At 38.4% G+C, this 72,089-nt stretch overlaps 4 protein-coding genes and 1 long non-coding RNA gene across 6 annotated transcripts; 1 reads left to right on the forward strand and 4 right to left on the reverse strand.

The window, feature by feature from the left end:
• Positions 1 to 10,806: 10,806 nt before the first annotated feature.
• Positions 10,807 to 12,614, reverse strand: LOC112193629 (phosducin-like protein 3). The gene is made up of 3 exons (XM_024333837.2): positions 12,314 to 12,614; positions 11,883 to 12,232; positions 10,807 to 10,952 (listed from the first exon to the last, which is right to left on the reverse strand). Exons 1-3 carry the CDS (start codon positions 12,559 to 12,561, stop codon positions 10,807 to 10,809), a joined length of 744 nt encoding a protein of 247 aa, XP_024189605.1. The 5' UTR covers positions 12,562 to 12,614.
• A 4,863-nt stretch (positions 12,615 to 17,477) lies between these two features.
• LOC112193857 (phosducin-like protein 3) lies at positions 17,478 to 19,688 on the reverse strand. The gene is made up of 3 exons (XM_024334098.2): positions 19,280 to 19,688; positions 18,849 to 19,198; positions 17,478 to 17,927 (listed from the first exon to the last, which is right to left on the reverse strand). Exons 1-3 carry the CDS (start codon positions 19,525 to 19,527, stop codon positions 17,767 to 17,769), a joined length of 759 nt encoding a protein of 252 aa, XP_024189866.1. The 5' UTR covers positions 19,528 to 19,688; the 3' UTR covers positions 17,478 to 17,766.
• A 1,700-nt stretch (positions 19,689 to 21,388) lies between these two features.
• On the reverse strand, positions 21,389 to 26,083 carry LOC112194874 (E3 ubiquitin-protein ligase RHF2A). The gene is made up of 11 exons (XM_024335121.2): positions 25,963 to 26,083; positions 25,784 to 25,864; positions 25,549 to 25,690; positions 24,256 to 24,396; positions 24,051 to 24,097; positions 23,444 to 23,506; positions 23,260 to 23,365; positions 22,706 to 23,082; positions 22,506 to 22,613; positions 22,022 to 22,388; positions 21,389 to 21,705 (listed from the first exon to the last, which is right to left on the reverse strand). Exons 3-10 carry the CDS (start codon positions 25,603 to 25,605, stop codon positions 22,076 to 22,078), a joined length of 1,212 nt encoding a protein of 403 aa, XP_024190889.1. The 5' UTR covers positions 25,606 to 25,690; positions 25,784 to 25,864; positions 25,963 to 26,083; the 3' UTR covers positions 21,389 to 21,705; positions 22,022 to 22,075.
• Positions 26,084 to 44,542: 18,459 nt separating this feature from the next.
• On the forward strand, positions 44,543 to 46,719 carry LOC121052251. 2 transcript variants are annotated; one of them, XR_005808668.1, is made up of 4 exons: positions 44,543 to 44,794; positions 44,900 to 45,047; positions 45,870 to 46,207; positions 46,440 to 46,719. It is a non-coding gene; the product is annotated as an uncharacterized LOC121052251 (long non-coding RNA). The 2 variants fall into 2 exon arrangements; XR_005808667.1 differs by having other exon boundaries at positions 45,870 to 46,718.
• A 20,392-nt stretch (positions 46,720 to 67,111) lies between these two features.
• On the reverse strand, positions 67,112 to 67,642 carry LOC112194311. Its single transcript, XM_024334562.1, has one exon. The coding sequence runs from the start codon at positions 67,640 to 67,642 to the stop codon at positions 67,112 to 67,114; it is 531 nt and encodes a 176-aa protein (XP_024190330.1).
• Between the last annotated feature and the right edge of the window lie 4,447 nt (positions 67,643 to 72,089).

The raw sequence follows: 72,089 nt of genomic DNA on the forward strand, positions 1-72,089 counted from the left end.
AGCAGCGCCAATCCCTGGGATCCATCCTCATGAGGGTAGCATATATGTCCTGCAAAACCAAACCTGTTCGCAAGAGAGGCAATATGAGAATGCTGAGCAAGGGTCTCCGCCAAAAAGATCAGATTTGGCTTCTTTAATTGAACCAGATCAATAAGGGCTCGTTGGGTCTCGTTGCACACAACACCCCTGCAATTCCATACTAAAACATTGCCTTGCAACATAGTACAAGGTTGGATGCGAAGCAGATTCGCTGTAGGAACGAAACACCAGGAACCCTAGCTTGGCCCATGATGACCCCTATTTCATGTAATGCCTACATTTTTTATTTTGTTGTGTAAAGAGAAAAAAATTTGCAAATCTAAGCCACTAATATAATCAACAAAACAATTTTCAGTTCAATCTTTCAATCTTACTACATTCTATGCATTCTCCATCCTTTGCATGTAAAGTATCTAAAATTCAATGGTGATTTTCTAAAACGGCAACCAAAAACAAAGTCTACCACTAAGACAAAGTAGCTATCTATTTGTTTCAAGCAAGTTTTAGAGATACGTGATATCGTGAAATTATACACACATAAAAGAATAAGTAAATAAATAATGCATACACTATAAACATAGGTATAAAATCTCATAAATAAGAATATACAAATTAACCAAATTCTCAATATGCTTCTTTAACTATGATGAACCAACCTAACATATGCTATTGCTAATTAAGAGTTGTAATTGTTTGGCTCCAGTTTTGTTGCAGCTGGTCAACAGTTTCTTTTCTGCGCAGCGTGCCAACACCGTTCGGGTGAGGTGGTCGAGGGTGTCTCTTGACCTGACTTCTTTTGAGCAATTGTGGATGAGGAGAGCACCAACCTCGTTGTGGGATTCTTTGTGCCTTGTGGTGAGGACTTTTGCTAAGCTTCTTCAAAATCACACAATCGATACTCGACATCGTAGATCGAGCAGAGCGAAAAATCACTGGGAAGTGGGGAAAACTTGCTAAAGCGTGACTTTAGCTTGGTTGGTTTATGAGGGCGTTACCCTTGCTTGGCTGGTTCCGTAACCATTGTGGTCGCGGTACTACAATCGGCTCTCGAGGAGACTAGGACTGAAGCACATTGACAGAGGGTTTGGTGGCACTGGCAGTCGGCTCCTGAGGAGACTATGACTAGAGTGTGATCACCGGTAAGAGAAAGAGAGAGATTCTCTGGAGAGACTTGAGTAGTTGTAGAGATTAGCTGATGAATTGTGTGTGTCTTGTTACTTTGTCGTAGCCTCTATATATAGGCTACCAAGCCATAGTGGTTGACTTTTAAAAAATCATGATGGGTTAAGCACTTAAACACTAATGAAATTGTTAGGTTTAAGCACTTAAACACTAATGGAATTGTTAGGTTTAAGCACTTAAATTGTGATAGGTTTTCCAATTAAACTACTATAAAATATAGTTGAATGCTTCCCCACGTGCATGCCATATTCCTTGATTGAATGGAGTATCAATATTCACATTCTTGCAGCTTGCATAATCTTCCATAATTCTGCAGGTATGCTTTATTTAGCCTCTAAATAATATATTTCGAACTTGTCGACAATATATAACTTGAGCCACTGACATTGGCTCAATTTCTCCAAGACACGCCTTGTCAGGTCAAAATGCTCATTTTGAGTTCAAACAGTAATGATATGAAACCTTCTACATGTTAAATGGTGGAATGACAGAGCACTACACAGGCTTCTTCCATGATCAGAATAATAGATCTCCAATAAACAGGAGTCCACTACCAAGGAGTAAACCATCACTGCTGCAAAACTTAAGGAACTTACATCCTCAATAGTTCATTAGTTTTCTCCGATATCTCACAATTCAATTACATGTAATCCTAACAAATTTATACAATTATTTTTCATCTCCTCACTAGAGATATTCTATTTGGAAACTATGTACAAAGCATGAAAGACTTTGATCATGATGCAATTAACTTTATGTCTTTCTTGCATTAAGGCTATACTAGAACATTACATGTGAATGACTCATATATACAATCTGTTGATATTCAAGTTACAAAAACAACTTATATTTATAAAAAGCCCTTTTAATGAGGACCACTAAAATGAGGATTAGTTGAGAATTTTTTATGAGACTCACTTTTCAATTACATTTCCACAAATCAACCGTTAGATATTTAGATATTTTTGTATAGATCATTTATGAAAATTTTCAACTAAATTGAAAATATGTAAGACATTCATAATCGTGATTTGTCAACTATGAACATGAACGGTTCATTTTTGACAAATTTGGTTAGTCCATTGATTTGATCTAGTTCGGTACCTTAACGATTAGCAATTTGGAAAAAAAATTTCAGTCTACTCATGCATATATATATATACACACACACACACACATCTAATGATCGATTTGCCTAATGTAATCGAAAAATGGGTCTCCCAAGTCATTGATTAGAAACTCCTCAACTAGTCCTCATTTTAATGGTTCTCGTTAGATTTTAGTGATTCTCATTAGAAGGGCTTCCTATGTTTATATGTTAATTACATATATATCATTAACAATTGAATGCAGATAGTTTCCTTACAAGATGCACTTGTGTTGTCCATGACAGCCTTCTCCTCAATTCACCTTTATATTCTCTGTAGCAAATGGGACTAATCAGGAAAAACGAACGTGTTTCAGAAGGGATTAGCTTGACATATATATATATAGCAGCACTGCAAAAACAGTCCATCAAGAAACTGCTGCTGTGCGTTCTTTGACTGCTTATTCAAACTCAAAACTGTTTATTAACTGCAACTGGATTTCAAATTCATATATATAAGCTTACCCAAAAGTGCATAATTAATTGATAGCTCACTTCATGTTCAAAACTCAGATCAATTTCAATATATATGTATGCAGAATATAAGTCCCAAGGCAATGTCTAGTTGAACAAGCTCTATCAGCTTGCTTACAAAACATTGGTCTAACTTATGTGCAATACAATGACCATGTTTCATGTTAAATCTATTTACAAGAATTTGGGCCAGCTAGTGAAGGTTCTACATTCAGAAACTTAATTACATAAAGTTTTCATGATCATCAACCTATGAGTTCATAATTTCTTTTTTAATGAAAACACCTCGAAGTTATTCATTACGTTTTAGATATCTGCGATTCTGCGGGTAATCCATGGCACCTCATTTGCTGATGTTAGCAAGTTATTAATGTTGATTTGTGGTATCACCGTGTCAGGTCTCCACAATGGATTGATTTGCCGAGTCGGGTTCGCTTCTTGTTTCTCTATCGATTGAATTAAGTCGACCTAGATTTGCTTAGATCTGCTGCTGAAGGTGGTGAGGGCGGATCTCCCTGCGAATCTGCGATGATTTCCTATTGACTTAGGCTAGAGAAGGTTGGCAATATTGATTCCTAGAGGCGCAGTCTGGGTATGCATGGGATTGGATTTAGCACAATTTTGGGACTTCCAAATTAGGTTCACGAACTTGGAGTTAGGTCTATCATATACCTGACCCTAACGTCAGGCGAGGATGACATTTTGAGGAGGGTTGGGACCCTAGAAAATGAGCTAGAAATTTAGGGGTTTGTGGTTGGAGAAGCTGCCTTCTACACTCTCCTTCATGCTTGGAGAGTAAAATGGAAGCTTGGGCGCCCTTCAATTCACTAGATTTTCTACTGGTCAATTTCATTGATCGCAAGTCACTTAAGCTAACAAGTGAGCTTGTGTTTAGTTAGTAGGGAGTGTGGTTTTTGTGTCTTTGCTATTTCGCTTTCTTAGATGTGAATCTAGCTAGGATTAAGGCCATAATTTGTGGTATAAGTAACTAATTTGGGACTTGTCATTTAATTGAGTGATTAACATTTTTCCTCAAAGAAATAATAAGCACTATATTGGGAGAGATTATTCAGTGCACCGCCGTGCACTTGCACCAACATAAATGAATGGTTAGATTGCATTAAAAACACTTTTTGTTTATTAAAAATAAAGTTGATAATAAATATCAAGGGTTGAGATTATTTTATAAGGGTTGGGTCACTTATACCGTCGGTGCATAGAATAATTTCCATTTGGATGGTCGATTCAATTACAATCAGTATAAGATTAAGAGCATCCTCAATTTTTTTGGTATATTAAATTGCTTATTTAATCTCCAATTAATTTCTTCATCCCAATACTAGTTAACAACCCTCTGGTGTAAGAGCATCCGCAATTTTTCGGTATATTAAATTGGTTATTTTGCAAGTAATTCAAAGCGTCGCTCCAAATTAATTGATCCATCCCAATACTAGGCAACAACCCTCATGATTGATCAGTATTTACCCATCACACAACACATATTCTAGAGAGTCAAATCAATATAAAAAACTCTGATAATAAATCCCGTAAAAAACCTGTTAGGAACAATTGAATATACTATGCAAATGCTCAACAAAATGGAATGAATGACTTGTAGTTTTATTGAAATACAAACTACAACTCTAACTGAAAGCATAAATGCAGCTCACGATAGCATTAACTCAGCTATGTGAATAATAGAACTTGGAATAATTCAAATGAAACAACATCCCTAAATACTAGGGCTTATTCAAACAAACAACAGACTACATAAACTCTAACTGAAAAACCTCAACTCCAAGCAACAAACTCCTTCATGATTCCCTCCCTTAAACTAACTGCAGAATGCAATTAGTTTACATCTATCTGTAGCTTTACACACTCCCATCATCTCTCTAAGTTTCTGAAATGCGTCTAACTTCAACGGCTTTGTCATCAAGTCAGCCACCTTCTCTTGCGTTCCACAATGAACTAATTCAACTTCACCCTCCTTGGTAAGGTCTCTTAAGAAATGAAACCGCACATCAATGTGCTCACTCCTCCCATGCTTGACCGGATTCCGCGAGAGCTTAATTGCTGAACTATTGTCACACATAATGGTAGTGCACCCTTCATGTGCATGACTTAGCCTTGTCAACACCCTTCTCATCCATACAGCTTGATAAGCACAAGCAGCAGCTGCCACAAATTCAGCCTCGGTGGTAGACAAAGTAACTATAGGCTGTTTTTTGGATAACCATGAGACTGCTCCTGAGCTCAAAAGAAACACATATCCGGATGTGCTTTTACGATCCTTTACATCTCTCGTATAATCACTATCTGTAAAAGCAAGCAGCTCTTCATCTCTCCCTCCCTTCTTATAGAGAATCCCATAGTTGGCAGTGCCCTTCAAGTACCTCAATATCCTTTTGGCAGCTTGTAAGTGGAGTTCAGTAGGTTTAGCCATGTACCTGCTTATTAGACTAACACTGAACATTATGTCTAGACGAGTTGCAGTGAGATACATTAAACTTCCCACCAACTGCTTGAAATAAGTCTCATCAACTATGACCCCATAATCATCTCTACTTATCTTGAACCCTAGCACAATCGGACTACTTACTGAATTACTCTCAAGCATCCCAAAACGCCTTAACACTTCAGTGGCATATTTCCTTTGACAAATGAAAATGCCATCGGATTTCTGCAACACCTCAATGCCAAGGAAGAACCTCATCCTTCTTAAATCAGTCATGTCAAAGACTTTCATCAGGGAACTCTTAAAATCAACCATCATATCTTCATCATCACCAGTGTAAATTAAATCATCCACATAAATACTTACTATCAACACTTTACCTTCATTGCTCCTTTTGGTGAATAGGGTCTGCTCGTTTGGACATTTCTGGAACCCTTCATTAATGAAATGAGCCTCAATACGGCTAAACCAAGCTCGTGGAGCTTGTTTTAGTCCGTATAAAGCCTTGTGCAGCTTATATACCATATGCTCACTTCCCTTCTTTTCATAACCCTTTAGCTGCTCCACATATACGTCCTCACTGAGTTCACCATGAAAAAACGCTGATTTGACATCCAACTGATAGATCTTCTAGCTCTTTTGTGCTGCAAGTGCCACTATCATCCTCACTGTGTCCATTTGAGCTACCAGAGCAAAAACTTCAATAAAATCTACTCCTTGCTGTTGAGAATACCCTTTGGCCACCAACCGAGCCTTATACTTGTCAACTTTTCCATGCTCGTTTAATTTTGTTTTATAGATCCATTTGACTCCAATGGTTTTAGTTCCAGCCGGCAAATCAGTAAGCCTCCAAGTCTGATTCTTCTCAATATAATTAATCTCCGAGTCCATTACCAATCTCCACTTTGAGCTCTTTATAGCGTCTTCATTACTGATAGGATCTTCAGGTGCAATCAAGGCCATGTTGAGCTCGTTTTCTTCCTCGAATAGACCCTCACCACTAACATAGTCCTCCATCCAGATGGGAACCCTTCTGGCTCTTCCTTCTCTTGCACTGGACTCTTCTTCATTCACAGGACTAAATGTATCATCTCCTGTTGCTTGATCTTCTTCACTAGCCTCAGCTTCTCCATTGTCTTCATTAGATGCCTCATCATTTTCATCAGTTTCTGCCTCATGTTCTTCTTCTGTGTTATTCTCATCATCACCCCATTCAAGATCTAACAACACTTGCTCTTCATAGCTTGTGTCCTACTCCCATTCTCTGTCTTCCTCAAAAACTACATCTCTGCTAGTCACCACTCTTTTAGATATCAGATCATACAACCTGTAGCCCTTTGACTCCTCACTAACTCCTAGAAGCACAAATCCAAAACTCTTGTTTTCAAGCTTAGTCCTCCTAGCATCTGGCACATGAAAGTGTGCCACACACCCAAAGACTCGGAAATGTTCCACTGAAGGCTTCACACCAGACCATGCCTCTTCAGGAGTGACATTCTTGACAGCTACTGTGGGACTTCTGTTTAAAACATATACAGTCTAATTCATTGCCTCAGGCTAGAAGGTTTTTGGAATCTTATTTTTTGAGAGCATTGAACGAACCAAGTTCATCACTGTCCGATTCTTTCTCTCGGCCACTCCATTCTATTGTGCAGTGTAAGCATTGGTAAGCTGCCTTTTGATGCCACAATGTTTACAAAACTCATTGAACTCGTCTGAGTTGAATTCACCCCCTCTATCAGTGCGTAAGCACTTAATATACATGCCTATCTCCTTCTCAACCAGTTTCTTAAAGCATTTAAATGAATTTAAAGCTTCTGACTTTTCTACTAGAAAGTAAACCCATGCTTTTCTACTAAAATCATCAATAAAGCATAAGGCATACCTCTTCTTGCTATTAGACTTAGGAGTTACTGGACCACAGATGTCTGCATGTATGAGTTGCAACTTCTGAGTTGCTCTCCATGCACTTTTCTTAGGGATGGACTCTCGATGTTGCTTCCCTCTCAAGCAATCAGAACACACCACTGTGATATGAGCAAGATGGGGTACCGTATTCTTGGTTTGCAAGGTTGTTAGACCTTTATGGCTTAAATGGCCATATCTTCGATGCCATAAATGAGAAAGATCTTGTGCACTAGTGTGAAAACAGGCTGCCTTCTTTTCTTGTGTATTAGCAAGCAAGATGAACATTCGATTTGCTGACATAGTGGTTTGGATAATCAAGCCTTTGTCTGGGTGATATATCTTACACATTCCTGCATGGATGAGAATTGCAAGCCCCTTTTCCTGTAATTGCCCTATACTTAGGAGGTTGTTTTTCAACTCCAGCACATAGAAAACTCCTGTGATGGTATGATTGAGACCATTCACATGCAATCTGACATTTCCTCTCCCTTTTACTGTCATTCTGGTATTATTCCTGAGCTTTACTTGCTGCCTGAAATTCTCATCTAACTCACTGAACATCATTGCATCTCCACACATGTGATTAGAGCAACCCAAGTCTAAAAACCATACCTCCTCACGCTTGGCCTCATGCTCTTCAACGTAGGCCATTAACAACATCTCCTCATGCTCATCTAACTAGGCATAATTGGCCTCCTTGTCCCATATAGGACACTCATTCTGAAAATGGCCGAGCTTGTGACAATGATAACATTCGATGGTGGCTTTGTTGAATGCTTGACGCTCTCTTCCTCGACCTCTTCCTCTGAAGCTGCCTCTGCCACACGCCCCATTCCTCCATTTCTCTCATCCATAGTCACTTTCAAAGCCTGTTCTTCTCCATTGCTCATGTTGAACTTTTGTTCATGCACAATGAGCGAACTTTGCAGTTCATCAATAGTAAGTGCATCAATATCCTTAGACTCTTTGATCGAGACAACTACATAGTTGAATTTGTCTGTCAAGGTTCTAAGAATCTTCTCCACAATGGTGACATCTTTCATTTGTTCTCCATTCACCCTCATCTTGTTAGCTACTATCATAACACGAGTAAAGTACTCAGTAATGCTCTCCCCTGCCTTCATCTCCAGAGTTTCGAACTCTCTCGTCAAAGCTTGAAGAACTGAGCGCTTCACCCTAGCACTCCTCTCGAATTTCTTCTTCATCGAGTCCCAGATCTTCTTAGCAGTACCCTTGTCCAATATGGTTTCCAGAATAGTTCTGTCAATCGACTGGAAAAGATAGTTCTTTACCTTAATATCTTTAAGTTTCAGCTCCTCAAGCTTCTTTTGATGCGTCTCCATTGCAGTTGCTCCCACTTCCAGCTCCTCAAACCCTGTCTCGACCAAACTCCAATACTCCTTGGACCTTAGGAAATTCTCCATGAGCATGCTCTAATGGTCGTAGTGACCATCGAAGCGTGGAATGGCTGGTTGGACGAAAGAACCTTCACTTGACATCTTTCTCAAACACCCTCCTGTTTTGCAAGTCAATCAAAAGACTGCGGTTTTCCTCTCTCTCAGGCCCCGTGGGGCTCTGATACCCCATGATGCACTTACACGGGTACGAGGTACGTGGTGCGATACGATACGATACGTGGATACATTTTTTTTCTCAAAAAAACAGGATACGATACATTTTTTTAAAATAATATGTAATATATATATATATATATATAATTATACATGGTGTTATTAATAAATATATTTGATAAATATTACATATAAAATGATGGAGTTGCAATGAAACAAGCAATTGAAGACATAATATTCAAACAATCATATAAAACATAAGTCCAATGATCTAATTACTTAACAAAAAGTTCAAGCAACATAAATAAAACCAAGTATATAAACAAAAAAGAATAACAATAAAACCAATAACCAATTTATATAACCAATTTATTAAAATAGATGGTTGATGCCATAGCTGTCAATTTGGACATATAAGGATAATTGCTGGCAAGCCGTAATTGATTCCAACCCACTCACTATAATTGATATAAGATGATTCTTTCAATCTGGACATCCCTTTAGTAATAGCTTAATAGCCCAGAACGACCTTCAAGCATTCAACCAATCAACCCACACGGCCACACCGCTTCAACCTTCAAGCTTTCAATCAGACCATACCCATCCTCGTCGTGAAGAAGCAACGGACAGAGAGAGACGCCGCGAAGAAGCAACTGACTCTCCCTGTACGACGCGAAGAGAGCACTGATCGAAGAGAGAAGTGCGGCTCGGTGTGTTTCAGGTTTTAATTGATAATAAATTGTCCAAAATATCCCCAAAACGTATCCAAAAACATATCAAACCGTATCCAAAATGTAACAACAAAGTCAATAGCACTACATAGTCAATGATACGTTTTGAGGGTCTTAGATACGCACCCAATGCGTATCCAACCCGTATCCATATCCGATACGGATACAATACATCATAGTCAGATTTTTGAAGTATCCATGCTTCATAGCTGATACCACTTTGTTAGGAACAATTGAATGAAACTATGCAAATGCTCAACAAAATGGAATGAATGACTTGTTGTTTTATTGAAATACAAACTCGGCTTTATAGCCATACTACAACTCTAACTGAAAGCGTAAATGCAGCTCACGATAGCATTAACTCAGCTACGTGAATAACAGAACTTGGAATAATTCAAATGAAACAACATCCCTAAAGACCTTATTCAAACAAACAACAGACTACATAAACTCTGAAAAACCTCAACTCCAAGCAACAAACTCCTTCAAAACCAACTAATGTTTCACGTAAGTCTACTTTTCACTACAATATTTCACCCTACAACTTCTGCATTAAAGCCTGGTAATGTTACGGTTTTCAACTTTATTTACAAGACACATTGCATATTAGTTTTCTCCAATATTCCACAATATATTTGAATGTCATCATAACAAGAGTTATAGTGCCTTTTACCATCTCATCACTAAACAATATTCTATATATACAAAAATGACATCTAAGATACGTTCATTGAAATGAGTCAAATGACCATACAATAGTGATGATCAATGAAATGAATTTGGGTAACGAAAGTTCCATTTCAGCAACTCGCATACAGTTTTCATGATGATTAATCCAAGAGTATAATTTTTTCTTTTATAGAGCATGCAAAATACTGACAAGTTACAAAAACCACCATGTTTTAGACTATCTAGTGAATGTGGACAAAAACTAAAATATGCAATGAAAGGTTTAAGGGAAGCCTAAGATACACTAATTGAAAAAAAAAAAAAAGGAGCAGAACAACAGAAGCCAACTTTGATTAGTCAATGATCATTATGTCTTTTAATCAAACAAGAAAGTGTTGGTTCTGAACAACATCGCCATCCATCTCACACAATGCGCGGTTCACATTATAGGTCACCCAGGTTACTGCCATTAAATCATAATCTTCCACAGATGATGAAAAAAGTTTTGCAAGCAGCAAGATGATTCACAAAACAGGAGTATTCATATAAACTCAAACTCTTCCAAAAGCCCTGATAAGAAAACAACAAAATTCTTCAAGAAAACGACATTCAGTTACTAATATTCTAGTCACTTGAATATCCATCGTCCTTATCTTCATGTTGTGTCACAACTTTCTCTATGAACCTCTTGACAGCTTCCCTTGATCGACCATTAACACTCTGCCCATCATTAAGTACAGGATCTGATTGACAGAGAACTAATGCCACACCTAGCATTTCAGAACATAGAAACAATTCAATAGAAAAGATATTGATAATTTCAATAACAAGGCCAAAGTCTAAAGAGAACGCTAATCATGATCATCAGCTCAAGTATTTGAGCTACATAAACAAAAGAAGTTAATTGTATGTACTGAAGAAGAGACATATTTGTATCTATAAACAGTATTGTTTGCAAGAGGAGTATAGAGAATGATTTGTGTGCATTTAAATGTCCAGCTTTAAGGAGTAATTCATCATCTATGCTAAAACCCACCGGCCAATAGATTTCTCCTCCGGAGGTGAAATCATGTTCAATAATCCACCTTTGTCCTTCAGAATAGCAACAAAAGACACAAATTGATTCTTTGCACACATCAATAGGAGCCCTAACCTTAGCGGAAATAATATCTGGCACCATGAGTTCTTGAAACACTTTGCTACCCGAATCAAATGAAACAGGCCTCTGTTTTCAACCGTACAGCAGGCCAATATGCTATTCCATTCAAAAATACATTTCCCATAGAAACATTAATGGAATTTAACCTAGAAAGAGTTACTGAAATCCTTTTCCAAAAGTTCATCCTAAGGGCGTATATTACTTAATTTAGGAAAACACACACACTCATAAGTAGTAGATGAAGTTGCAGCAATTCCATATAAACCGCAAGAAGCCATGTATTGCACAAAAAACTTGGCCAACTATAATAACATTCACCCACTTTCAAGTTCGTTTGTGCACAAATATACATCCTGCCATTCATTCTAAAGATTTCTACTTTTTTCACAGTTCATTTACAATTTCACAGTCCACAGAGAAGCTGAAAACTATCAAAATCTTTTTATTCTTTCGTACTTTTTTGAGTCGAAAAGACCTATCAAGCTGTCCAGATGCAAAGGAAATAACAAAATCAGAGCGGCATTCAAAAGGAGAAAGCTACCTTCAGGTGTGCACCTCCTACCAAAGCTGCGCAACCCAACGTGATTGGCCTTGACAGCGCCACTGTTGTACACTAAAAGAGTGGGAAGATTACGATCAGGGTAGTTAGGAATGCAGTCTGTGGATATTATTTTCACAAATTTGGTTGCTGGGTACTTGGTTGCCAAATCCTCCAGACACTGCATCAACAATCCACACTCTGCAATTCCTTCTTTGTAGAGAATCACCACCACCCAAACGTCAGGCGGAGCTTGCGAAACCTCGCGCACAAAATCTGATCCCGAAATCGGAACCACTGACCCAAACCTTGCAACCTTGGCTGCTTCTCTCAATTCCGACAGCCTCTTCCTCCTACCAAACAAAACCACGCCAATCTTTTTTGGTGATTCCAACAAGATGGGAAGAATTGAGTTGGAAAGTGGAGGGCTTTACCTGTATTCCTCGAGGAAGCGATCGTCATCGAGATCGGGATCGTCTTCGAGATCTTCGAGGTCCTGCTCGGTCTTGTCATCGATCCAAGACTTGTCTTTGGGAAGAGAGGCTTCGTCCTCGGCCGGAGTGAAGGGCGGAGGCTTAAACGCCGGCTTCTTCGGCGGAAGATTGCCGAGCTTTGCCTGAATATCGTCCCACTGGGTGGAGGCTCCGTCCAAGTCCTTGTAGATATAGTGATAGTCCCCCATTCTCTCTCTCTCTCTCTCTCTCTCCAAATACAACAAAGATCTTCGAAAGGCTTTGTCTGTGTTCACAATCAAGCTCTGAAGCTGTGCTTTATTTCTGGGTTCGGAAAGGCTCTAGAGAATCTGAAGCTGTGAAGCTGTGCTTTATTTGGCTTTCAAACTCCACAATGGCGCGCTCTATTTTCCTACAGTCGTGTCCTCACTCTAAACCCTAGTGAATCTGATCATTGTCCAATTTTGATGGTTGTGAGTGCAGAGAAACTAAGGTGGCGGAAAATCACGAAGCAGTTTCGGTTTGAAGAATGTTGGCATGAAAACCCTAGATGTGGGGAGTTAATACAACAATCCTGGTCCAGACCTTCTACTGGTAATGCACTACAACAGGCTACCCTAAAAATTCAAGATACTGGAAATACTTTGATACAATGTTACTTATCTGAGCTAAATAATCAAAAAGCGAAGATGAGAATCATTCAAGAGAAGCTTAATGATCTCATGCGTCGACCATATTCTCCGGAACAATATGAAGAACAAAGGCTGTTACATATTAAACACAATCAACTGTTGGCTCAGCAGGAGAAGTATTGGAGACAACGATCCCGAGCAATTTGGCTTAAAGATGGGGATAGGAATTCTGCCTTCTTTCATAGGAGGGTTACTAACCGTAAGAGCAAGAACCTAATCAGAGGACTTACTGACGAACATGGGCAGTGGCAAGTAGAACCAAATGAAATTCAGAGACTCCTACTATCATATTTTAAGCAGGTGTTCTCCACTGAGAGTACCAACTTAGAGGCTATCGAAGAAATTATCCAAGCAACACCAACAAAAGTGTCACCTGAGATGAATGACAGTCTTATGCAGCAGTACACAAATGAAGAGATTAAAATTGCACTCTTTCAAATGCATCCATCGAAGAGCCCAGGCCCGGACGGTATGTCCCCTTCTTTTTCCAAAAATATTGGCATGTGGTGGGATTTGATCTATGTATGGCAGTGCGTAGCTTTGTGGAAACAAGAAACATACTGCAAGCCACCAACTTCACCTATCTGTGCTTAATACTAAAGATAAAAAACCCTAAAGAAGCTGCTCAATTTCGGCCAATTGCTCTAAGCAATGTCATATGTAGAATTTGTTCCAAGGTTGTTGCAAATAGACTCAAAGTTTGGCTTCCTCACATCATCTCTTCTCTGGAAAGTGCATATGTACCAGGGAGAATAATCTCTGATAACACATTAATTGCTAATGAAGCTGCGCACTTCATGCATAAGCTTCGTCAGCAAGTAACTGGTTTCTTTTCCTTGAAATTAGACATCAGTAAAGCCTATGACCGACTAGAATGGTCGTACCTGCAAGCTATCCTGACTAAACTAGGGTTCCATCCAAATTGGATAGCCATGGTCATGAACAATGTCACTTCAGTCAGCTATTCTTTACTAGTACAAGGAGAGCCGACTTCACATATATTACCTACCAGAGGAATTCGACAAGGTGATCCACTATCACCTTACTTGTTTATTCTCTGTGCAGAAGGTCTGTCTGCCCTCATCACCAATGCTATGCAACATCATTTGATTCAGGGAATGAAGATGTGTCCGCAAGCTCCCACCCTTCATCATCTATTTTTTGCAGATGATTCTTTGCTATTTGGAACAGCCACTACCGCAAAATGTCATGCATTTAAACGCATCCTCAAAGTTTATGAGCAAGCTTCGGGCCAAAAAGTAAATTTCCAAAAGAGCAGTATGGTCTTCAGCAAGAATGTTGATATTGATCTCCAAAATAATCTAGCATCCATCCCTGAGGTAGAAAGAAAAGAAGAGCATGATAAATACCTTGGCTTACCATTGAGAGTAGGGAAGTCCAAGATAGCAAAATTTTCTTACATCAAAGAACGATTGTCCAAGAAGTTAATCAGCTGGAAGTCCAAAATCCTGAGTTGTGCTGGTAAGGAAATCCTCATCAAGGCCGTAGCTCAAACAATGCCTCTTTACGCCATGAATTGTTATCTGCTACCAAAAAGCTTATGTGATGAAATCCACCAACTATGTGCTTCATTCTTTTGGGGGGACACTGATGAGAAGAAGAAGATTCATTGGAAAAGTTGGGAAAGGCTTTGCTTAACCAAGCAAGAGGCTAGGGAGGTATGAGTTTCAAAAACATTTATGCTTACAATATAGCCATGCTTGCTAAACAAGGATGGAGAATTATCTCCAATCTGCAATCTTTGGTTGCTAGGTTATATAAGGCTCTATATTTTCCACATTGCTCTTTCTGGGAGGCTGCTATAGATGATTCTCCTTCTTTCTCTTAGAGGAGCATCTTACACGGCAGAGCTGTACTTCAAGCTGCATACAATGGAAAATTGGAGATGGGGAGCAAGTTGATATTTGGACTGATCGGTGGATCCCTGTACAACCCTCGCATCAACCTGTTAGACCTCAACACACCTCTTTACACAAGGTGGCAGACCTCATTGATGGCACATCCAGACAATGGAAAGCTGAGTTAGTTCATGGTATCTTCCCCAATGACATTGCCTCAAGGATTCTTTGTATTCCTCTTAGTCGTAATCCTTGTCCAGACCGGTTAGTGTGGAGTCCGGAAAAGAGGGGATATTACTCCGTTAAGTCTGCATATTGAATCGCAAGAATGGATGTTATGCAACACACTCTCACCTTTACATCCAGTGGGGATCCATACAAAGACCTCTGGAAGAACCTATGGAAAGCTAAAGTGCCTAGTAAGGTAAGCATTTGTATTTGGAGAGCTTGTCATAATTTTCTCCCCACAAGAAAGAGGCTGCTTACTAAAGGGTATGATGGAGACACCAACTGTTTACTCTGCAATCATTGAGTGGAAGATGTGGTACACCTTTTCTGCAAATGTCTAATAGCAACAACTATATTCTCAGCAACTCCTTTTCATCTGCAGAGCACTATTTTACCATCACTCAACTTCAAAGAATGGATGTTAGAAAAAGCCTTAACATTGAGTGCTGAAAACTTGGCAAGTTTAATGATGATAATCTGGGCTGTATGGAAAAACAGGAATAACATGCTATGGTCAGGCACACAGCAAACTGCTCAAGATGTGTTACTAAGTAGCTTCTCATGGCTTGATGAGTTTCAGAAAGCTCGAGGTGGAGTCAAACAACCGAAAGCGCATCTGCGGCCTCGATGGAAACCTGCTGAGAATGGAGCGTTTAAACTGAACGTTGATGCAGCTTTCTTATCATCAACAACCAAGGGAGGCACTGGAGGAATTTTACGAGATGCATCAGGAAGATTTGTAGCCGCATTTGCTAGTCCAGTGACATATGCAGCGTCTCCGAAACAATGTGAGATCAGGGCAATTAGAGCAGGACTTGATTTACTTGTTTCTCTTCATATACAGCATGTGGTTGTAGAAAGTGATAGTACCATGGCCATCGCTGAGGCTCTGTGCACAGATCACACTCTCTTGGCTAATGGGGGTTTAATTGATGACATACAGAGTGCCATGCAGCAAATTCCAAACGTTCAAATATGTCATCAATCACGATCCAGCAATATGGTAGCACCTAGGCTTTGAAGCAATTAATAGTTGTATATGGATAGGTCTAGCACCTACTTGTATTCGTGATGTTCTCCAGCACGATTCTCAGTACCTCCATTGAGGTTCTGTTCTAATATAAGTTCGTTATTGATTCCAAAAAAAAAAAAAAAAAAAAATTAAAAATTAAAAATACTCTTTACTGTATATATATTAATATTCAGATGCAAAATGCCCACAAGTTACAAAATTCATCACGTTTTAGACTATCTGGTGAATGCGGACAAAACCGACACATCTCTTGAAAAGGTTTAAGGGATTAAAAATAGGAGCACAACAACTAAATCCAACTTCATGATCATTATGTCCTTAAATCATAACAAGATGTATTAATTCTGACCAACAACGCCATACAATGTTTACCCCAAAAAAAAAAAAAACAACGCCATACCATCAACAAACGACTAAAATAATGCGAAATCATTTTTTTCTTGTTCGAGTTTTCCACGCAAGATGAAAACACAAGTTTTCTGTGTCCAGTTATTTTTTTTTTTTTGGTACCAAAATGAGCATGAAGGAGAAATTATATTTTTTTTTTGGTACCAAAATGAGCATGAAGGAGAAATTATATTGAAGGCAGATTAGGGAATAACATACTCTTTTATAACCATGAAAATGGTAATTAGAATTCGGAAAAAGATCGTGCGGTGCTACCGCTGAGGCAAAGGTCCCCATATCTTTCTGTATAGAAGGTCAATGAATAATGAATTGACTGGGTCCTTTTGGTCCCCTTAAGACTCTATTATGAGTTTATGATTGGTTTCCTCTATTACGGTAATAAATCGCAACCAACTGACATTTCCAATAAGTCTATTTTTCACTACAATGTTACAACATGCAATTTTCATGCAAAAGAACTAGAGCCTGCTGGTAGTTTTACGGTTTTCAACTTTATTTACAAGACACATTGCATATTAGTTTTCTCCAATATTCCACAATGTATTTAAAAGTCATCATAACAAAAATTATAGTGCATTTTACCATCTCATCACTAAACTATATTCTATATATACAAAAATGTCATCTAAGATATGTTCAATGAAATGACCATACAATAGTGATGATTCAATGAAATGAATTTGGGTAGCGAAAGTTCCATTTCAGCAACTCGCATAAAGTTTTCATGATGATTAATCTAAGAGTTAAAAACCTTTTCTTTCATTAAAAATAGCCCATATATATCAATATTCATATGCAAAATACCGACAAGTTACAAAAATCACCACGTTTTAGACTATCTGGTGAACGTGGACAAAAACTAATATGCAATGAAAGGTTTAAGGGTGGCTTAAGATACACTAACTGAAAAAAAGGAGCAGAACAACTGAATCCAACTTTGATTAGTCAATGATCATGATGTCTTTTAATCAAACAAAAAGGGTCAATTCTGAACAACATCGCCATCCATCTCATACAATGCGCAGTTCACATTAAAGGTCACTCTGGTGAATGCAATTAAATCATAATCTTCCACAAACGATGAAAAAAAGTTTTGCAAGCAGCAAGATGATTCACAAAACAGGAGTATTCATCTAAACTCAAAAACTCTTCCAGAAGCCCTGATAAGAAAACAAACATCATTCTTCAAGAAAACGACATACAGTTACTAATGTTCTAATCACTTGAATATCCATCGTCCTTATCTTCATGTTGTGTCACAACTTTCTCTATGAACCTCTTGCGAACTCCCTCGATCACAGCTTCCCTTGAACGACCGCTAACACTCTGCCCATCATTAAGTACAGGATCTGATTGGCAGAGAACTAATGCCACACCTAGCATTTCAGGAGAACATGGAAACAATTCAATAGAAAAGAAATTGATAATTTCAATAACAAGGCAAAAGTCCAAAGAGAATGCTAATCATGATCATCAACTCAAGTATTTGAGCTACATAACAAAAGAAAAAAAAATTAATTGTATGTTTTTGAGCAAGAAACATATTTGTATCTATAAACGTATTGTTTGCAAGAGGAGTATAGAGAAAGATCTGCTTGCATTTATATGTCCAGCTTCAAGGAGTAGTTCATCATCTATGCTAAACCTCACCGGCCAATAGATTTCTCCTCCGGAGGTGAAATCTTGTTCAATAACAACGAATGACACAAATTGATTCTTTGCACACATCAACAAGAGCCCTACCCTTAGTGGAAATAATATCTGGCACCATGAGTTCTTGAAACTCTTTGCTACCCGAATCAAACGAAACAGTCCTCTGTTTTCAACCGTACAGCAGGCCAATATGCCATTCCATTCAAAAATGCATTTCCCATAGAAACATTAATGGAATTTAACCTAGAAAGAGTTACTGAAATCCTTTTCCAAAAGTTCATGCTAAGGGTGTATATTACTTAATTTAGGAAAACACACACACACACACTCATAAGTAGTAGATGAAGTTGCAGCAATTCCATATAAACCGCAAGAAGCCATGTATTGCACAAAAAACTTGGCCAACTATAATAACATTCACCCACTTTCAAGTTCGTTTGTGCACAAATATACATCCTGCCATTCATTCTAAAGATTTCTACTTTTTTCACAGTTCATTTACAATTTCACAGTCCACAGAGAAGCTGAAAACTATCAAAATCTTTTTATTCTTTCGTACTTTTTTGAGTCGAAAAGACCTATCAAGCTGTCCAGATGCAAAGGAAATAACAAAATCAGAGCGGCATTCAAAAGGAGAAAGCTACCTTCAGGTGTGCACCTCCTACCAAAGCTGCGCAACCCAACGTGATTGGCCTTGACAGCGCCACTGTTGTACACTAAAAGAGTGGGAAGATTACGATCCGGGTAGTTAGGAATGCAGTCTGTGGATATTATTTTCACAAATTTGGTTGCTGGGTACTTGGTTGCCAAATCCTCCAGACACTGCATCAACAATCCACACTCTGCAATTCCTTCTTTGTAGAGAATCACCACCACCCAAACGTCAGGTGGAGCTTGCGAAACCTCGCGCACAAAATCTGATCCCGAAATCGGAACCACTGACCCAAACCTTGCAACCTTGGCTGCTTCTCTCAATTCCGACAGCCTCTTCCTCCTACCAAACAAAACCACGCCAATCTTTTTTGGTGATTCCAACAAGATGGGAAGAATTGAGTAGGAAAGTGGAGGGCTTTACCTGTATTCCTCGAGGAAGCGATCGTCGTCGAGATCGGGATCGTCTTCGAGATCTTCGAGGTCCTGCTCGGTCTTGTCATCGATCCAAGACTTGTCTTTGGGAAGAGAGGCTTCGTCCTCGGCCGGAGTGAAGGGCGGAGGCTTAAACGCCGGCTTCTTCGGCGGAAGATTGCCGAGCTTTGCCTGAATATCGTCCCACTGGGTGGAGGCTCCGTCCAAGTCCTTGTAGATATAGTGATAGTCCCCCATTCTCTCTCTCTCTCTCTCTCTCTCCAAACACAACTCTGTGTTCACAATCAAGCTCTGAAGCTGTGCTTTATTTCTGGGTTCGGAAAGGCTCTAGAGCATAGTGAGTTGTTTTCTTGTAATCTATACTCGCCGTTTTCCTCTCATCTCTATCTTCATATAGTTGCATCATGAATATCAATTTGATTATATTTATATTTTTTAAAATTTTTAAAATAATACTATTTATTTGATTCCAAATAATTAGTTTTAGAGATTTTACGAGAGAAATTTTTCGAATTATTATTACTATATAAAATAATACTATGTTTATTGATTCTATAATTAAATTTATTTAGAAAAGTTATTGGAGTTGAAGGTTGATTCAATGAATATAATATTTCAACTGTAGTTTGTACGTTTTACTTTTAAGGTTTCGCTATTAATCAGGATTGAAAAAGAGACTGAATATATACACAAACTAGCACCAACTTAACCCTCTGGTTAACAAAATCAATTTGAAGTAAAGTAACTTCAAGAATATCTCATTCGACATGATAATATTCATGTCTAACTTGAAGGCTTGCCCATGATTAGTTGGTCATTTCCTGTTTTTTAAGTAATGATACACTTCATTGGCGATGATAAGATTGTTGGGCTTATCGGTCGAAATAATCTATCGATTTCTATTTGGGAAGATCATTACTTATACTCAAGTGCTCTGAAACAATGCAGCCAAAACTTTTTGATCGAAATATAAGTTACGAATTTTTTTTTTTTGGTTGAAATAAATCAGAATGAGATGATGTTCGGCTCGAGATGAATAGTGTTGTTGATCAGCGACATATCCAAGTGAGTTAGTAAAATGTACTCAGGATTAAACTAGGCATTGTTTTTTTTTTTTTTAAACCAAAATATTTCGTAACTAAAAAATTTAAAATTCAACATGTTCAAACAGACCCAAACAACAACCAAAAGACCAAAAAAAAAAAACTTGGCTAAACAAAACCAGCTTCTTAAATCTCGTACGAATCGTCACTGGAGCGTAAAGATGGTTACATAAAACATCCATATTGGACAGGGAGGAGTCCATTGTACAATTTTAATTAACTATGAGGAAATAAAATAAAATTACATGACAAAATAAAAGTAAAAATCTTTAGTAATCTAAACTTAAAAAAGACAAACTCCTAATTACGGTACTTCTCATAGAGTATAATCCCATTCTAAAAAAAAATACAAGCATAATCCCAACAAGTTGTAGCTTCTTTCACTTTCCAGTTAACCATTGCAAAGATTCAATATACGCAAAACATTTAGATCAAATGTACAATACCCTTGAGTCGATCTACCGAGTGATTCATCATTCATGAAACTCTCATGCTTAATGTAGCTATTGCATATACTTTTGCCTAACGAAACTTGTATGACCAATTCACATACAACTTTCATGGTCAATAGAACATATGCTACATCCAAAAACCCCCTACCACATCATATTGTTTGAAGTTCAGTGAACCGGTTTACCAAAATGTATCAGTTTTCAATCATGTATGTTAGTTTGTTTTGCTAGTCATATAAAATTCATTACGATTTAAACTATGATAGTAAATGAAAAAGCTCAACATATCTAATCATGGGAGGACAACAGGTGAGTCGACTTCGATCATAGTGGTAAAAGTAAATAGTCTGTTACAGAAAGCTCGAAAATTCTACAATACCCTTTTAATATATGAATCAAACAAGATCGTAGACTTAATTACTCATGAGAATTATGACCGAGTTTAGATTGGGATAGCAACCCTTCGAAACCATCATGACACGAGTTAAGCTGGCAAGCCACAGAGAGTCTAATAAACTCTTCTACCTTACTAGACGATACTTGTTAATGTGTAATGGCATATTGATCTGCAGCTTTACCATGAGTCATATACTTGGAAAGAGTTCCAGAAGTCTCGACACTTGGTATTCAAAATAAATCAGTGCCAAGAATCAGATCATTCAGACAAAATTAAAGCACTACATATTGGGTTATATATAGAAACATATTTACATACAAATATATACCCATTTATATATGTCGACTGTCCCGATTGAACACTTCATCTTCATCTCAAGACTTGCTCTTCCTTATTTGATTTCATTCACAGCTCTTTAACTCTAGCCTGAAGTGCAAGGCATCTCATCCTCAGCATGTCATGCCTGCAGAAAAAGGTAAACAACCTTAAAATCGAAACTACACTCGGAAAAGTTGGATCAGTAAGATAGGTGTAAGAATAAATGAAGCAAGAACATTCAAAACTTTGTAACCATAACATCACTAGGCTATTTCTTGGCCCCAGTGGCTAAGCGAGGGCGGAATCGAGTTAGGATTAGGGTAGGTTATGCAGGCACAGAATTCATATCACAAAAATGAGATTCACACTGGAACCCATAAGCTGCAAATATGCTGGCATTGGAGATGAAGTGGTTTACTTGAGACTGAAACGAAAAAATTGAAGCCAATGCCATTACTCACCTCATATAATAAAATGCTGAGGATAGATGCACTGCTGAAACAATTAATGCCTTATCAATTGGAAGCAGGACCTGCAGCACAAGTTGTCGCAGGCCTATTGTTGTTGGTCAAACTTCGTCCATGACTCTCAGCACTGTTCTGGTTTCCCTGGTCAGTAAAAGAACCATCTGCTGTTGGATTTGCTACAGGATCCTGGTCAACTCTACTATTATCTCTGGTCTCAAGGCGCTCTATAATTCGAGATACACTAGCAATTCCAGCATTGACTTCTCTCCGGACTTCGGAACCAAGTTCTGACATAGAAGTGCTACGAGAGAACAGCCTCTCCTTCCAGCCTCTTGTACTCTTTGAAAATGACTCCTTATATCTTGGGTAAAACAAGTGAAAATGGTATAAGAGAAGATCTATGAGCTCAATCAAACAAAATATCGAAGTAGTCAAATGAAGTTCAGAAAAGAAAAATGGTTCACTTCATGTATCATACTTCATTGACATGGCATTGAATTTTGATTTCAGAGACTCTGAAATAGACTGAAGATCTGATGGTCCTGCACTTTCCTGATTCATTGGTGAGGACTGACTAGTAGAGCTCCTACAAACAGATACAAATGCTTAGCAAAGAATAGCATACAATAAAACTGAACGACACTATTAACATAAATGCAACAAGGAAACGATGACTACCAGCGACTAGAGGGAACACGATTTCTTTGCATAAGTGTAGGCCCAGGTGGGGAGGAAGAAAACCCATCAGTTTGAACAGATGAAACTTGTGAACTCCATCGTGATGATTCATTTCCACCTGATGTAAGTGGGATAGATGGACTTGCTGCAGTTATGATAGCTGGTTCACTCTCCCCACCCGAGGCAGAAACATGACCAAGTGAAGCTGCACTATGATGAGTGGAAATAACTGAGAAGTGTGGATGACCACGAACAGATGACCGGTTCCTCTGGCCTTCCCTTCTACCAATGTGGTGAGCCCTTCCCATTGAAGCAGCAGCTGCCAGGTGCTGGATGATACGCTCTTCAAGGTCAGCATCATTAGTACCCACAGGTAACTGCATTCATAGCATGACCACATTAATATAACTCCTGAAGCTTTAAATTTCTACGTTCAATTTCTTCAATTCTTTTCTATTGGACAGACAGAAGTAGATCAGAGCTTCTAGTGTTACAAAGAATGTATGGAATTGTTTCATCAAAGAAAGGAATAAAGAACAAGATAGAGGATAGACATGCTGCACTTCAAATTCGCCAAGGGTGGGATGATGGAATATAGCTGCATTTCTTGATGTGGCCCTAATGCTCCTCTCCCGTTCTACTGCCTCCAGTAATTCTTGACTGCCACAAATATGCATTTGAGTTAAATCAAGGTAAGCAATAACAATACAAGTCAATTAGATAATGACAAAAGTGAACCTGGAAGGATCCTTCAGGCTAAGGGCTTGCCAACACATCGGACATTGGGAACTTCTCTGGCACCTATATATGTAACAGTGTGTTAGACTCTAAGACTGATGTACGTTTATCCATTACTATTTCGCTGAACAATTATCTTACAAAAATTACCTATTGCTAATCGTTAAGCAAATACGCTTAGATAATCCATTCACAATTTGAATACTTACGGATGAACTAATGATGGAAGAAAGTTAGAATAAAGAAGGAAAAAAAACACACACAACAAATCAATGCACATACAGTTTCTTTAAGCCAAGAAAGATGTCAATGGATCTCTCATAAGCAAATGAAAACCAATAACAATATCTTCTTCAAGTCAGAGTCGATTTTACGTTTTCATGAAAACGAACCATACATAAGAGGAAATTTTAACGGTTATATAATCAATTGAGAAAAAGAATGACCTGATGAAATGATATTATCTCTTCTTAAATGAATGCAAGTATATATCAAAGTCCAATGACAAAAACAAATAAAAAGTAAGATCACTAATTGAGTTTTAGTAACAACCATAACAGAAAAGAAAAATAAAGAGTTATTAAACATTTGAAGATGAGTTATATACCATTCCAGGATGCAGTGGAAGTGAAACTCATGCTTGCAAGTAGTCAGCTGCATATAAAACACACAGAAATGGAATTGAAGGCACATCATTGTAAGGTAAACACGTGAAATACAATGCTTATAGATTATCATCTGTTCTAAACACATGATAATTTATATTACCACTGCAACAGATGAAACAGGAGTATGTAAAGTTGATATAGTACCACTGAAGGATCACTTTCACAAAAATCCTCAAGGCATATGCTACAGGCTTCACCACATGCATCTTGTATCCCCCCTTCCACAAAAGCAGCAGCTGATATCAATTGAGTTTCAGCCTTCTTTGCCTCCGTCATATCCGGAACCTTTTAATACACAAAACCAAGTTTCAGCATTAAAAGAGAGTAGAGGGTTCATCAGAGGCATAACTAAAACCTAAAGAGAGTAAGGATCCATTTTCAAAGTCTAGACCAATCTCAGTCCCTAAGTTGAATGGTAAAATCAAACACAAATAACACATTTGCAGCAGACACTAAACCAACAAAAGCTACAAATCATTTTGAGTTGCCAAATTATAAGCCCCAGCTCAATGAGCCTTAACCTACAAACTGAGGCTGGCGAGGTCAGTCTCTTAAGTCTCACTCCATTTAGCCTAAGCCCCTAACCACATCCACAACCAAAATCTTTGGAAATTATTTCTTAGCATACAGCCTTGTCCATCACGGCTTTCCTCTAGTTATTTTTCATCTATGTTAAAATCCATCCATTCAAAATATCCATCTTAGAAAGATGTAACATTTCACTACAATGCTAAATTGTATTCTCTGAAAACTGATTTAAATGAGTGAGACTTCAATTTCATGGGCCTTACACAAACTTTATTATCATTCATCAACCATTCAAATCAAAATCACTCCTTTTTCAAAGATGTTAAACTGAGGTAGGTGAATAATTATATATGTTGGAGAACTCCAAGAGATTCGTGTACGGTGCACAATTCAAAGAGCTACACTACATCTTTTACATCTCTACCTGAGATGAATAACAATCTGGATGTCCCGCATCAATGTAATTCCAAGACAGAGGAAAAACATTACAATTTACCAACAGATGCTTCAAAACTAATGTATATCCTTGCGATATTTAGTGCGATCATCCATTATTGTAAATTAAAGCGAGTTTTAACTTGCTGATGACCCAGAACAAAAAAATTTATGTTTCAAATTTTAACAACAAAATTATGGATAACATGAGAAAGTTTGAAAAGCTGATTTCTTTTACTCGGGTATGGTTTCCTCTATACAAAGTCCTTTACATAAAATCAATACGTACATTCATCCATCCATCCATTCGTTCATCCCGCATAATAAATACCAACGCAAATACATGAAACCCAGATGAAAAAATGATCACATGAAAGACCAATCATAAGAGAACCGAATCAAGTTTCAATCATAAAAGGAAAAGGAACAAACTTTAATCAAAATCTCAAAAGGAAGAAAGGTTTAAGGGTTTACCTCCATTAAGGGATTAGAATTGGTAGTCAAGAAATTCAGAGAAGAAGAGCCATTCATGCAGCCGATCGTGCTCCGACTTTCCCAACAAGAGAATCCCACTTCAGAGATTCACAGCAGGAAGCCGGCAAATGGATTGAACACCCTAGAATTCAGTGGTGTACAATGATTAATAGCTAAAAAGAGAATGAGGAGGAGGAGGAAGAAGGAATAGGAATATTGCAATGTCCACCTTTACCTTCAATAATTTATGGGAATGTTGGTTTAATATTGCTGTGTTTTCAAGTAAAATATCCCTCTAATCCAAGTTATCTAAGCTCTGTTTTCATCAAAAGATATAATCCAATTATAATCGGCTTAAAAAATTTCTATAAATACAAAAACAGATGAATCATGAATGTGCCTTTCAACTCCCACATTTGAGGTTTTGCTTTATTTGTTTTGTCTGTTGCGCGGAGGAAAACAAAGCATCCCGACAACCACGACATCATAAAACTGACAGGGAAGACCTCAAGAGTCGCGTCCTTTGATCAGCTCACACCCTTTGAAAATCTTATCTTTCTCTCTTTATGGGTCATTTCATTTATAAATGTAGGTATTTTTTGCTCAGTTTTTGTCTGCCACAGTGAACAGTCCCACACTCCTATCCTATTTGCAAAAAAATTTGGAGAAACTACACCCACCTCCTTGACCAAACTCTAAAACACAAAAAACTCCACTACATTTGTTTTTAGACACTTAAGGACATTTTGTCTTTAGCAAGTTTCACTTTCTCTTCAAGTTTTTATCTTTCCTTTCAGTAAAAAGAAAATTGACGGAGCGTAGTGGGCCCATGCTTTTGAATTTGTTTGTTTAACCATATTGCAGGTATAAATCCATCCTCTATACTCGAAGGTAAACGGTTATTTTTACCATTCATAATTTCGATTGTTGATAGACTTGAGTTGATTGCTATCTGCAAAATTACTACTAAGGAATTGCAAAAGGAGAGAGAGAAATTGAGAAAATTAAAAACCTATAGAGATAATCTTAGTAGAGATTCTCCCAATTACTGGGATATTATCTATAGACTACAGACTAGAATCTATAGAATAAAAGAGGAGATAGATAATCTCTTAGAAGTTCTGGAAGAGGAACAAAAACCTCTTGATTATTTGAGCATTGGTTAGATCCGCAAACAACTGGTATCAGAGCTTGTAAAATAGCTCAAAGGAGAACCCCTCCTTAATGGGGACAATGTCAGAATTGTTATTAGAGAAAATAAATTCTCTATTGAAATCTTCTGATGAGAAATATCAGAAGTTGTTACTAGAAATATCTAGATGTCAAACTCATCTAGAAAAATTACCTGCTATAATCCACCAATTGGAAAGATTGGAAAACAAACTGGATTATATCAAAGAACTTCCAAAAACGGAAGAAGAAAAGCTGACAGTCGTCAGTAGAAAAATCAATGAACAGCAAAAAACGCTGGAATCTATGAAAAATATACTGAAGGACAAGAAAGGGCCTACAGTAAAAAAGAAAACTAATGGATTCAAACCATTAGAAAAACCAGACACAAATCGTGTTCCAAACATGATTTTTCTGGAACCATCTACTAGTCAGACTAGTATCCGGTATGAAAACCCGGAAAAAAGAGAAATGAAGATGTTAAGCATCTTTGGGAAAAAGAAGGGAGTACAGCTCCTAAATGCTGAAGAATTCGAATTCAACGAAATCGAACAAGAGGTAAAAAATTCCTCAATCCCAAAGTTAGATTTTAAACAAATCTACAAAAGGGGAAAGTTTGATTTAATGGATAGCCATTATTTTAAACTTCTAGAAATTACAACTCCAGCTACAGCAGGAGGAGAGACTGATCTTCTATTGATCACTCCTTCAGAAGTTGCTAGAGCTCAAGCAAAAAAATATCAATTTATGCATATTGGAGCAGTCCAAGTAGGCATAAATCTGCTTGCACGTGAAGGCATAAACTGTTCGGTCCTATGTGTTCTACAAGACAATAGGTTAACAGACTTCCAAGCTAGTTTGTTGGGAACACTCGAAGCATCCTTATGTGATCAAGTAGCGTATTTCAACTGCTTCCCCAACTTCACCACCAGCTTGAAAGATGCAGCTCATTGTCTACGACTGAGGGTCAAGACAGATGGCATATCTATGAAAGAAGATATGCAAGAACTTGCTATAGTATATAGAATATACTATAAATTGATGAGTACTACAGTAGCCCCTAAGACAAGGATAACAAATATCCCAGGTCTTACTACTGGATTCCTCACCAATCAGAAGAACCATTCACAACAGATCCACAAAGTTACTTGGAATGAAGTAACTTTTCCTCTCGAATGGAAATTATCCGGTCCAAAAAAGCAGCCGGAAAGAGCAAAAGCAAAGATCTACGAGAGTAGAAAGACTGGAGAAATTAGTCTTAATTTTGACAATCACAGAAAAAGTGATGTCTGTCCTGAGAATCTCAGGATAAACAAGAACAATCTTTTGAGAAGAAGCTACAGCACTAGAGAAGCTAGTGTCAGTGGTATAAAACCTACTATTGAAGAGCCAATTTCTGAAGAAGAATTAGAAGCTGATCTGAACAGACCAGTCCATATGTTCAGAACTAAGAAGCTCTATGATCTTTATGAAGAAGCTGAGAATTGCGAAAATCCTGAACGATTAGAAAAATTAATCGAAGAAATGAAAGAATACAAATTCAGAAAGACAAGAAAAGTCTTTCCTTATCAAGATATTGAAATGGAAGAAGGAGAAAGCTCCAGAACTTTCATTAGCAGAGAAAAAAAAGAAATAAAACTCCCATTTCAGAAAGCCCCCACGGGTAAAAAAGGAGAAAGAAATTCCCAAAGATTTGTCCCAGAGGACAATCTGCCTAGAGTTCCTATCACGAACTATGGCATATGGTTAAATCTAGACAAGAGTCTAGACAAAAGAAAAACTATTGACCAATGGGTAGACAGCCTGATGATGGCTTCAGCACTCACCCTTGGCAAATTTGAAGCACCAGATCTGCAGGTGTACTATGAAACTACTCTCACTGGAGTAGCAAAAAAGTACTACCTATCTTTCAAAGAAACTGCCAGAGGAAGAGACTGGCTGGAAGAAATCAAAAATTCAAAATCTCCGTATGATTTTGCAGTACCACTGTACGATCAGTTCTGTGGAGATCTTTCAAATCTGAGTGAAAAAGCCAAAGAAACGGCAAAATCGAATATCTATGCTCTCAAAATCTGTGACATGAGATATTTCGAAGAATACTTGAATGAGTTTCAAGAGTACTACTGTACAATTGGTGAACTAGAGAATACTGATCTAGTTAATCTGTTGCACAGAAAACTCCCTGAACCATGGAGAACAGCTGTGAGAGAAAGCATAGCTGAAAAACCAATTGAAAGATTTTCAGTTGGAGGAATTGCCGACAGAATCCGGCAATTACTGAAAGAGCAGTGCAAAGCCAATCTTAGAGCTAAGATGGCCAAGAAACAACTCAAAGGAGTTGAAAATTTCTGTTATGGAATATTAGATATGCCCACAAACTGGGGATGCCATGACTCCAAATTCCACAGAAAGAAGAAAAAAGAAAAATATTACTCTAAAAAATTTAAAAAGAGTAATCAGAAGAAGAATTGGAAATTCAAGAGAAGTTCCAATTACAAAAAGCAACAGGATGAAGATCCTAAAAAGAAATTCTTCAAAAAGAAGAATACTCATCAGCATAAACAGCCTAGCAAGAAAGCTTGCAGATGTTGGCTGTGTAAAGCTGAAGGACACTATGCAAATGAATGCCCGGAAAAGGGTAAAAGATCTACTAAGGCTCTCTTTGAAGAATATGAGCAAATAGTAGAGGTAGCAAACATGAAAGGCTACGAAATAGCCTATTCTGATGATGAAGATGACGACAGGTCAGTCTACTCTGCCTGGTCTGGAGAAGAAGAAAGTTCATCAGAAGAGTCTGAGATTGATTCTGAAGTAGAGTACTTCGAATCTAGACAACTGAATGTTTTGAGAATAAAAAACTGGGAAGAAAGCAAGACAGAATCCTTCATGTCTTCTTATCAGGTGAACCCTGGTACATTCGTTTGTGACTACTGCTTTTGTCACGAAAAGAATGGTCTCCCAATGTTTTGTGAAGAGTCTAAGAAGACTTATCACAAAGAATGCTTCATAGCTGAAGCGAGAAGAAAAACCAAGAATGGTCTTGTCAGCCAATTGGTTAAGCAAGAATATGAAGAGTATTTTGCCGAGCAAAAGGCAAAAGAAATTGAAACTCTTTTCCAAGAAACCATGGAACCATCTTCCTCGAAAAAGGAAGAAATCGTCGATAAAGAAAAAGTCGATGAAGATCTTGAACTGGTCGAAATACCAGAAAATGTAGAACTGGTGAAACCACCAGAAACTGTTCATCTCTTAGAAAGACAAGAGGCTACTGACACATGGGATCTACTTGGCCAACCTTCTGGCAAGTATGATTATAAAGTCAGATATGATCCTCCGTCCTGGTTCAGTGATCCAGACATCAAAGAGATAATTCCTACAAACTGGGATGATAGTGAAGATAAATCACCCATGCAGGAAAATGTTTCAGAAGAATGTAAACCATTCATTCCAAAAGAGCAAGCTCAAAAAAATGAGCCTCACCAATCGAAAGTCGTCTCTACAAGTAGATACAGCAACTACATAGAGATCGGGCTCAAGTTCCCTGATCACAGGAAATATCATCTACATGCCTTTGTAGATAATGGATCAGGTTTTACTGTTGCAAAGAGATTTGCAATTCCAGATGAACTCTGGAAAGAAGATAAGAAAAAGTCTGCTACTGGTGTTACATTTGATGGAAGCCATCTCACCATGAAGAAAGTAGCAAAAAATGTTCATATCACCATTGGTGGAGGAACATTTATCATCCAGAATGTTTGGCAGTCAGAAGGCCAAGGATCTGATTTCCTGATAGGAAATGATTTTATTCTCCAACAGAGATTCATTCAGGATGAAGAAGCGATAGGTTTCAGGAAAGGAGAACGGGTGTTCTGGGCAGACCGACTCACACATGCATTCAGTGTGGTAGGTCCCGGTTTTACTACTCACTATCAGAGATCGCAACCGAATAGTGGTGATCTTACCCCCTACAAACCCAAATTCGAGCCCATACTCCAAATCAAACAACAAGAAGAATTGCTTGTTGAAGAATCCTCAGAAGAAGAAGAAGAAGAAGCTAGTGAAGATGAAGAAGCTAGTTTCATCCATGAACACAACCTCAAGCACTTTCAGATAAGCTTGAGTCTCAGCAAACTCCCACTCTTGAAAAAATCAAGAAACTACTCGAGCAGAATGTGGATACAAATCCTCAAAAGTTTTGGGAAAAAGACCCAGTGGTCTGTGAATTGAAATTGCATGACATGAATGCTATCTGCCATGTCAAAGCCATTCCTCATTACAAAGAAGAAGATCAAAAAGAATTCAGAAAAGATATTGAAGATCTCCTGAACAAGAAATTGATTCAACCTTCCACTAGCCCTCATCATGCTCCAGCATTCTACGTGAGAAATCATGCAGAAACTCTACGAGGAAAAGCTAGAATGGTAATTGACTACAGAGATGTCAACAAAAAGACTGTCAAAGATGGTTATCAAATTGCTCAAGTAAGAGTACTGATCAACCAGCTCAGAGGAGCCAAAGTCTTTTCGAAATTCGATGCAAAGTCGGGTTTCTGGCAAGTCAAGATGCATCCCGAGAGTGTACCTCTCACTGCATTTGGAACACCACAAGGTCATTACGAGTGGCTGGTGATGCCTTTCGGTCTCAAGCAAGCTCCCTCAATCTTCCAAAGAAAGATGGACAACATCTTCAAGCATGTGGCGGAGTTCTGTGTCGTCTACATAGATGACATTCTGGTCTTCTCCAAAAACAAAGAAGAACACATGAGACACCTCCATGAGGTAGTAAAGCTGATAGTTCAGCATGGAATTATCTTAGGAGAAAAGAAAATCTTCTTTATCCTCGATGAAGTTGATTTCCTAGGAATAAACATCAAAAATGGGGTCATAAAACTCCAACCTCATATCCTTGAGAAAATCTGGAAGTTCCCAGATAGAATTCCTGATGCTAAGAGTCTAGAGAGATTCCTTGGTGTCATAAATTATGGGAGAGACTTCATCCCTAAAATCTCAGGGTTAACAGCAATGTTATCTCCTAAGACGAGTTCCAAAAGAAAATGGAACTTCACAGAAGATGATGAAAAGATTGTGAAGCAGATAAAAAATCTCTGCAAAAATCTCCCTCCTCTCCAACAACCAGAAGAGAATGATGAAATTATCCTCCAGACAGATGCGAGCGATAATTACTGGTCCGGTGTTGTTCTGGCAAGAGCGCCTGGAACTAACATTGAAAAGATCTGCAAATTTTGTAGTGGCAAGTTCAGCCCTGCAGAACTGAATTATCCCACAGGGGAAAAAGAAATTTTGGCTGTCAAGAAAACGATTTTAAACTCACCAGCTTTTCTTGGAAAAACCTTTACTGTCCGCACCGATTGTGCCAGAGTAAAGAATTTCAAAAATTTTAAACTTGATAAAGCTGCTGATAGGGGAAGATTAGCAAACTGGCAATTATTTCTTAACCAATATGATTATAATGTTGAATTAATTGCAGGAAACAAGAATTATCTTCCAGACGCATTGACCAGGGAAATGGCAATGTTTAGCCAAAGAGAAGACGACGAAGGTCGTAATCCCAGAAGCAGAAGGACTGGGAAAGAACATGAGCATCAAGAAGATCCTATGGAAACCAAAGAAAAAATTCTTAAAAGGTTTTTGCTAAGTCCTAAAGGACTAGCCTCAACTGATCAATCCCAGGGTAAAGGATTGGCTAGCCCGTCTCAAACGGCAGACGGTAAAGGCTCATCAAGACCGTTGACGGCTGCTGCTTTGCCAAAAAGCAGACCAACTCCAACTGGAGTCATAAATGTTTTTAATTATGAATTAAGAACTTTTGACACTCCTGTGTTCAGAACTGGCAGGAGACTAGCTTATCACCAGAAGGCAATCCTGGATAATCTCTTATTTGCTTTTCAAGAAAGAAGCAGTGGTCTAATGTTCCCGGCACTCTTTGCACTAGCTGAAGAACTATATGAGAACGCCAGACCACAATTTGAAGAAAGTCATATACAGCAGAGTGCTGTAAGAAAAGAAAAAATTCTCTTCCTTGAAAGTCCAGAAAGTGCTAGAGTTCCTGTCATGGCACTTAATGAATCAGACTGGCATGAATTCCATAGTCTGATAGGAAGACATAATCCAGAAGACCTAGTTCCTCCAACTCTCTTTATTGTTTCAGGTCCTTATGTTGGAAGATACCTGGTTAATGTTCAGAGTGAACATCCTCAAGAACACAAGCTCTGGCTTGTTGAAAATGGTTTTGTCCATAATCTGTGGACTAAAACAAATGATGATCTAAAAGGTTTGCCGCCTATCATTGTCAATACAGTCAAAAATGTAAGAAAAAATGACTGTATGCTTCGACTGAAGTTCAGATCCACCCCTCCAGAATGGATCCAGAAGGCAAACGGTGAAGTTGAATATATTCCTCCTTATCATTATGTAAGAATTATTCAAAGGAAATATCTTCAACCAGCCTGTGTAGGGTACAATGGCCAACCAAACTCAAGCATTCCATGGATGAAGGCCATGACTCTAGAATATATCAAAAAGATCATCTCTGAGGATACCTACAATACCTTCCTGGCAGCAGGAGAAAAAATTATCATCACTGCTTACGATCATCCTGACGTAGTCAGCAGTGACTTATTCTTATCTCTTACCAGAAAGGAGATAGATTCGACACTGGCATGCTTACGATGGGTGGAAAAACTTGAAACTGACAACCACTACAAGATGTATGTTGATACAGATGTCGAAGACAATGCAACAACAGTAAGGATGGCCCAGGCAGATAACGACTCGTTTGTCCTTGGTCACAATTCAGAAACCGACGAGAACATGTGAAGCAGCAGGTGTAGAAAACACCGAAAGTCCTTTTGGATTTTTCCCAAAAGTGACTTTTGCTTTTCAAAAAGCAGGTGAAAAACATTTCACCTAAAGGAATCTGCTTTTTCCTCTGCCGACCTCCACCAGCAGGAGCACTAAGGAAAGCAGGAAATCACGGAGTCGTTCTGTACATTTTGTTGTTTTGAATTGTAATTTGAGTTCCGCTCCCTATATAAGGAGCTTTAGCTTCTCTTAGAAGGCATTCGAAAAAAGAAAGGCATCAGTTCTATATTCGAAAATCTCTAAGATCAGCATATCTCAGTAGCAGTAGCAGTCCGTCTGTGGACACAGTGTGCTTTCTATTACAAGTAAGTGTTTGTAAATCAGTTATGAGTAGCTAAAACAGCTTCTAGCTGTTTGCCCAAGAGTGAGGCTCTGGGTTCTGTATCTGTATTTATGTTTGAATAAATAAATTCAGTTTGTGCCTAGTACTCTGTCACAAAAATATTTTACTGTTTTTGCATCTATGTTTTGGTAGCAGTAGCAGTCAGTAAGCAGTAGCAGTCTTTCTATAAAAACTGACCCCTATCATACTAAGGCAGCAGTGATTCCGCCCTGGTAGTAGCCGCTTAGACAGGAAGTCGTTAGGTGAAATTGTGGCATGTTGAAGGCTAGTCCTTAGGCTGATACTGTGTTAGTTTGGAAAAGAAATAGGCTGATACTGTGTACTGTAGCTGATACTATGTAAAAAGCAAAAGAAGGTAAAAGGAGAATAGTGTCTGTCCTTAATTGTATAGTGGAAAAGGTTGTGGACTTAGTTGTCAAAAAATATGTTGTCTGGTAGTGCTTTGTAGTTAACCCAAAAAATTTCTAGTGATTCAGTTTATTAAAATTTTGGACTGCAGAGTTGTTGGGCTAATTCTTATATAATAAAGGAAAATTTTCAGTTTATTATTTTGTGGTTTGCACTCAATATTATGTCACTCCCTCTCCTTTTAATTTGATCAGCAACACCCCTGTGCTTTCAATTTCAATCAGCCGTGTTCAAATTTTACTATGCCGTCCAATTTAAACGTTTACTTTGACGGATGGGCCCACTTAAAGGGCTAAATTTGTCATTTCACACAATTTTTCTTAAAAAAAATAAATAAAAAATAAAAAAAACCAATCAAAGGACCCCATTCAACTCTCTCCACCCATCTCCTCCCTCAACCCTCAGACCAACACTTCCCAACCCATCTCCGAATTGGTTCGTCTCCGAAAGGCCCGATTCGAAGGCAGCAACTCGAAAGACCAGGTGGTGGAGCTAATTCAGCAGATGGACCGGCACAGCTCCTCATCTGTGGATTCGTTGGTGAAGATTGGGCGGTTCGCCAAGGAGTCAGAAGAGAACAGGAAGTTTCTCGCCAAGTGCGATGGGTTTGTGGCGCTGCTCGTCGAGGCTCTTGGCGGCGGCAAGGCTAGTGACGGAGGTCACAGGAGCAACAACATTCGCATTCTCAAGCAAATCGTCAGGATCATTCATTTTCAGATTGGAGAAATCCAAGAAAATGATGAATTGATGAGATTGATGTTGAAGAAGAGCGGCGCCGGCGGCGGAGATTGCTTGGCTTCTCTGCTGCTTGTTCTCCAACAAGGAAGCCCTGAGTCTCTAATCGCCTCGGCTAGTGTTATGGAGTCCAACTCTGCGCCGTCAAGTCTCTGTCCAAATTTTTGTCGGACTCGAACTCCACGATGTCGAAGATCGAGAAAGTTCTGAAGCTGCTCGAAACGGTGTCGTTGGTGAAGGAAGGGCGGGTAAAGATTTGCGAGGCAGAGGAGGAGGAAGGACGTGACTGCTGTGTCTCGGGGATCGGCACGAAATGGGCTCGGCGAATCCATGGCGGCGTCAATGGGGTGGACTAGATTGGAAAGGGATAGGGTTTGGAGGTCAGAGAGAGTGGAATCGGAGATGGGTTGGGATTGGGTATTGGTGTTTGTCTGAGGGTTGAGGGAGAAGAGATGGGTGGAGAGAGTTGAATGAGGTCCTTCGATAGGGTTTTTTTTTTTTTTTTTTTATAAGGAAATTTGTGTGAAATGACAAATTTAGCCCTTTAAGTGGGCCCCACCATCAAAGTAAACGTTTAAATTGGACGGCACAGTAAAATTTGGACACGGCTGATCGAAATTGAAAGCACAGGGGTGTTGCTGATCAAATTGAAAGGAGAGGGACTGACATGATGTTGAGTGCAAACCACAGGGTAGTAACTGAAATTTTTCCTATAATAAACTAAAGCTTAGTTTGGGATTGCTGTGCTGTGAGAAGAAGCACTTCCGAACCTGCTATGAGATGAAGCGCTTCCGAACTTGCTGTGAGAAGAAGGAGCTGAGGTGTTTGGTAAACTGTTTTTAAAAGTGCTGTGAGAACAAAAAGCAATTTCTAGGTGTTTGGTAAGTTGCAAGGCGAAAGTGCTTTAGCTGGCTATAATTACCAAAATGGTCATACATGCTAAGATATGCTGCTAAAATACATAATTTTGTTTTTGTTTAAGGATATCTCTATTTGTGTTTGGCCCAAACTCTAGGTTATTTGACCTAGTGGTAATAGGGTTGAATTAGAAGGATCTAGATTCCTATTCAATGTACGATTATTTTTCTTGTATGATTGAGATTCTATACATTGTAATCCTCTATATAAAGAGGCCCCTATTATCAATGATATACACAGCAAATTCCTCTCAATTCTCGTTCTCCTAAAAAACGTTATCAGCACGAAGCCCTAACCCTGAAACAAATAGCCAAACCCTGATTCAAGAAGCTAAAAACCTTGAATCCGAATACAAAACCTTGGAGCCTTTTCTGCCTCCACCTCACACCTTGAAGAACTCGATCCCAGGAGTCCAGAACCGGCGACCCCACCCCAAGAACCGGCGTGAAACCCACCGAACCGGGCACCGAAAGCTTCATACAACTCGCAGTAAATATTTCACCGGTTCACCACCTTCTGGACTTCCAATTGCTACCAAATTTTTCCAACAGTAGCATATCAAACCCAGAAATCCAGAACCGGAAGAAATTCCCTGAAAACCGACCTAAAACTTGCTGAACCGGCCGACTAAATGTCCGGCAGAAAAACCGGCAGAAGGAAAGAAAAGGGAAAAAAAAGAAAAAGGGAAGAGGCAGCCCAAGCCGAGCCCAAGCCGAGCCCAAGCCGCAGCCCAAGCCACCGCCCAAGCCGAGCCCAAGCCACAGCCCAAGCCGAGCCCAAGCCACGACCCACTGACGCAAGCCACGTCAGCAGCACAGTCAGCAAGCGGTCAGCAGCCACGTCAGCACCAGTCAACTCAGGTCACCGCCGGTTGACCGTTTCCTATCAACTTTCTTGCCACTATTCCGGCCGCCGCCGGCGACTTTTCCTGCCACTTTCCGGCGGCTTCCGGGCACTTTTTCTGGCAACTTTTTCCAGCCAAATTTCCCGGCGACCTATTTCAAGGTATTTTTTACTATACGTTCCCGTTTTTTAGAGTTTTTTAATTCAATTTATTTTCTTTTCCGGGGACTTGCAACCTCCCTTCTTCTACCCCCCTTCTTCATTATAGGGGAGACCAAATTAAGCCGAACTGTGGGGGTTCGTGCTCACTCCAAGCTTAGAGCTTGTTGAGATCTCCAAACTTAGAGTTTGTAGAGAATTTATGATCGACTACTTACATCATTGTTTCGATCTAATCCAATATCTCTTGGAATCTAATTTCTTGGAAGCGACTACGCTCGGAAATTCCTAATTTCTTGGAAGCGACTACGCTCGGAAATTCCTAATTTCTTGGAAGCGACTACGCTCAGAAATTGCATATGTTTTTGTGGTAGCCTATTTCGCTCCGAAACTAACCCTAGTTTCTTGTTCTCTTTCAGGATGAGTAACTTGAACAAATTGGACTTTGCTCTATTGGGAACAACTGGCTCTGGATATCACAGGTGGGTTCATGATATCCGCCGGCATCTCAAGGCTGATAGAATCCTGGATATGATTCTCGAGCCTAGCCAGGACGTGCTAATTGTTGAGCAAGCTCAAGCTTTGGAAGCAACTAGAGCAGCCTTATAGGCAAATAAGGCGAAAGCCATCATCCTAATGACTCATCATATGGATGATTCGCTCCAGTACGAGTATATGAATGAAGAAGACCCCAGAAGGCTGTGGGTCTCACTCGAAGAAAGATTTGGCAACGTCCGTGACTCCTTGCTTCCTGACCTAGAAGTGAGATGGCATAGCCTCCGCTTCTGTGATTTCAAGTCAGTTATTGACTATAACTCGGAAGCACTTCGCATTAAATCCTTAATTGAATTCTGTGGTAAAGAGATCACAGATGCGATGTTGATTGAGAAGACTCTCTCTACCTTCCCCGTCTCTGCATTGATGGTTACTAAGAACTATCGAATCGATGTTAATGCAAGACGGATCACAAGGATTTATGAGCTCATTGGAGCTATGAATGTCGCTGAAAAGCATGACAATATCCTTGTGAAGAACTATAATTCGAGATCCGTGGAAACAGAGCATATTCTGGAATCCAATTATAGTCGCAGCCAAGAGCGAAACCCTAATCTTAGGGATACTTTTGGACATTCTGGTCCATATAATCGCTCTATTTGGGAAGGTAACTGCCAAAATAGGCGAACAAGGAACCGAAGAGGTAAACGTGGAAAGAGAGAGGGAGGCAACGCCTCTGGCCATGTTGGTGGCGCCACCAACATTAGGAGCCATCTAAATGACGCTTTCAAAGCGCCTCAATCAATAGAGTCTGAGAGAAGAGATGTATGTTCTCGATGTGGAGTATCTAATCATTGGGCACACATTTGTAGAGCTCGTGAAGAAATCATCACTGCCTACAAAGCATATTGTGAAGCAAGAGAAGCTCACTATGTGGAACAAGAAGATCATAAAGATGATCTAGAGTGAAGGGTCAAAGACTACAAATCTGGCTGGGATCAATAGATCGCCAATTCTGTTTAAGTCTTTATTTTTCCAAGAGATGTAATAGGCAATTGCCATATATATACTTTGTAGTAATTGCCAATGGTGTAGTCTTTCTTCAAAGTAGGCTCACCCAAAGTAAGTGTGATGTCTAGGAAGGTTCTGAGATGAGTGGTACTTAAGCGAGCCTTGCTCCACTGACATCTCTCTACTCACCTGGTCACATTTATTTTGGAATTACTGAAAGAATTTAGACGACTACCATTGTTTTGCATTAGCTACATTTGGATTAGATTCACCTAATGGTCAAGCGACAATGATGTACTCTGTTGGCTTATGAATAAAATTTTGAGTTCTTTATGACTCCATTTTGATTCTGAGCATATGACTTTTGTGACTACGATTGCTGGGCCATCAATATTAATTCAAGGACATGGAATAGCCCAAGTTCCACTTGCCAAATGGCACCTTGATTACAGCTGTCACAGAAACTCTCTACGCTCTTAGGGCAAATAGTACCCTATGAATAGCCAACGAATTCCATGCGAAAATGCATGTAGAGAACAGAAATGAGTTCCTTTGTAATACCTTTAATGATTGCGAACAAAGACGCATCTTAGAGAAGTTTATGTGTCCCTCTAGTGGACTCTATGTCACTATTCGAGCTATTAATCCAATAAAAGTTATGAGAGAAGATCTCTTGGATTTAGACACATATTGGCTTTGTCAAGACAGGATAGATCATCCTAGTCATGATATGATGATCCGTCTACCAAAGACTTCACATGGACATCCTTTCTCTCGAGCGAAATGAAGCATGAATCAAAAGTTGATTCCTGGACTTAGTGTGACCGACGCTGCTGCGTAGGGCACTGCCTCCTTCCACCACTAGCCTAGGGCTGGCACAGTCCCTATCCATGAGGCCATGGATGGCATCCATCATTGTGATGGCATCCTAGGTGATGCTGCAATCACCAAGTTGCTTCGAATAGCGTTTAAGACGCTCAGCCCCAACCAAAATTCTCATTGGTTGCTTCTAAAGCCTCTCGCTGGTTTTACAAAGCCTGTTCCTTAGGGAAATTAGGACTGAGACCGTCCTATGCAAAGGATATGACAATACTCATTATGTTCTTACATAGAATCCATAGGGATTCTATGGCTTGATTCAACCAACTTGCTGGACGCTTAAATATTTCATGATGTTGGTTGACACGCAAACACGCCGGTCACGTGTTGTGCCATTGTCCACCTATAAATGCTGCTTATGCTACACTCCTAGCACATATCATATGACAACGGGCTCACTCCCCAGATCATCCTATTCAGTCAATTGGATTTGACTGTGCTAGAGTGTTTACATCGAAGACTTTCGATGGTTATTACATTAGGACTAATGTTGGACATTATATTCCATGAACACACCTAATTGGTCTCACGGAAATGACTACGATAGTAGTTCGAACATCGGTAATGCGCACCAATCTTCTTACATCCACTTGGGGTAATGCAATATCGCATGCAGCTATGCTAATTCGTCTACGACCTACCGCCACTCAATGTACCTCTGCGTTATAGCTAGTGACTAGGTACACGTATTTTGTACTTACGCACATTTGAGTGAGCCATTTATGTGCCCATTGCGCCGCCACAGCGCACTATGATAGGTCCTTACAGACGAATGGGCCACTCAGTTGGATTTGAGACTCCAACAATTGTCCGCCACTTAATGCCCTTGCAAGGCGATCTCATTACCGCTAGATTTGCGGGTTGTCACTTTGATGAGACAGTCTTCCTGTCGTTAGGGGGAGATAAGAACACGGATGTTCAGTAGGAACGACAGAAATTGTCGTGGCCTGTCCCCCGCTATGTCTCATCTCGATCCCTATTAAAGTGACGAGATCACACAAATATGCTGCAAACATGCCTGCAAGGAAGGGCGTCCCTATGAGAGGACGTAGCGCCACCCTACACGGAGGTAGGCATGGCGCCAACGCCAAAAAGAGTGGCACTCTGGCGTTTTAGGCCATGGCCCCAGCTATGATGCATGGGAGGCCCGTGGGTTCGAAGGATACATTGGCACAAACCAATCCTTGAATCATCGACACTCAAAATCAGTCTCATGAGAATCTTCCAGGTTATGGTTATCGTTGGGGGACGCCTCAACGTCAAAACCTATTCCTGAGAATATAGAGCTCTATGAAAATTATACTAGTGTACATGAGACGTGGGATAGAAACTCCATCAGGATTGATGATGTAGTTGCGCATTTTGTTACGCATGAGTTTGTTGAGTCAGATGATATCGAACCATGCTCCGTTGATGAATGAATGCCAACGTATAGAAATTTAGCCTAAATGGAAAGATGCGATCCAGGTTAAGATGGATTCTCTAACGAAGAGGAAGGTTTTTGAGCTAGTGATGCCACCTCCTAACATAAAACCTGGGTCTTTGTTAGAAAGCTTTGTGAGAAAAAGATATGGTAATCTCGCCTTATGGCTTAAGGCTTCTCATAAAACGCCCTGAAATCGACTACGATGAGACAGATTCTCTCGTATTGGATGTCATTGCACTCCACTACCCTATCAGTTTGGTAGTTTCCGAATAACTGAACATGTAGCTTACAAATGTGGTCACTATGTATCTCTATAGGGATCTAGATACGGAATATACATGAAGGTTCATGGTGACCTTCATTTACCCAAGTCAAGTGGCTCTAGACCATGGAGCGCGTTTACAAAGAGGTTGAAAAGCTCACTAAAGTGACTACTTGATTGGGAAGGGATATGCCCACGCGTTTCCATAACAAGTTTCGGATTCTATCGCGGTTCATGTTGGACATGATCTTCATTAGAAGCCCTTAAAGAGTTAAGGGAAACCGCTGAACATTTGAAATCCGATTTTGAGATGAAGGATTATGGGAGAACACGATTATATCTCGGTTTAGAACTTGAGCATCGTGTTGATAGATGCTTAGGCATTTTGACAAGGTCAAGCCTTCAAGCACCCCATGATCGTCTGTAGTCTTGATCTTGAAAAGGATCCTCTTCGTTCGAAGGATGATAACGAAGATGCGCTAGGGGCAGAAATGCCCTAGTTAAGTACAATAGGTGCACTATTGTACCTAGCTCAATGCACAAGACCGGACATCTCATTTACCATGAACTTGTTAGCTAAGATATAGCTCTGCGCCAACACGACGCCATTAGATTGGTGTAAAAGATATTCTTCTGTACTTGAGATGTACGATTGATATAGGCTTATTCTATCCCTACAAAGAGATGATGGATTTGGACCCATCACACACCAGGAACGCCCCCAACGCTGGCCTGCGTTCTCTATCCCCATCCCAAAATGATATAAGTGTTTTGGAAGGTTTTGCTGATGTTGGGTACCTCTTTAACCCACACAAAGGTCGCTCCCAAACTGGTTAAATGTTCACCATGAGAAAAGACCATGATATCTTGGAGGTCTACAGAACAGACCGTCGCTATATCTTCGAACCATGCAGAGATTATTGCTCTTCACGAAGTGGTTCGTGAATGTTTATGGATTGGATCCATAATCACGCATGTTCGAACAATTGTGGTTTGAAGTCTACCACAAGATGAGCCTACGAGCGTTTAGGATAATGCTGTTCGTTTTGAACAAATGAAGCTAGGCTACATCAAAAGCGAAACACCAAGCATAATCAGCAACAACAGACTTTCCTCAAAATCAAAGTGAATTAGGTTCAATCTGAGGAAAATATGGCAGACTTGTTTACTAAGTCATTGCCCAAATCCACGTTCGAGAAACATGTGACAAGAATTGGCTTACGGAAATTATCTAAACCCCCATGATCGTAGTCATCAGGAGGAGACGCAGACATCAGGGGGAGATGTCTACATGTTCACCTCGAAACGTGAAGGGTGTGTTGTGCTCTTTTTCCCTTTCGACCGAGGTTATTTTAGTCCCACTAGGTTTTTGTTACTCGGCAAGGTTTTTAACGAGGCAACGAGAGAAGCACCGCGTTTGGACAACACAAGGGGGAGTGTTTAAGGATATTTCTATTTGTGTTTGGCCCAAACTCTAGGTTACTTGACCTAGTGGTAATATGGTTGAATTAGAAGGATCTAGATTCCTATTCAATGTACGATTACTTTCCTTGTATGATTGAGATTCTATACATTGCAATCATCTATATAAAGAGACCCCTATTATCAATGATATACACAGCAAATTCCTCTCAATTCTCGTTTCCCTAAAACAGTTTTTTGATTATGTAATTATACTAAATAAAATAAATGTCTCATGTATTATCCTTATACCCTTGATTAGACCGAATAAAAAATTTACTTTCATTATCCTCCATCTCTTCACTAGTCTATTCACTTGAGTAATTTCCACTTTCATCAAAATCAAAATTATGTAAGAAATTTTAGAATTTTTGTAATATCGGCGAAAATTTTAGGTTTTTTTGTTATATATATATATAGCGCTCTCTATAATTATTAACAGTGTTCAGGAATAACTTTAAAAAAATTTAGTAAGTTAAATCTTCAATCTTCACTTGTCTAGTTATATATTGCTTGGACCAAATAAAAGATTATCTTAAACCCTTAAATATTATACAAATGAGTTCAGAATATTACACAAAAGATTCCCTCACCGTGGTCAACGGGAAACATTATAAAAAATATACTAAAGTCAATCCAAATTTGCAGCTAAATGCTAAGTAGATGCATTCTTTAGACTTTGTGCAATTGTATTTCTTAACACCTCTATTTCTTGTCTTTCCAGACCATCTTCTTCATGTGCATTGTCTTCCGCCTCTTCACTAATCTCTTTACTTGAGTAATTTAGTTGTGTGATAGGAAAGAGGAAAAAAAAAACAAAAAAGCTCAAAACAAATATAGTTCATGATTACAACTTAATAAAAATTGAAACCCACCCACAGAAGAAACAATAAACACAAATAGAAATTGAGTGAACTCTAAAACTGATCGACATTGATGTGTTTACACCATGACGATGTGTTGACTCTATTTACACCATGACGATGTGTTGACTCTACCATATAAGAAATGGCCACGGCATATAAATGAAACCATAAGAATGCAAACCTAAAAGAAATAAGTCATCACCCAAAGACACCTTAATGAGGCTCTGCCATATAGGTGTATATACATAAGCTACAAATGAAAATACAGTGTCCAAAACAAATTAGTATAAAGATCCTATAAAGACCATTAGTACTAGTCAGCCTCATTTGTTTCTACTAGAAAACTCAGTATGCATCAGCTCCAATAGCCAGTTCTTTATGGGTGAGAGTTCACAAACTTACGGTTGATCATAAGAAATGGAGAGGTTCACAACTCACAATTCAGACATCACTCAGAAGTCAGCAATGGCATCAAGTCATCAACTAATGAGAACTAGAATAAAAAGAAGCATCTGACTTTATGAAACAAAAGGCACAAACAAATTTACATAGGCAGTCCTCACTAATAAAATGAAAGAACATTAGCTACTAAACCCTGGCTTGCACAATTATAAATGGGATCCTTAACCACAGACATATGGTTTGGAACAATAACAATTCAAGGTATGTACAAAGATTTTTGTGCAACTAATATCTGCCCTGCATTCTCCAATAACATATGAAGATACAAAAGCAAGTGACAATTACGGCAGCATGACCGTAAGTGTGAGCCCCGGAAAAATCTATTAAGATAAGATGAGATCGTTTGGAATAAATTTGACGATCTCGGTAATTATTAAGGTCTTTGGGAATAATTATTGAGATTTTTGAAAAGATTGAATCTCCAAAGTTTGGAGTCTATAATAAAGTACGCGACGAGTGAGAATTTTCGGGGAATTTTTCCGACATCGGAACTATTTATTATAAATTTCCGAAGTCTGGGAATTATGGAAATTCATTTTATATAAAAAGGAAATGTTTTGGCACGATCTGAGCCGTTGAACCATTCACCGCTTCATCTGAGCCATCCAAAATCATTTACGGGAAACTATATAAAAGAGGAGACTTGATGGACGCACTAGATCGTTCCAGAAACGAACAGAAGCATCGACCCATTTCTCCAGCTCGAGACCCGCGACGGTGACCCAACTGGAACTCCCGCGTCCGGCAACCACACGACGGCGGACCGGTCTTGTTCGACGCGTCTTGTCGTCGTGGTTCTGTCTATAGTCATGGATCATCCATGCATGGAGCGAGGAGAGAGACAGAGAGACAGAGAGTCGAAGCCCAAAAGCTCGAGTTTTTGGGCGAAGTTTCTGCAATTTCCGGCGATCATCGGGGATGCATGAGGTATGGAAATCGATCCTCTCGGTGAGCTCTACGTACTGGTATACTTAGTTTTTAGTTTTGGATGGGTTTTGATGGATTGATGTTTTGATGGGTGTCGGGTACCAGCGGACCCGCAGTTCTGGGCTCATATCCGACATCTTGGAGCATCGTCTGAGGTCCGGGGAAGCTCAGCTCATTGGGTTGGTTGCTTTGTTCTGTGTTGTGAAGTGAAGGCAGTAGACTCAAGGATCAATCCTCAATCCTATAAGTAAAGGTAAGCTGGAAGTTGTGTTGAAAATTGACTTGGACTCCATAAGTGGAGTATGATTGTAAATGTTGGGATTGAACTAGTTTCGGGTTAGTAGTTCTGTTTGACAATTCGATGTTGTGGAAATCTGGAAATTTGGTTATATTAGTTTTGAATGGTGATTTTGGAACATGATGATTTCCTGTGAGTCTGACGGTCATGAATTTCAAATTTGGAGTGGATAGGTACTGGATGTTGGTTGTGTTGAGTAGTTATTAACTTCAATGCTTAGTTTTGAATAATTATAAATGGTGATGCTGCTTGAGAACAATTGGAGTTTGAGAATCAAATTATTGTTTAATGGTTCTTGAATATGTGTGGTTGAATTGCACGTGGTAGCTCCCTTTTGTTTGGCTACTGATCATTGAAGATTAATTAAGGTTAGTAAGGTATTCTATGATATATTCGATAGAGGTGAAATCGACTTGGCATAATCATGGTTTATTTACATTGGCTTATCTGCATGTTGAATGCTACACGGTGAGACTTTAGAAAGTTCATCATGGTTTATGTTAAAGATGGGTGCCTTTAGTAAACTGGGCGCAATGAATATGAAAGTGAAATAATTCCATTTAAGACAAGATTCGTTGTAATTGATTGATATTCTAGCTCAAAGGAGAAGGTTCGATAATTTGGATAGTTATCGAACTTATCACGATTGGTCAACTATGAGTCAATGTTGGTTATATCCTTGTCAAACTAGGAAAAGTGGGTCGAATGATATGTGAATTGTCAAAACTTTAGTATTAGCTCATTGAGTTAATAACGATCTTTGTGTTGGAAATTAAGATTCCAGTTACCCGAGGAACGGAAGGTTCGTGAATTCCGGACAACGCAAAACGGTAAAGCTTTGTAATCCAGGTAGGGGACTTGGGACTCATTCGGTTAGTTGTTTTCTGTTTTGAATTAAATGTTTATACATGTTGAGCTGCATGGTTTGGTTATTGATGGCTTGAGAGTGAGTAGAACATAGCGATTCCTTGGATTTCGATCCCTTAAACCTCCGGAGGGGCCATATGGACGGAATGGTGTCTGACATCCTCTGAGGTGTGGCACTATTTCTAGGTGATATGGCGTAAGTGGGCACTCTCACTACGCGTACGTACCTGGTGATGATTTTATTTGAGGTAAGGCTGTGTAGTTGGTCCATGGGACCAGCCATCAGGTATTATGCATTTCTTTGAGTTTCGTGCACTGGATTTTGAGTCCGAAAGATATTTGAAGTTTGTTGTTCTTTAAAGAAAAGATTTCACTTTTTCATACTGGGATCCCAAATTATTACCTTATGTGTCGGTTTTCAAACGTAGTCGGGTGAAGCCCCTATTGAGCAGCGAGGACGAAAGCTCACTCATACAACAGTGTGGTTACAGGTACTGTGCACTGGAAACAGGATTAGAGCGGACGGAGCTGGGTGTGCAGATTTCCATAGAAGTCAAGTTCTAGGTTCCAATCTCATTCCTGTTCCTTAAAATTGTATTTTCGGAACTTGTCACAATTTGTTTGTTATATGCTAAGTCCTTTATCCCTTGGTTGTTTGCAACGTTAAGTCCTGGACGAATATTTGAATTTAAAGTTTAGAAAGGTTTTCACCTCAAAAGAATTTAAAAGCTTTCGTTGCGAATTTTTGTCAAAATTTATTTCAAACAAATGCCTAGCGAATTTCTAGAATGTAAATCGAAATTTTCGGTTTATGTATTAGAGACTCGCGGCACTGTAACGTACTCAAGCTGATGAGGTGCAGTTTGGGGCGTTACAATAAGTATGAAATCAAATTCATAATCTTTGACTAATAACTGCCTCAAAAGCGTTAGCTGCAACCAAAAAGTGCATTTTAACTCACATAATAAAAAAAAAATCATAATTTAAATGTGCAGTTAGTATCCATCAGATTAACAAAACAACAACCATAACACAACATTTTCATTGACCAAAAAACAGGACTAACGCTTGCATCAAACACCCACTGAATCCAAATAGTAGAGACAATAACACAAAACTACATATTGAGTCATCATCTTACACCTTTTGATTCTCCTCATGGTTTGGGGACTGCTTTCCTTATTCGAACCCACGGCGCCATCCTCTTCTTCATAACCTCATCTTATACCTCTGGAGCCTTCTGGCATTGACTTAATTTATACAATCATATTATAATAGAACTTCCCATTACATATATACCCACAGATCATCAATGGAGTCGTTCCCAACTGTTTCATTAAAAAAAAAAAAAAAAAACTATCAATTTCAAACTTAATATTCTTTCTCTATTCCTAATTGTTTCTTTCTTCTGGTTTTCTAGTAGTGGTTAGTACTAACCAACCAATTTCAAACAAAACAAATACAAATATAATTCAAAACATGCATGAAGAGATCGAAGAACAATGGTTTTCAATAAATCAGAGCATACGCCCAAAATCTAGCAAACAGATCTAAGAATAAAATCTCAAATCTAAAATCAGACAAAGATGATTCTGTAAAAGAGTTGGTATGAGGTTTTACCTTTTAGAATTGGAGAACGACGCTGCACTACCGAGTTTTTGACAAAGACGAATGCTTGAACAGTTCACCGTAGAGAGGAAAGGATGGGAAGATAATAAGAAATTAAAGCTCCTCTTGTATTTTTGGTGATGCTTCTCAGAGACGGAGGGAGGAGAAGTAAAGAGCAGGAGAACGATAGAAGAAACGAGGTATCTGCAATGAAGAGAAAAGAGAAGGTTGTTGGGTTCAATGTGATTTTTAGGAAAGAACGAGGACAAAATAGACAGTTCAGGATAGTTTCATTAAAACCTCCGTGTTTTTTCGGAGAGGTACCCGCAAAAGCAGCTGGCAAAGCAGCAAATTGCTGCTTCTCAGAAACTAGCTTTTCGGAGAATTCACTTCCCCCAAAATCAGCTTTAGGACATATATGGTGTTTGGTAAATGTAGGCCCAAAAGCACTTTTAGGCTCAAAAGCAGTTTGGGAATCAATCCCAAACTGGGCCTAACTCAACAATTTTCTAGAGTATGAGCCTGTATGAGATTGGATTAACTTCTATGAGTCTTCTATGATGTTTCTAGTCTCTTATTTGTACCACAATTGCGTGATTGGCAAGTGAGGGCTAGTTGAATGATTTCTTTTCTGTAGGAGGCGAGGTTTTTTCTTTCTTGTATAGGCTCGCTTAAATGTGAGCGTCTCAGTGATCTTTAAAGGTTTGCTTTAGCTTAGGTAGGTTAATCTGGATTTTATTGCCGGATTTCTTATGTAAGTTTTGCTAAACTTTAGCCATTTTGCTGTTGATCTATGAATTCAACTTCTATTTCAAAAAAAAAATAAACTAACTTAACAATTTTCGGTTAAAAGATTTTAAAATAGGGAGCTTTGTAAACTAGCTCATTACATAATTTTGAATTGTCAATACTTGCGTTTGGTTATTTTCAAAATACCAAAAATTCCAAAATTGCTATGAAAGACAAAAGAGTAAATCAAACAACAAAAAAGTTAGTAATAGTATAATCGAGACTCACTATCCACTATCTATTTCTAGGGCTCATCATTTAGTCCTTAAGCCCTAAGTTCATTTGAAGCTCGCTTGGCTCGTAGGGTCGAAGCTTAGCCCGGTCCTTGCATTAAGGCAGGTTAGCCTATCCTTTTTTCTAATAGGGTAGGGTATGGACCATGTAAATGACGTCCTGCTAGCCCTAACAATTTTCTATTTTTTCTATTTTCTAAATATGTTTCTCTCTTTTCTTATTTACATATAACTTATCTCTTTTTAACTTTGTAATTGATTTAGTAAGCTTTTTTTACTTCTCTTGTCTAACGGTGCAAACTCTAAGCCTAGGGTTCTGCTCGTCGGGATTTTGGCCTCCGACGAGTTTCTTTCCCCTCGCGAAGCCTGTTTATTGCCCACCTCGAGGTCGTGCTTCCCCTCTGTTCAATCTGTGGGTTGTGGCATCCCTTCTCTTGTTGAATTGTCGTTTGGATCTTCATGGCGGTGCTCGCTGAGAGTTTGATCGGGATTTCAATTACTTAAAGGACTCTAGTCGAAAGAGGGTCTTTTCCGATGTGGTTTTGTGCGAGACGATTTGCATTTGGGATCCTGGATCTGCCTCCTCTCTTTTGCAGGGCAGAAAGAGTTGCTACAATGGTGGCTGGAGGCTGTGTTCGATCTGGCTTGCTAGATTGGGCTAGGCTGATAGGTTTTGGTTTCTGCGATGGAGATTGGCTGTAGCGCAGTGTCCACCATGGCTTCCATTTTCTCTGCGGCGTTTTCTGGAGAGCCATATTCCATGTGCACATATAAGTTGAACAAAGATTTTTTTTTTTTTTTTATCAAATCAAACAAGACAATTCCAAAAGCAAACAAACAAATAAATAATTTTAGCAACTTTAAAACCGAAATTGGAAAGCCAGAACCTCAGCCTCCCTTTTCCAGCCAAGGTAGGTTGCAAACAAAAGTTTCTCCGAGACTAGTCCACACTAAAATAACTAATTTAAATAAATTATATTACAAAGAGAATCAAAATTTCTTGCCCTACCTGATAATCAATTTGAGCTTGGCCGATGCTTCGAGTTCTTGTTCCTCAATGATTGAGTTTCAAAAACAATAATAATAATCAAAGAAAGAATCTATTACTGCGCCAAAATAGATGTTCAATTTAAAACCTTATCAATATAGTAAGAATAAGTAGGAATGGTTCTTGCTTGGGGATTAGGGATGTAAACTCCTGCAAAAGACGTTAATTAAATAAGAGAATAAAATGAAAACAAAGTATATATTAACATGGTACTTAAGAAAATAAGGAGGGAGTTTAAAGAGTTTCTATTCTAATTTAATTACACTAGTGATCAAACAAATCTGAATCAAGATAGAATTAGGTGAGCGGAGATAGTAGAGATGAAATGAATTAGGTGAGCGGAGATAGTAGAGACAAAATTAGCTACTCACTAACACATTAACGAGGCATCAGAACACCAATCGCGAATTGAACATATCATAGCAAGAAATCAATCAAGAACAGAGATGAACGCATACAAAGTCCTTATTACTTCCGTTAATTAAATTAACTAGAATGCATCATAGTTAACCTATTAAACATGCAATTACTAGTGTTAGTTAATCACTCACAAGAACAATATCAACACATTAAGAACATATGGAAGTTTGATCAACTTAAGCAAAGATAACAAGTTAGAACGTTAATCCTATCATGCAAAGCTCATTGTTGATTTACCTAATGAACTATACGTTTTCCACTAAGCAATTAAGACTTAGAACACTAGCAATTCTAAGTATGCATCCAACTATTATAAAACATATAAATGATGGTATTGAAGTACAAAATCAACAAACAAACTATAACAAGATGAAATCGCAATTTCCTGTTTTGAAAAACCTAAAACGTTAAACATGCTTCATGGTATTTGGAAATTAAGCCTTTAATAGGATGGAGGAAGAAGAAGAAGAAGCAGAAGCCGATGGAGGTGATGGAGGATGATAGATTGGAAGAGATCAGGAAGATAGTGGATATCACTCTGGCTCAGAATCGAAAGGAGGAGGGTGGTGAGGACGATGATGGTATCCAATATCTCAAGAGAGGCCCCTGCAAGGACATTATTTCACCAACCACTAAATGGACTCGGATTGTAAGTGAACCTATTGATACGAAGACCGAAGTCAAGTTTGAAATCGGTAATTCTTATCCCGAAAGCACTGAGGTGCGGATGTGGGGAACTCCGTCAAGTATTCGAAAGGCTTTGGCTATGATAGCTAAAACTTCTAGAGATATTTGATATATACTGATATATACTGATTTAGTTCAAACCTAGTGTTCTGTTTCTTTGTCATTATTTTCTATTTAAGTTGATTTTAGATATATCAGCATCTAGGTTGTGCATCTCTAGTTGGTGATTTCTTCATACTATTGAGAACATGAAAATCTCTTGCCTAATTCTTCAAAGATGATTCATAAATGCAGCCTATAAGTTGGTGACATGCTCAAGTTTTTCTTTATTTTTATAAGGTTTTGGTTCTTCCCAATTGCTTCAATAGATTTTTGTTCTTGTCTATACAAGATGCATTAATAAATGTGACTACGCCAAAATATACATTCAATTTAAAACCCTATCAATATAGTAAGAATAAGTATGGATCATTTTTGCCTGGGGATTAGGGATGTAAACTCCTGCAAAAGACGTTAATTAAATAAGAGAATAAAACGAAAATAAAGTATATATTAACATGGTATTTATGAAAATTTAAAGAGTTTGTATTCTAATTTGATTACACTAGTGATCAAACAAACCTGAATCAAGATAGAATTAGGTGAGTGGAGATAGTAGAAATGAAATTAACTACTCACTAACACGTTAACGAGGCATCAAAACATCAATCTTGAATCGAACATATCATAGCAAGAAATCAATCAAGAATAGAGATGAATGCATATAAAGTCCTTATTACTTCCCTTAATTAAATAACTAGATGAACGAATCATAATTAACCCTATTAAACATGCAATTACTTGTGGTAACTAATCACTCACAAGAACAATATCAACGCATTAAGAACATATGGAAGTTCGATTGACTTAAGCAAAGATAACAAGTTAGAATGTTAATCCTATCATGCAAAGCTCATTGTTGATTTATCTAAGGAACTATAGGTTTTCCATTAAATAATTAAGACCTAAAACGCTATTAAATCTTATCTGGAAACAATTATATGCTCATAATTCTAAGTATGCATCCAACGATTATAAAACATATAAATGGTGAGATTGAAGCACAAAATCAACAAACAAACTATAACAAGATGAAATCGCAATTTTCTGTTTTGAAAAACCTAAAACATTAAACATGCTTCATGGTATTTGGAAATTAAATATCAATACATAAATTTTAATCTCACAAGTATTTGAAACATCCAAATATTCATAACAAAAATCTGTTTTCAATTACAAGTAAATTAAATAAACCAAAAACAATATAGAGATGGTCATGGTTACACTTTTATAGTCTTCAAAGGTGGTGGATGCTTGACTTTAAACTACGACAAGGAATGTATGGAGTGAAGGATGCCCATGGCTTCAATGCTTGAACTTTGGAGAGGTTGCCCAAAACTTTGAGGGAGCAAGGAGGAGTGTATGCGAAATCGATTCAGAGTTTGAAAGATATTTTTGACGTTGTATAGCTACCCCTATTTATATTGCACAACATAGGGTGGTGTCAAGATTGTTTTCTACTTCTTCTACATCATCTGACCTTCACCAAAAAGAGATAGTAATCAACCTTGAATATTGCCATCATGTATCTAGTCTCAATTTTGGTCTTCATGCAACTTGTATGTAATCAGAAAACTTTAATTGATAAATATTCTCTTTTATTTTCTTTTCCAGATTACATACAAGGTAGATTACCTTCCAAATTTCTCAAAGATGTAGAAATCTTCTATATATCTCTTTTATATTCACGACATAAAGTAAATATTATCCAACTTGGATTCTCTTGAGACCTCACGAAGTCTATATAGAATCAGGACTCTCTCTTTTGCCGAAATCTCCACAATCTTCTAGAATAATCTTGAACATTCTTGAGTCATCTTAAAGTCATGTCATCTCTTAGCCTTCCCAAGTATCCTAGTGTCATTAGAACTCCTTATGCCAATATGTTTCCTAGTCCAATAAGGACTCATTATTTTGAAATATATTCTGGAATTTTCCGAAGCTCTCCTTATTCAATAGAGACTCCGAGTCGCATTAGGTTTCTTTTTCCTAGCAGGATTAGATTTCCTTGTCCAACTGGAATTCTGTCATTTCTCCAAAATTGACTCCTACTTGACTCAGGATTCTTACTTCAATTGGGATTCCTTCTCCTAATAGGATTAGGAATACATCATTCTTCCATTTCTTATCAATTTCTGCGTCATTTCCTCCTTGTTGTTATTTTAGACTCAAAAGTACATAAAAACATAAAACTAAGTTAGAAATGATAATGTTAAGAGAATAACTAATTAAGTAAAATATAAAGAGTTTATCATTAAAAATGTCGCATATAATGCTTCAATTTAGTAAAAAACAGCATCTGTATTATGAAATTGGTTACGTAATCGAGCATAGGAATGAAAATTTAATTGAGAGGCTCATTTCTCCGAGAGGCATTGTTTATGTACTTGTGGAGGAATCTGAGGGAGTTGTCGACCAAGCCTGGGACAGAGATGTGGGCGGTGGAGAGGAAAAGGAGAGAGTCGGAGATCCAGTTCCAGTCGATGTCGTGCGTCGGAGATCAAGTTGGAAAACGGTGTCATGCGCGTCAAAGATTCAGTTCCAGTTCCAGTCACCCAACACGATCCAGTTCCAGTCACTAACGGTCCTGTGCTGCTGGAGCCGAGCGAGATGGTGAGAAAGGGTGCTGCTGGAGCCGAGCGAGAGAGGGAGGGGAGAGAGAGAGAGAGAGAGAGAGAGAGAGAGAGTGAATGATGCAATTGGTTTTCTTTCACGAATGACAAAATATTTTGTATCTAAATAATTTGAAGATGCAAGCGGCTTTATGTGTATAAGAAAAATTAGGTGGTCTTATGACTAATTAATTTTCTATTAATTTTTAATCATAAAATTCTCATAATTCTAAATTATTCATAACTTCCAACAATTTTCACTCTCTTTACTTGTCCTAGCTAGAACATACAGTCATAGAAAGAAGCTCTTGGAGCATAAATGATCAAATTTATAATGAAAACTTGATATAGGAAAGATGTAGGAGTAATTATATAGTTTAAAAGAGAATTGTGATCGATCTAGCTAGTCGCTTTTGAGTTGCGACTTACAACTCATGAAGACAATATATTGATTCTCTTTTTGACCCTTATGTAAAATGACCATATACATGCTCACAACATATGCACACAATCATAAAAGGGATTAAGGCTTACCTTCAGCAATTACTGGCATGGATTCCATCTTATGCAACTGCAAACACGAACACTGAATATAGCCTTCTGTTACTTACCAACTTGCTTCTCAATGGACAGAACAATATGCAAAACGTCGGTAGTAATCAGGGACCAATTCATCTGTATATATAGGTAACTTAAACCTCAAGAAGCTTCCCATTAAAGCTATCCATATCGGTTTAGGTTTCCTAGTTAGATTCTTAATGTATCACAACTTGTAGCCTTCCTTGTAGACTAAGCAATAGATTACTATCCTTAATGAATTGATACACTATTCATTAAGTCACTAGTATTGATTTACTGTTTGTATCCATGTTAAACTAGGATTGATATTAAGCTAATCATCAATTACTTTATGATGATATGTGTTATGTCCATATTTGATCTTACAATCTCCCCCTTGGACTCACACATATCATGCTCGATGATTTGCACCAGAGAACATCAAAACCTACTTAACTTACTGAAGTGCGCGCCAGATAACAAACTTAAATCGAAAATCCATTCCAACATGGTCAGATCACAGTTACTTATGCAGAGCAAGAAACAGTATACATTTTAACAAAAATGCAGAGTTTCAAAACCACAAACACAAGCTCCTGCAATCCACATATGTCAAACCAGAAGTGATACAATATATGTTAATGTGTATCAACAAGTAAACATATATTAGGTCCTACTTTATGTTTCTAAAACCAGAAACTCAAGCAAATTTACTGAACACTGATGGCTTAAAATTATTGCTTGAACCTTAGCATCATGCTATACATGATTTAAGCCATCTGATAGCAAGTATGATATTCAAAACAAGATGATAAATTCCAAAACAAAACAATAAAGCTGCAGCAAAATCATAACTGGAAATACCTCAAAATTTTATTGATAATCAAAACTGTCATTACAAATAAGTTGTGATAAACAAAAATAAAAGATCACAACTAAAACACAAGAACTCAAAAAACCTTAGAATTTTAAATGCTCCAACTGGACTAACTCTCTACTGATCTTAGCATCTAAATTAGCTAAAATTCCAATGCTTGCTGTATGTTTCTGGAATGCTGCTACTGACAATGCCTTGGTGAAAGGATCTGCTAGCTGTGAATTTGTGTCAATACTCAAAACAGCTATTTCACCATGCTTTACTCTTTCTCTAACACTGTAATACTTTAGATCAATATGCTTGGAATTATTTGACCTTTTACTGTTCTTGCTAAAGAAAACTGCAGCCTCATTGTCACAATAAATCACAAGTGTTCCAGCCACAATGTGACTCAATACTTTGGTCTGCATGAGAAAATTCCTAATCCAAAGTCCTTCACACACAGTTTCATATACTGCAATAAATTCGGCTTGCATAGTAGAAGTTGAAACAAGTGTTTGTTTCATGGTTTTCCAAGCAATAGCACCTCCTGCAAGCATGAACACATATCCACAAGTCGACTTCTTGGAGTCTGGATAATTCCCTGCAAAATCCGAGTCTGAGAATCCTATGAGTTTCAGATCCTCCACTTGCCTATAAACTAGCATATGGCTTTTAGTTCTCTGCAGGTATCTCAACACTTTCTTCCCAGCTACCCAATGTTCATGGCCTGGATTAGATTGGAATCTAGACAAAATCCCTACTGCAAAAGACAAATCCGGCCTAGTGCAGACTTGTGCATACATGAGACTTCCTACAAGTCTGGCATAAGGCTTTGACTCCATATTTTCTTTCTCAACATCACTATTGGGACTTTGCTTCTTGGTTAACTTATCTCCTTTGGACATGGGAACTTCTCCAGCTGCACACTTCTCCATACCAAATCTCTTTAAAATTTTGGTAACATAATTCTGTTGAGACAAACCAAGTAGTCTCTGTGCCCTATCTCTTTTAATCTCAATACCTAGTACATAGGATGCTTCTCCTAAGTCTTTCATGTCAAAATTCCTTGACAGAAAACTCTTGGTATCTTTAAGCAATTTAATGTTACTGCTAGCCAAAAGTATATCATCCACATAGAGTACCAGAAAAATAAAATTGTTCCCAACAGTCTTCAAATAAACACACTCATCAACAAGATTTTCTGTAAATCCAAAAGTAGAAATCACAGAATCAAATTTCTTGTACCACTGTCTAGAAGCTTGTTTTAGGCCATAAATTGATTTTCTTAACTTACACACTAAGTTTTCACTTCCAGCTTGTACAAACCCTTCTGGCTGCCTCATATAAATCACTTCATCTAGTTCGCCATTCAAGAAAGCTGTTTTAACATCCATCTGGTGCAGCTCCATATCAAAATGAGCCACTAAAGCCATGATTATCCTAAACGAGTCTTTTGTAGAAACTGGAGAAAAAGTCTCAGTAAAATCAATGCCCTCCTTCTGTGTAAAACCTTTGGCAACTAATCTTGCTTTATGTCTCTCTACATTGCCATTTGCATCTCTTTTGATTTTGAAAACCCATTTACAACCTATAGGCTTCTGGTTGGGGTCAGGTTCAACTAATTCCCAAACTGCATTTTGACTCATGGAATTAATTTCTGCTTCCATTGCTTGCTGCCATTGATGAGATTCATTACTTTCAATGGCCTGATTAAATGTAGTTGGATCATTGTCCTCTGCACAGTCCATTTCAATTTCTGCTTCTTGTAGATAAACAATGTAGTCACTCTCTTCCCCCCCATAAGTTGGTTTTCTTGCTCTCTGTGATCTTCTAGGTTGAGCCACTGGATGATTTTGAGGTTCAGTTACTTGACCAGTTACGTGGTCAGTTACTTGGTCAGTGACATGGGCAGTGACATGGTCAGTGACATGGTCAGTGACATGGTCAGTGACATGGGCAGTGACTTGACCAGGCACAGTTACTTGGGTAGTTACATGGTCAGTGACATGGGCAGTGACTTGACCAGGCACAGTTACTTGGGTAGTTACATGGTCAGTGACATGGTCAGTGACTTGGTCAGTGACTTGGTCAGTGACATGGTCAGTTACTTGGCCAGTTACTCGACCAGGTACAGTTACTTGGTCAGTGACATGGTCAGTTACGTGACCAGTGACATGATCAGTTACATCTTGTTCTAAAGGCAATGCTACACTTATATTCTCATCTGACACAATTTCCTCAAAATCTGAGGTTAAATCCTCAAGGTTTGTATTGTGAACTTTTTCACTTAGAAACTTTACTTGATGTGTTTCAAAAATTCTAGGTGAATGATGAGCAGAATATAATTTATAGCCTTTAGATTTATCTGGATAACCTATAAAATAGCAACTAACAGTTTTGGGGTCAAGTTTATTCAAGCTTGGATTATAAATCCTAGCTTCTGCATGACATCCCCAAACATGACAGTGATGAAGACTAGGTTTCCTGCCACACCAAAGCTCAAAAGCAGTATTTTCTATGACTTTGCTAGGTGTCCTGTTGCAAATATAATTTGCAGTTTTTAAAGCCTCACCCCACAGAAATTTAGGCAAACCAGTCGTACACATCATGCATCTAACCATGTTCAAAAGAGTCCTATTCTTTCTCTCTGCAACACCATTCTGTTGTGGATTATAGGGTGTTGTGTATTGAGCTTTAATTCCATTGTCTTGCAAAAACAAGGCAAATGGACCCTTTTGTTGGCCGGATTCAGTGTACTTTCCATAGAACTCTCCCCCTCTATCTGACCTCACTGTTTTGATTTTCTTTTCTAGTTGATTTTCTACCTCAGACTTAAAGATTTGAAAGGCTTTCAATGCTTGTGCCTTTTCTGAAAGTAGATAAATATAACTGTATCTAGAAAAGTCATCAATGAATGTGATAAAATACACATTCCCACAGATAGTTTGATGCCTAAATGGTCCACATATATCAGTGTGTATGAGTTCTAATAAATTTTGGCTTCTATATGCAGTCTTCTTTCTAGTATTAGTTATTTTTCCCTTAAAGCATTCAACACAGTCTGTTAGATCAGAAAAATCAAGTTCATTTAGGATGTTGTTTTTCACCAAAATTTTCAGTCTCTCTTTTGAAACATGGCCGAGTCTTCTATGCCATAAAAATGCAGACTTTTCATTTAGTTTGGTTCTTTTAACACCTGTTAAAGTGTTAGTACTGTTTGTGTTATTTTCAACAAGTAAAATTTCTTGTTGAGCCATTGAACAATTTAACTGTAAATAATCATTCATAATAACACCAGAACCAATTTGAACAGAATTTTTAGAAATAAAAATTCCATTACTATCCATAACAAGTCTACAACCAGATTTTACTAAAAGAGAAACCGAAACCAAATTCCTTCTCATGGAAGGTACATAAAAGACATTGTCCAAAACTAACAATTTTCCTAATCCTAAATCGAGCTTTAAGGTTCCAATAGCCTTGACTGCCACTCTCATGCCATTGCCTACACACAGGTTCACTTCATCACTTTTTGGGATTCTCCTCCTTATGAATCCCTGCAAAGAATTAGTAATATGAATAGGTGAGCCTGAATCTATCCACCAAGACTGTGGTTCAACATTTATAAGATTAATTTCTAAAGAAAAAACTGTATTAGAAAAAATCTTACCCTTTTTGGCTAACCAATTTTTATAGCCAGTGCAGTCCTTTTTCATGTGTCCTACTCTTTTGCAAAAGTAGCACTTGAACCTAAATGGCCTATTTTCCTTGGCCACTGCAGCTGTTGAACTCTTAGTTATGGCTTTGATAGGCTTGAGCTTATTTTGGGGCTTTTTCCTTTTAGGCTTCTCAATGAGGTTAATGGTTGTAGCAGGTTCCTTTTCTTCCTTGATCCTAGATTCTTCATCCACACAGATGGATATAAGTTCATCTAGAGTCCAGTTTCCCTTTTGAGAGTTGTAACTGGTCCTAAGATGACTAAAACTGTTAGGCAAGGAATGTAGTGCATAATGCACTACCTGCTCATCCCTAACCCCCATCAAGAGCTCCCTGAGTCTGCCATTTATATTGATCATCTTCATAATATGTTCTCTAACTCCCCCTGAACCCATGTACTTCAAATCATGAAACTCCTTGGTTAGTCTAGCTGCTTCTGCCTTTTCACTTTCTTTAAACTTAGCACCTATGAGTTCCAGAAAATCTGATGCTAGCTCAGGTTCTTCTATACTTCCCCTGACAGTCTTGGACATAGAGGTACGAATGAGATTCTTAGCCATTCTATTGGATCTATGCCACTTCTTGTAAAGGTCAGTTTCTTTCTTGGTGCTCTTTTCATTCAACTCTATAGGCTTATCCTCAGTAAAGCAATAGTCTATATTCTCATGCATTCCCATATAGTTTTCTACAGAATCTAGCCAAGCTCTATAGTTGGTTCCAGTTAGCATCAAGACACTGTTCAAGTTCATGTAAGAGTTACCTAAGGAGCAAAACAAAAATTCGTGTGAGTTCTCAATTTGTAAAGAAAATAACTTTAAGTTTTCTGTGTTTTATTTAGCTTTAAGCAACCAAAACAAGAACATACAGAAAACCTAAACAATCCATACTTGCATTCATATCAGTCCATAACCAAAAATAATGTTAAGCAACACTTTTGAGCAGAAGCATAACATCCTGGAGTTCTTTATCAATATACCATGTTCAATGAAAACAAGTTATCCAAAGAAATTTATCCACATCTTTAGACAGAAGAAAAATTTCTAAGTATCCGTATTTATTTTCATCAAGCACGCATATTGCTGTTTTGTATTCTAAAACCATACTTGACCACTTCTTTGGAAGATAAAACTGAAGCATAGTTTTAAAACACAAAACACAATTTCAGTTTTGTTATTCGATCAATTACTTGATTAGTTACCTGACCAGTTACTTGGTCAGTGACCTGGCCAGTTACATGGTCAGTGACCTGGCCAGTTACATGGTCAGTGACCTGGCCAGTTACATGGTCAGTGACCTGGCCAGTTACATGGTCAGTGACCTGGCCAGTTACATGGTCAGTGACCTGGCCAGTTACATGGTCAGTGACCTGACCAGTTACTTGGTCAGTGACCCGACCAGTTACATGGTCAGTGACCTGACTAGTTGGTCAGTTACCTGATCATCGTTTTCTGCCAACATCAATGAAGAATGCTTTGTGCATCATAATCACTTATGCCAACAGAAAACCACAAAACCCATGAGCTTTTAACTTTATATTCTACCCAGATTCATCCTTGTAAGAAAATTAAGCTCTCGTATCTGTCAATTTTAATAATGTGTAAACAAAATCTGGGAGATTTTTGTTCTTCATGCAATTTTTACACAATCACAGATACAATACCATATCATCAATCAATTCATCATGCATATTCAAGCACAATCAAAATTGTTTCGATTCCAAGAAACCACAGAACAATCAAGAAATTGTAAATTTCATCCGGTCACCATCTACTCTAACCTAACGCACGCCGGGAATGCAACTAGTGTTCTTGAGCACAATCAAAATTCAATTATCATGCTATGAATCGAAATCAATTTCACAGAAAAACCTGTTTTTGCTTTTTCCCCAATTTGCTGCTAAAAATCACAGCGGAAGCGTGAACTTGATATTTAACCAGATGCAGCAATTGACTTAAGTAACTTACCTTGATCAGTTACATGACCAGTTACATGGTCAGTTACATGGTCAGTTACCTGATCAGTGACTTGGTCCGTAAAGCAAAAACCCCTTTTTTTTTTTTTTTTTTTTTGTGTTTGTTTTGCAAAACCCTAAAACGATTTTGATACTTGTGAGCCTATGCTCTGATACCAATTGTAAAATGACCATATACATGCTCACAACATATGCACACAATCATAAAAGGGATTAAGGCTTACCTTCAGCAATTACTGGCATGGATTCCATCTTATGCAACTGCAAACACGAACACTGAATATAGCCTTCTGTTACTTACCAACTTGCTTCTCAATGGACAGAACAATATGCAAAACGTCGGTAGTAATCAGGGACCAATTCATCTGTATATATAGGTAACTTAAACCTCAAGAAGCTTCCCATTAAAGCTATCCATATCGGTTTAGGTTTCCTAGTTAGATTCTTAATGTATCACAACTTGTAGCCTTCCTTGTAGACTAAGCAATAGATTACTATCCTTAATGAATTGATACACTATTCATTAAGTCACTAGTATTGATTTACTGTTTGTATCCATGTTAAACTAGGATTGATATTAAGCTAATCATCAATTACTTTATGATGATATGTGTTATGTCCATATTTGATCTTACACCTTACTGACAGCAGCCTGTGGACTTTGAAATTAATTCTATTGAACCTGGCCTGCAGAACCAAGAATATTCTAGATGATGAAGATGAACTTACTGCTCAACGACCTTGTGGAAATCATCGATCTGGTCTTGAAAGTCCACAGAAGAGAGCTTTACATTCAATGTTAAAGTCCGAATATTTGACAAAATAAGGAGAAACATAACAGTTTGGAAGAGAAAAAGACTGCTCCATCTGAACCTCTGCATATAACCTAGCTATGTATCAGGCAGAAATTAATAAAAGAAAACGACTACCATTTTCCATGTTAGTGAGAACAATCTGTTAACCATGTACTATTGACAACTACGTTCAGAGGAAACCATTAATTCAAGGGAACCATTCTTAATGAGCTTGTTTATCTCAGTTTGCTCTGACGCTGAAACCCCTAGCTATCAGAAACCCCACCAAATAAGTGACATTGTTCGTGTCAGTTTGATCCATTCTTTTAGTCGCTAATTAACCACATAAAATTAAGGGATAGAAACCCAAAATGACATCAATGAGTATGACATTCTGTCTAGGGTGTTTTTATGATGTTTAGAGCAACGTACTCCAAAAGACGTCGACTGCTGGCCTGAGAGAGGTGGCTTTGTCTGGGGAATCATGGCCCAATTTCTCCCGAACGGTCTTGAGAAAAATATATTATTTGAGTCAGCAAAATAAGTACATTACTGAATTTGTCCTAACATCAACCTCTTTGTCCTAAAAGTGATAGGGTAACTAACTCTATAATTCGATTGAATTGGCTTGTTACCTACTTTTATCAAAGCAAGTTAATGTACGTGCAAATGGTAAATTTTTATTGCACAAGCATCGACCATGAGCAAAAAGTGATATTTAACAAGAGTTAATAAAAAGTGACACGAATGACCATATAGTCTCTACTTATAGGTTGACAATTCGGAACGAACACCCCCTCCACCAAGTAATCCAAACACTTGCTGCCAACGATGGATCATATGTTTGGGGTTGTGTTCGTGGTGTTTGCTATTCGGCTAATACTTTGAAATTGCTTTTCGATTTGACAAATTTACTTTCAGACTATCCAAACACTTCCCTCAGCGTTGGCAAAAACAGTTAGAAGTGTTTTTATATTATAGAAGCACTTTCTAGTGGTTTTGAAGAAGCACTTGTTATGTGCTTTCTGAACGAAGCATTTTAAGTTCTTTTACATAAACACTTGATTTAAAAGAAAAAAACAAAAAAAGAACCATGTGCATTTAACAAAACTTCTAGAACCGCTACGTAACAAAAGTACTTATACAAAAACAATCCCAAACATATGATGTATCATCGGCGGCAAGTTTTTGGATCATTTGGTGGAGGGAGCTCGAGTATTCATTCCGAATTGTCAACCTATGTGTTGAGAGTTGAGACTATTTGATCATTCGTGTCGAACTTTTTTATTAACTCTTGTTAAATATCTCCTTTTGCTCATGGGTCGGATTTCAGAATCAACTGTATGTTCCGGATCCTAGATCCAGCATTAGAACCAACATAGAATACATCAACTATGTGCAGAGCTATGATCACCAATGATCATCAGTGGAACTTTGCAGCCAATTTCCAGTAGTTAATTGATATAGATAGCAGAAAATTGATAAGTTAAAAGTCCTAAAGAGAATGGTACACAGTTATTGAGACCCGATACGTTGTTAACTATATCATAAATTTTTCTTGGATATTGAAGACTGCTCCTAGACTTTACTCTCACCAAGGTTAAAGGAGTCACATATTTTAAATTTAAGAGCATAAACGGTAGGGAATAATATTAACCCGTGCCAATTGGTAATGAAAATTATGTCACGATCGACTGTTGTTTAACATTGTATCAGAAGAATCCACTTATCTTAATCACGTTTTGGACTCGAACTCACTCGCTAAAAACTGAGCTTTACAGACATTGGTAGAATAGGACGGCCTTCTAGTCCCTCAGATTCGGGTCACATATATATGGTTGAATCATCATCATTGCAATACTGATCTCCAACCTCACGACATTACTGTCGAGGTGTGGATAAATATCGTCCTCTGCAAATTACTGGCCAAAGAAAACTTTACGACTCTTAAAATGAGTTTCCATTTGGATTCACACTAAGCTTTCAGTATATATCCTCGAAAGACAAAGTTCCATTTGTGTTTGATTGTAGGTATCCTTTCTGCAACTAAATACATTATAAAACTGTGAGGGTTTCAGTTCACATTCAACAGAGAGAAATAGAACCAAAGCAATGTGGATCTTGTAAATTTGGGTGGAGGAGGCCAAATGATTAGTTGGGGATCGAGATAGATTCTCTTGCATATAAATATGATATCTAGTGCCTCATTGGACCACGGAAGTGATGACTGGTTGAGTGAGAAAGAAAGCAAAAGTTGAGGGCTGCTTTTTCTGGTCCATGAGTTTCACAAAAATCATTCTGGAATCTCACGTAGAAAACGAAAGAAACCATTCTAGATTGGATTCTTAACTTGAAACCAACAACCCCAACCCTTCATCGATCCTTCGTGTACCTTTTTTGACTCTTGTTTGCAAATGAAAACATTGTTCAAATTCCGCTCGTTGTAGTGTTGTACCCAACTTGGTTTTTGTTGGTGTTGTTGTCATGGTTGTTGTTACCAGTCATGACATAGGAATAAGGGGATCGAAATCAAATGCCTGTCTCATTTTAATCCAAAAAGCACCTATAGTAAGTGTCATTTCAAATTAATATTTCTGTTGAAGATGTTCTAGACTCATTGTTGAACATCTATACTATCTCTTACCATTTGAGTTAATTTTAAAGAGAAATAATTATGGCTTCTGTAGTAATATAAATCAAAAGTAAATACGACTAGTATGAATGACAATCCTCACGCAAGTACGATCGATTCTCTAGTTCTTCAACCTGCACCAACCCTAAACTTTAGTAAGAATCAACGGTTTCTCTCAAGCAATTTTGATTCGATCGTTCCCGAGGGACCGGCCGTACCCCATTGCCATCCAGATTTTAGACAAACGAAAATACTCGATGGAACTTTGAAATGAAAGAACTCAAAGAAGTCCTTCGTGTACCTTGGACACTCATGAACAAGGACATGGAGTATATCTTGAATAGAAACTACAAAGCGATCTTAATGCACAATGCCCTCACCAACTGGCCCTTGGATGATATCATTACTGGTACCAGAAAAGCATGTTGAACTTATTGTGGACCAAGAAAACAACAGTTCCCTGCAGACAAAACCAAACCTCTTTACTCAACAGTAGTGTTCACTTAGTCAGTTGCTGACTAAAGAATTTATGCTCAATAACTCTTAGATATACATCCAAGGGTGGCAAACAAAACACCTCAACTTGATAATAATTCTCTTTGCCATTGGATTTACATCCAATAGTGGTTGAGTATTATTTTCTTGGTCAATAACTGACTAGGTGAACATTTTCGCTTTACTCAATTTAATTTTCCTTTCTTTCATGACAGTTAAAAAAAAAAAACCTAGGAGGAGGGGGTAATCCGGCCCTTGTTTTGTAGGACAGAGACAAAACAAGAGTGGAGGGCAAAGTTCAGAAACAGTGACAGTTTGCACGCTCGCCATTACTGCCTTGGTTTCTAGTTCAGATCAGATCTGAAACCACCTGAGTTGAGAACATGGAGACTGAATAGTGAACTATAATAATAATAAACCCACTGCCCTCCTTGGCTTGGTTCATTTGGGGACACGAAAATCTTATCAAGGTAATAGTACAAGTGACATTTTGTTCAGAAACTGGAGCCCATGAATTGGCTCCAAACTGAAAAGGGTAAAATGTTTACACGGATCTACAGTGCTTGACCGAAAGTTGATTCCTTGGAAGAATTTACAATTAACAATTCTGACCGACCACGCCAAAGGTCACCGAAAGTAAATTATTAATGGCCTGCAAATGAAATAAGAGCAAGACATTTTAAAATGGGTATTATTCAAGAGTGAGTGTAAGATTTTTTTTTGTCAAAATAAGAACATCTAATGTGAATGATTCTTTTAACTTAACTAAACCTTGCGGAATAGTTTAGGTTGATAGATCTAAAATATGAATAGTTTTGATTATTTAACTACTTAATGAAGGTATGAAGTTCAGAAAATTATATTATCATTGCAAATGTATAATTTTTATATAATTTTTATGCTTCTTGTTTAGGCGAACTAGCGTTCACAAAACAGAAAACATTGGGAGTGCTACAATTTCAGGTATGATGATGCAAGGCAATTTAATGATCATAATAGTTCATTTTTAGTAAATCAAACTTTGTAGAAAGATGGCTTAACAATTACAATTTTCTAATTTGCCTAATTACTTGCAAGAATTATTCTCATCGAGGAGCATAGAAAACATTCAAACAAGATTGTCAACAACTTTTGCATCTGCAAAATTGATAGAAGCGGAAGTTTTACTCTAAAGATATCCTAAGTACTTGTATCCAAAGGTTACCTTAACACATATAGTTAAAGTGAAGCAGCCAAATGATTTAATGAAGCTCAAAGACTACTTTGAAATTTCTAACCAAAAAGGGGGAGGAGGACTACTTTGAAATCATGATACAAAAAGAGAGTATATCCGATTGTCCAGGGACTTATTATGTGGTCCTGGAGTACCATGTGGCACTGCCATGTGGTGGTCCCAACTAATATGGTGGGGACCATGCAGGGAGTTAAAAAAGAAAAGAAAAATTAATTTAAGAGACCAATCAGAAATCATTACCAGTCACATGGGCCAATAATATTATTCAGGATCACCACGTGTATTATGATCCAGGACCATGTAATAATTCCCCTGTCCGGTTGTCCATATGAAGTGTCAATGTGGATCGAGCGTTGTATTCTTTCAAATGTGGAAGTAGATCTTGGTCTCGTTGTCTAAAAGTTTACAATAATTTAAATCTCTTCGCTTATTGCCAATTAGATGAAAATTGGATGCCTAATTATTCGTCATAATATCAAAATGGGATTTTTTCCATGTGTGAAGCTCAAAGGCCACACGTACTTCACTTCACGGGCAATATGGAGCTTTCCAATTGATGTTAAGGTGGATGCCCACATTACAATTACTCAGATGCCATACCCGAAAATCTAAGATGCTGCATTACTAAAAACCTATCTTTACCTATATAAACATTGACATGGTTGCAACTTTTACCTTTCCTCTTAGATAAAATGATTAAAATCTATCATAAAGCATACAATTGCTCTAACCAATTTATACTTTCTAGAAGTGGTTGGCCCTTTTGTCTATCTCCACTGGACAGATTCACTTAGGTGAGAAAAATTAAAACTCAGTTCCAATAGATTCTGTCCATATTAGTAGTCAATATTTATCATTTGCAATCTAAAGAAAATATAACCCAAACTAATTCAATATATATCACCCGCCACTATTCAGAGTATACATACACACTTCTCCCTCAAATGAATCACCTTTCCCACATAAATAAATAATATTTTCTAAACTGATTCCCCATAGTCACTTGGCATCTAAGCACCATCATCATCAAGAACAAGAACATAATCCAGAAAATAAACATGTAAAAGTTAAGCATTAAAGCAAGAAGAGGAGGAGGTCGGCAATAGAATCCATTTTCATTATAATCTTTGAAACCTTCAACACTCTCATAGCCCCAAAGTCAAACAGCCTCTATCAACAATTTTCAAAACCAATACCTAATTCAACCCGAAAACCATTCACACAGCTCCCTCCTATATACATTTGATTCCAGAAGAAGAGACCCTTTTGGCAAAAACCAAAACGAACCCAAAACAAAAATAAACACCACTCATATGTAGAAGAATTTGATTCCAGGTGAAGATAGGAAACCGATTGAAAAGCTTTTTAACTTGGGACAGGTAACAATTGGGGTAATTATATACCGGTGATCATCTTGGAGTTGGAGTTGGAGTTGGAGTTGGAGGGAGTCTCTCTCTGAGTTGGGCTTCTCCAAAACCCAGTGCCGTAAAACCGATCCCACATCTCCTTCTCGAGCTGAATCACATCCTCGTCAGACGACTCCTCTTCCATCACCAACTTCTGCACCGCCTTGAACTCCGACGTCAGCGACTCGAACCCGACCGGGTGGAACTGCAGCTCCAGGCCGTCGCAGCCGCACGTGCATTGCACGTGGCGCGGCGGAAGAAGCCCTTTCTTGATGAGCCTCTGCCGGCGGTTCTTCCTCATGACGCGGCGGCAGAGCCTGACCGGGACCTTGTAGATTACCAGGACAAGCAGATTGACCAGCCCGCATGGGCAGCAGCAACACACGGCGGCGCACTCGGCGGCGGTCCCGCCGGCGACTTCGGCCACCCGGTCCTTGCAGTCGGTGACGTGGGTTTTAAGCAGAGGCCGCCGGCGGTTCCCGGAGGAGGCTTGCCTGAGGAAGACGTGCCGGGACGACATGGCGGTCGACAAAATGCCTCGGGCGTTTGATTGGGGCAGTTTCCGACGGGAAATGAGCGAGTTCTGATCTGGGTTTTCGATATTGGATTGGGAAACGGCCGGAGATTCTTGGATATCCAAAACTCGTTGATTCAGAATCAGAATCTCGAAGGAGAAGAAGAAAGAAGTAAGCTTTGGGTTTTGGGGGAATCAAGGGTCTGGATCCTGAACAAGGAAGGAAAAGAGGAGGAGGAGGATGAATTCAATTCCTTGCCCAGGGATCGCCGGAGACCCTTCCGCAGGGAAAAGGGTCAAAGAGTCGGCAAGATTGAAATTGGGGCCTCTTCCATGGAAGGAAGAAAAAGAGTGAACAAGGGGTAATACCGGGGACAGGTATGTGAAAATGGGATTGGCCGAGCTGGAGTGACAGGTAGCGTTGGAGTTGTAAAGGTGATACCGGACGCCCAAAAATGGATGGAGCTCAGCGACTTGCGGCGGTGCAAGTTTGGCCTTATGATGAATTTGCTTAATTTGATTTCAAGGGAAAAAGGAAGAGAAGGGTTGGTTTGCTTTGTTTAGGATCCTACAAAACGGGGCTGGAATTAGTTAAGATAGTGATTGGGATTTGAGAGAGAGAGAGATTCGAAGGAAGAAGGGATGCAGCGGATCAGAGGTGTATTTATTTTGAACGACAAAGTGACAAACAAACATGTGGCAGCTCGAGAGAGAGAGAGGGAGAGGAGAGGAGAAGATAGTGAGGCAAAACAATTTTAAATTAGGGAGTTGGGGTTTGAGATTATTATTATTATTATTATTATTATTTTGGTTTTATAAAATGGTAGGGTTTATATTAATTAATATTGGTTTGTCTTTTGCTAAAGAGGCAATTTGATAGAGAGGGACATATATGAGTCATGAACTCATGATGTTAATAGTTATAGTAGTAAATTGTTGTAAGATTTAGGCAAATACAAGGACAGAAGGACAAACATTACTATCTGATGGTTCATATTGACATCAAGTGGTACAATAATAATAATTTCCTTTTTATTTTCTTCAAATGTAAAAAGTGGTATAATAATAATTCAAGCGAAAATGACTGACAAATTAAAAATAACAAACCTGAATTACAATAAATTATTATTGAGGTACAGTGAACCATTTACATGAACTCTTTTTTTTTTTTAATGAAGGCAGAGCCAATATATTGATCAAAAGTTAAAATGGTCATTACATACCCTCCCGCTGCTATCGAGATAGATAAGAAGATGTGTTAGTACCCACAACGGTACAAGAACTAAGTCACTCATTTGACATTAAATATATCGAAATAGCTTGAATCCTCTATCACTCTATCAGTACTACTCCAGAAAATTCACTAGATGCACAAAAGTGCGTAGGTCCCTAAGAGACTTAGGAAATTATTGAAAGTAAAACTAATTACTAACCTACAGTTCTTTAAAAAAAGGAAATAAAAGAAAACTAGTAAAGTAGGTTGGGCCCAAAACTAAGCCCAAACCAACAAAACCCTAGCCCAAGCCCATGTCAAGAAACGGCAGCCACCGTACCAGCGCCTCGCTTGGAATCCAGTCGCGGCCTACCACCTTCCACTTTCCCACCTCCGCCTACCGCTACCTAGGCCGACCAACCAAATCCGAAATGGAGTAGACAGAGCTCAACGCGCCACTGCAACCTGCAAACAAGCCAAGCCAACGACGATCCAACCCCATGCCCGCCTCCATCCATGCCGGCTGCTAGGATCTATCTCCATTGGAAAGAACCCCGAGACGAAGGCTGCAGGATCTCACCCTGGAGACCATGACAGCCGCTGCCAGCCACTGAACCACCGCCGACCTTGCCCACCATCGCGTCTGAATCCCAGCGAAATAACTCTGATGCCGGCAACACTATTCTCCACATCGACTGGGATATTGAAGGACCAAGGATCAACCCTTACATCTTGAATAGCCCGTCCGACAACGCCGCCACAAGGGCGTGTCGTCAGACAAGGCAGTACGACGCAATGAAGAAGGTCAAGCGCTTAGGGTTCGCTTAGGAGAGTCTCTTTGCTTTTTTTTGTTCTTAAGAAAGTGTAAATGAAATCCATTTACATGAACTTGTTAAGGTATAAATATTGAATATTTAGGAGTCCAAAAGTGTATTTTAAAGAAAAAGTTGAGAACTTATCTTTTAGTGAAAGGAGAGTTAAAAGCCTGAAAAAGAAAGAAAATAAAACTTTCATAAGTACGTGATGAAGTCCCAATTTTTCATGCGTGATGAAGTCCCAATTTTTCATGCTAACATACTTAGAGCATTTTCGACAAATTACCTATATATGAAAAAAAAACCTGTTTTTTTTTTTTTTGTGTGTGTGATTTTTAGCTCCAATACATTCTCACCAATCTTGTAGCATGAGCTTGTAACTAAGTATGACATTAAAGTGATTGATTGTATGAGGCATGAAGACAGAGGGACTTTAGTTATACATTCTTGTTTACATTTTTAACTCCAACACATCCCCTAAATTTATGTTTCCACTTCCTACTCCTATACCAAATGAGAAAAATTTAGGCTATACCAATAGTCAATATACTTGGCTATACCAATAGTCAATATACTTGTGACACGTGAATATACTTGTGACACGTTTATAAATGCGATTAATGACTTAATATATTTAATAATTTCTTTTCCATCAATCAATCATAACTAGTAAAATAGTTTTTTTTTTTTTTTGAGTAAAATTGTCATCCCTTTATTGAAGATTGAGAGAATTACACTAGAATGGAATCCACTGCAAGTGCAGCCATAAGAAAACTAAGAGGAGAATAGAAATTTTTTTTGCTGGAGTGAATTTTTAAAAATAGTTAGCTAAAATAACTCTTAGGCCTCATTTGGTTCGTGGAAATGAAAGTAATTCTTTCATCTTTCTCATGGGAAGGGAAATGAAAGGGAAATAAAATTTCCAAAGAACTTTCCATTCCGATATTTGGTAATATAAGGAAAGTTATCCAGAAAGTTGTTAAAAAGTTTGCAATTAATGCAATAAAATAATGTATTGTGAGTACTAAATGCAAGGAAAGAAGGGAAAAATCATGTATGGAAGGAACCATTTCCCCCTCTATTTTCCTTTGCTTCATGAAAAAATTTCATTTCCTTTTCCATCTCAAATGCAAGAAAGGAACAACTTTTCTTTCCAGATGCTTATTTTCTGTGAACCAAACGAGACCTTAGAACATTGAGAAAGCGGCCATTAAACTCCATGACCAACGGTTGATTTGAAACAAACGCAACCCCTTGTGCACAAACATCGAGGACCACACTAAACTTGAGAGATGCCAACTCCCTCACTGTCAAAATATTGCTGAACAACACCGCCACGAGACCATGGCTTAGAGAAGGGAGCCTAAAATCGATCGCCAACGAAATGAGGGTTCGAACCTGACCGCAGACACAATGTATGAAACTATGAATAAGGGGGTATCCCTGAAATCACTGTTTGATTCACCAAAGCAGGTCAAAATAACAAAACCATTTGGGAAGAGGACAAAGCTCGCAACCTTGAAACCAAGGATTGGTAGCCAGCGAGCGAGGTCATCACATGTGCTTCAGTCAAATGTCCGATGATGACACCCCTCAATCCCTCATGACCAAACCTGAGGAGAACTAGCGGTGGATGAACACAAGATGCTGAATTTTGTTGTTGGACGGAGGCAAATCGCCTATGGAGTGAGAGGTTTAACTAGTTGCAACATGAAAAGGAAAGAGAGAGCATTGGTAATTAATAATTAGGAGCATTTTTTTGGTGTATCAAACAAATATACCGAAAAATACGAAAATAAGTTATGTATGAGTAGATAAATCAAGGAAGCGGTAGATGCATGAATTTATACTTGTGATTATGGTACTCTAGTATTCAGTTATGTATGAGTAGATGCATGAATTTATGCTTGTGAATACAATACTCTAGTATTCAATTATGTTTTCATTGTTGATCATATTTGTTTTAAATAAAATAAAGTAAATAAATAAAACAATAAAGATCTAGCTCTCAAATTTGATATTGATATCCCTAAACATCGCCTTATGGGGGTAGTCCAAATGTCCAATAATGAATTGATTGATCTAGACATCTAGTTCGAGAAATCTAATAGAAGGGTCTCCCCCTGATTGCAATCCAAAACACCACACGTTCTCGTTAACATTTTTTTTTTTTTTTTGAAAGAGAAAAAAGCACGTTCTCGTTAACATTTACCATACGGCAAGTTCAACCCTTTAATAATTCATTCAATAAAGAAATGATTAGAAACAAGGCTGCAGTTGAATTCCGCGTACGTATACAGGCGCACAGTCGTCGGGCTTCTTCTTTCTTCTAGATTTTTCTGGGGTCATCGAGTCTGAATTACTCGACTGAACCTGTGGCCTATCTGACGTGGAGATTTTCATCCGTTTATGATGCCATCACTTC

The sequence above is a fragment of the Rosa chinensis genome, chromosome 3, assembly GCF_002994745.2.
Source record: "Rosa chinensis cultivar Old Blush chromosome 3, RchiOBHm-V2, whole genome shotgun sequence".
In the NCBI taxonomy this organism is placed as follows: Eukaryota; Viridiplantae; Streptophyta; class Magnoliopsida; order Rosales; family Rosaceae; genus Rosa; species Rosa chinensis.

Coding starts and splice junctions, on each gene's coding strand:
- LOC112193629 (XM_024333837.2), bottom strand. CDS start 12,561: ATGGGGGACTATCACTATATCTACAAGGACTTGGACGGAGCCTCCACC. Junction 12,233..12,313: donor CGCTTCCTCGAGGAATACAG/GTAAAGCCCTCC, acceptor TTTGTTTGGTAG/GAGGAAGAGGCTGTCGGAAT. Junction 10,953..11,882: donor TAGGAGGTGCACACCTGAAG/GTAGCTTTCTCC, acceptor CTGAAATGCTAG/GTGTGGCATTAGTTCTCTGT.
- LOC112193857 (XM_024334098.2), bottom strand. CDS start 19,527: ATGGGGGACTATCACTATATCTACAAGGACTTGGACGGAGCCTCCACC. Junction 19,199..19,279: donor CGCTTCCTCGAGGAATACAG/GTAAAGCCCTCC, acceptor TTTGTTTGGTAG/GAGGAAGAGGCTGTCGGAAT. Junction 17,928..18,848: donor TAGGAGGTGCACACCTGAAG/GTAGCTTTCTCC, acceptor CTGAAATGCTAG/GTGTGGCATTAGTTCTCTGC.
- LOC112194874 (XM_024335121.2), bottom strand. CDS start 25,605: ATGAATGGCTCTTCTTCTCTGAATTTCTTGACTACCAATTCTAATCCC. Junction 24,098..24,255: donor GTGAAAGTGATCCTTCAGTG/GTACTATATCAA, acceptor TTTTATATGCAG/CTGACTACTTGCAAGCATGA. Junction 23,507..24,050: donor TTCCACTGCATCCTGGAATG/GTATATAACTCA, acceptor TTACATATATAG/GTGCCAGAGAAGTTCCCAAT.
- LOC112194311 (XM_024334562.1), bottom strand. CDS start 67,642: ATGTCGTCCCGGCACGTCTTCCTCAGGCAAGCCTCCTCCGGGAACCGC.